This window comes from Malania oleifera, chromosome 6 (assembly GCF_029873635.1).
Source record: "Malania oleifera isolate guangnan ecotype guangnan chromosome 6, ASM2987363v1, whole genome shotgun sequence".
NCBI classification, from domain to species: domain Eukaryota; kingdom Viridiplantae; phylum Streptophyta; class Magnoliopsida; order Santalales; family Ximeniaceae; genus Malania; species Malania oleifera.
This window is the reverse complement of record NC_080422.1, coordinates 27,590,717-27,662,805: the sequence shown is the minus strand read 5'-3', so window position 1 is coordinate 27,662,805 and position 72,089 is coordinate 27,590,717. Positions and strand designations below refer to the sequence as shown.

General features: G+C 34.4%; 2 protein-coding genes across 2 annotated transcripts; both read left to right on the top strand.

Annotated features, from left to right (window-relative positions):
• Positions 1-14,729: 14,729 nt before the first annotated feature.
• Positions 14,730-39,419, top strand: LOC131158524 (receptor-like protein 1). Its single transcript, XM_058113393.1, has 6 exons — positions 14,730-14,914; positions 27,332-27,504; positions 27,595-27,600; positions 36,497-36,652; positions 36,784-36,951; positions 37,087-39,419. The coding sequence occupies exons 1-6, from the start codon at positions 14,730-14,732 to the stop codon at positions 38,574-38,576; spliced, it is 2,178 nt and encodes a 725-aa protein (XP_057969376.1). The 3' UTR covers positions 38,577-39,419.
• A 6,443-nt stretch (positions 39,420-45,862) lies between these two features.
• Positions 45,863-56,487, top strand: LOC131158523 (cuscuta receptor 1-like). The gene is made up of 4 exons (XM_058113392.1): positions 45,863-46,103; positions 53,984-54,151; positions 54,287-54,534; positions 54,694-56,487. The coding sequence occupies exons 1-4, from the start codon at positions 45,863-45,865 to the stop codon at positions 56,485-56,487; spliced, it is 2,451 nt and encodes an 816-aa protein (XP_057969375.1).
• Positions 56,488-72,089: the final 15,602 nt, after the last annotated feature.

Genomic DNA, 72,089 nt, shown 5'->3' with positions numbered 1-72,089 from the left:
AAACCTTCCTATCTAAACACTCAAGAATACTTAGAAATGATTTTACGATTATTGAATGTAAGCTAGAGTGTATTTGGAAGAGTATGAGCAAATAGGAATCAAAAGAGAGTATTTTTTCTTTAGAGAGATTTTCTTAATCTTTTTGCTAATCGATGCTTAATCCACCAAATGAAAGAGTATATATAGACATACCAAAATATTTGACAGTTGGGGACCTATTACGGATTGTTAAAAAGGTTTAATGACATTTTAACCACATTAACCCTGTTTAAAAATGTTTAATCCGCGGAAAAAATAATGGCAACCCGAGAGGTCCGGTCGACCAAAAATGTTTCGGTCGACCAGGACACATATGGTTCGGTCGACCAGGGCATTTTGAACTACCTGGTTTGGTCGACCAGACCACTGGGATTTCTCCCAAGGACCCTCCGGTCGGCCAGGTTGTTGTAGAACAAAAGTTCTTGGTCGACCAGATGGTCAAATTTTGACTCAAGAAGGTTTCAATCGACCAGGGCATTTTGAACTACATGTTTCGGTCGACCAGGTGGTCAAAATGTTGACCAAAAAGGGTTTCAGTTGACCAGGATTTTTGAACTATCTGTTTTGGTCGACCAGATGGTCAAACTTTGACCCACGGACGTTTCGGTCGACCAGGCCAAAATGAACTGGCTGTGCTGGTCGACCAAAAGTGCACCATGTGTGCATTTCAGTCTAATTTTAAAGCATACAAGCCCTAATGAAGTGCCTAACAAACATATGTGTAAATGTGTGTGTCCTAGGGTCATTTATGATTGTGAGTACACCGAAAAAGTTCAGTGTCAGTCGATCGAAGGGTACACCCTAAGGTCATGCTAAGGTCATTTTGCATTATGATTTTGTTTGAGCTTACAAAATAAACCATACATGTGATGTGTGTGCTTATTATAAACCAAATACCCTAATTACTATTACAGACAAATTTCACTACAAAAATATTACAACTGAAAATAAGAACTGGTCTTCAAGCTTTAAGCTTGTCTCATGCCATTAATGATCTGCTGATATGAACCAGCATATGAACTGGATATTTATTAAATACAAGAGTATTTGCAATTATTAAAACTAGGGCGTGACCTATAAGGTCAACAAGTGTTATATTTAAGCATGGGTTAAGCATTTGAAACTAATTACCTCGCAAAGATGCCATGCCCAATTGGAAGTGAATGCAGATACTAAGTTTATATATACCCTCAAACCACTCCCTAAGCCTACAGTCATCACAATCCCTCAACCTAGGAACTAAGAAAGATTTAAATAATTAAGTAATATTAATTTAAAGCCATTTTACCTTAAGTCCTATGACGTTTGCTATCATAACTACCCATATCCTTATCTAAGTTTGTGGAACTTTTAAGTAACCAATTAAACCATACGTGCCACCTAGTTTTGAAAAATAAGCAGGCATTGGATATAAATAAAAGATTATTTATTATGTTTTTGCTCAATGAGGCATTGCAATGGGATTCACAAGATGAACCCTTTTCAAAAGATTTATTTCTTTTTGGCTCCTAAGGGTTTATTTGAATTATACGTCTTAGATTTGAAAATCATTTCAGAATAATTTTCAATTTTTCTTTCTAAGCAAGTGATTTTCAAGACCTTCGTAATCTTTTCTCACACAAAGGCATGCTTTCATTTATCAATTTAGCACATGATTCATTATAAGAATTATTATAATCATTAACAAATGAATCTTTGCATGCAGCAACATCAACATAAACAATGGATGATTCATCATAAGTTATACCACAAAAATTTTCATAAGAATCATCGTATACACTATTAACCGAACAATCAAAACATTCACTAGAAGATTCAACGCATAATATATTCCCGTATTCTACATGAGAATCATCAAGTGCATTAATAACAAGATTAACACAATATTCAATAGATGATTCAGCACATGTAGCGACACAACATTCAACACATGAATCATCAATCAAGCTAGAGTGAGAATTATATACATCCTGTTCTGTTAATGCACTAACCCTGTGATTTACCACTTCCAGATCATTTGAGCAAGACACTTCTAGAGATGTGGTCTCCTTTCCCTAGGATTCTCCATATTTCTTTTTGAGTTCATCCTAGATTTCCTGTGCACTATGACATGCCACAAACTCAACAAAAATATTAGAATCTAATGCAAGATATGACATGTCCATGGCATATGAATTTGCATGCATCAAAGTAATATCATTTTCGTTACAGGCATACAAATTCCTTTGACAATCACCTACTAGACCCTTCGGTTCATTGATTTTATAAATGTACTCAGTCTAATTTTCCAGGCAGTCAAATCGACACCACAAAATAATGGAGGACTGAAGGTGATCGTCCCTCTTCGAATGGGGATACACCAATGGGAGTCATTGTGATCTTTTGCAAAAATGTTTAAGTCTATGCAACTAGGCTCTCATATCAATTGTTGACTTTGGGGTATTCCCAAGAGGATGGTGAATTGGGTATTTAAAACTTTCTAGGTTGATTTCAATTCCACAAGCAGTATTTCCCAACCTAGGTTCTTTCTATGTAAACCCAAATACGCAGATAAATATAAAGTATGGAAATTAAGACATACGCAACATTCATAGACTATTGAAAGTAACATACATGTGCAGTAAATAAATTAGGAAGATATAAAGTGCACACACGATATGTTATCGGGGTTCGGCCAACACTGCCTACGTCCCCACCTCAGCTCATACGCCCGATGATTACCACTATGGCTTACATAACGGGTGGAACGGTATGGATTATGACCAAGTCAAATTCCCATGGTAGATCTCAACCTTTACAAATTCTCCTTACGAGACGAAGAAGGCCCTACCGATCCTTACGGGAAAGAATCACACCCCCTCAAGCCATGCTTGGAATACAACACTAATACAAAATTTGTGTACAATGCAAATGCTTCTCAACAAGCAGATTATGTACCGATATGCACATGCAATAAATAATGCACTTCAAATGGATAAGAACTATAAGCTCAGTACCAACAATATCACAACTCTCAAGATAATGTCAATAGGCAATCTAAGTGTGAGAGTATATGTGTTAGTGATCTTTGAATCAAATAAAAATTTCAATCACAATGTACAATATCAAAGATCAGAACCACACAAACAAAACTCTCGAAAATGATTTTAATGGAGAACCAAGAACACGAGATATTTTGAAAAAAAATCTTGTCAAAAATATTTTTTTTCAAAACACAGGACAAGCTTTTGAGTCTTTCAATAAGAGTGCAAAGACTCATGACCGGTGCAAACTGCAAGTGCACAGTATCGTAGTTTTATAATATAATGATGTGTAGAGTATCGTCCTCAGGGATTGATGTCTTAATTTTACCAAGTACCGAAATTTTACTAACCTTGATTTTATTTAGAAAAATTAATAATTTTGGATTGCAAAATTTAAACAAAGTTACTTTAAATAAACTATTCAGGAGAATTTAAAACTGGATACCGCGTGTCAAATTGATGATGGTGAAAACTTCTAGGAAACCGATTTCACTTAGTTCCTTACTATGCTTTACTCATTTAGCTAATTTAACTTCGTTTTCTCTGTTTGTTAGCAAATCGTCAATTTTTCCAAAAGCCTCTTTCGATAGTCAATCGGAACCTATTCTTGTTTATTATTTAATATAAGAGTATGCAAATTAATAACGCAAGAACGCAGTAAGACCCTCGATTTTTAATACTATGTAGGTTCATACAAGTCTTTCGATCTCTATATTTACCTACGCTGAATTATCCAAGATCTATCCTATAATCCCCCCTTTCAGTAGCAAATCACAAGACTAAAATCATTTAATTAATGGCCAGTTAATTAAAAGCATTAGGCACAGAATAACTCAAACGAACATTAATGAAAACTACTTCAGATTAGCATCAAAGAGCAAGCATAGTTTGAAACTGGCTACATCGTTTTCCTAGAATTCAAAAATTTAGTTCATTCCGAAAATTAAATCCAACATAACAGATTTCACTATATTTTCTTTAATTTGGAGCGTACGGAAAAAATCAACACTTGCCGCACCGCCGTCGCGCGTCACGAACACTCAGAACACCGCCGTTGTTCGCCGCCTTCTGATTCTGAAAAGATAGTATTTTTGCGTGCTTCCAACTCTCCTTTGCTGGCTATGTATGTATCTTCACAGCACAGCCAAAAGAAATCCACAAGAAAGCTCCAAAAAAAATAAATTTTCCAAGAAACTCTATGTGGTTTTTGCCTCCCTTCTCTTTCTCTTCTAGAAAAATCCTTCCTTTCTTTTGTTTATAGTGTGGCCTCTCTCCCTCCAGCACAGCCAGCGCTGCCCCCCTCCCTCTCTTCTTGCACACGGCTCCCTCCACAAGGAAACCCTCTTTTGACTTTTTCATTCCTTTCCTTTTTGTCCTTTCTTTCTTTGCTTTTCTTTCCTTTCTTTTTTTCTTTCCTTTGTTTTGTCTTTTCTTTGTATGTACCCAGCGCACATTGCCCTTCTGAGATGACCCAGCTGCATGGCCGGGTCACATCTCATTTTTTGATTTTTTTATTTTCTTTTTTTTTTCAGAGGTACATGAACTGCCCTCCTCTTTCAAACCCACTTTCGACCCTCTTACAGCTTGTAACTCTCAAAGCTTAAAACAAAAAAGATGTAGAGCTCTTTTTTAGATTTTCCCAGAATTTTGAATCATCTCGATCGGAGCTCGTATGAGAAAGTTACGCCAAGATTACGAGGAATTGTCGAAAAAATCCATAAAACGGCATATGCTAACTTCATGTCTGATTTCGGCCTTGATTCTGCCAGTATTTTGCAAAGCACAAAACACGAAAATTGTAGATTGTTTTCTTATCTTTCTACGGCATCTTGAATCATCTGAATCAGAGGTTGGATGAGAAAGTTACGCATAGATTGTAAAGTACCGTCGGTTTTTTAGCTTCCAACAGTTGCTCTGCAATAAAAAACACCAAAATTTCGTACATTACTCAATAAAACCCAAATTTTATAAATAGAACACAATTTTAGAATATTGAGAGTAGTTAGGCATTTAAATACAAAATATCATTTGCAATGCAAGAATTAAAAAACCTAATTACGCATTTTGAGCGCGTAATCAACTCACAAGCTTAAGAAGGTTTCCCCAAAAATGAATTCATAGATTAAATCCCGGGGAAAACCTTTTGGATTAACTCTCATCAAAATCAACAATTAATCAAGCCAATGAGAGTATAAGTACTTAGAAACAATATACGATCTCTTACAATACTCTCACCAAGGTTGATTTAGTAAATGAATAGGATTGGGTGGAGTATTTGGCTTAGTATGTGAAGAAAAGGCTCTTAAAAAATTTTAGAGGATTTTTCTTAATCCAAATTCCTAATCTTGTCTTAATTTTGCAAATGAGAACCTATATATAGAGATGCCCAAAATTGTTACCGTTGGGGATATATAAGTTGTTGACCTTTTAGGTCGCACTCGATTTTGATAATGACAAATACTCAGGTATTTGATAATTTTAAAGTGTTTATGCAGGTTTAAATAATCATCCCAAGGAAGGACACTTGAAGCAACTAGAAGACCCTAAAGACCTTTCATATTTGTAATCGTAAATTCAATATTTGTAATAAGGGTCTGTAATAGTAACTTAGGATATGGTCTTTATTTTCCTTACCTGCACATCATGTATGGTGGATATATGGTAAGTTCAATAAGGCCATAGTAAGACTCTAGGTCCCAACACTCACACACATAGCATATAATACGTAGAGGTGTTGAATTTGTGCCTTAAATTGAACAAATATCAGAATATGTGAGAGGTCGGGCAACCGAACGCCTGGAGTTCAAAACTCGGGCGCTCGAACTGTTGAAAAGTCAGCAGTTTAACCTTGGTTCGGGCTTCCAAACCAGAATGAAGACATTTTCCTTAGGTGCCCAAACCCTTTGAAAGAGTCTGTTCACCAACTCAGGTTGTCCATAATTTAAGTTGAAATCATACCCCGGGCGACCGAACACTACAGTTCGGGCCACCGAATGAAGGACCGGGCACCCGAAGTCATGAACAAAGGCTACTAACTTTGATTCAGGCTGCCAAAGCTTTACACGGGCTATCGAACCTACCTAAAGACCTTTTTAGTCTGTGTCTGGTCGGGCAACCAAACCTAGGTTCGGCCACCCGAACCTCAGCTGGTTAAAATTATTTTAACCGCGGTAAATCAGGGTTAACATGGGTTAAATGCATTTTTATCTTTTGGGACTTTTTAAATTATTCCCATCATATCCCAAATGGTTATATTTTTACCCCTAGCTATAAATATGAGTTCATTTTCAAGATTAAAAGGTTATTAGCAAACAGATTAGCAAAAATATCCTCTCTTTTGAAAATACATCTCTTGGCCAAATACTCTCAAATCTCCGTTCATTTTATATCTTTTGTGATTGTGTGAACATCTTTAGAGTGCTTAAGATTGTTATAGTTTGTTAGAAACTCCCATTTGAGTGATTGATTGCTATATTTCTTTGGGGAGTTTTGGCTTAGGTTTATCCCACAGATTTGCTCATAATAAATCTTGTGTGGGGATAAACCAAGTAAGCTTAAGATATTTGCATGTTTGTTGCAAGTGTTCAATAACTTGAATTTTTTTTATGTAAAGATTTTTCAAGCAAGCAAGTATTTTTCAAACTAGTGTTGTGCATCTTTCATTGAAGAAAACTCTTTTTGAACTAGTTTGACTATCTGATTCATATACTTGAAATAATGATGTGCTATTGAAATACTTTGTTTTTATTCCAAGATATTGCTTGTGTTGAATACTCTTGAACACCATTCTGACTATATTGATTTAAGTGTTGATTGCACAAAACTTGCATCACTGAGCTTACATTGTATCAATGTTATTGATGTGTATGTGAATGTGCATATCTAGGTACATATCCATTTTACGTGCAAACACTATTTATGTACCATCTGTTTGAGAGAATACTGTAGTATTTGTAGGCGTGGCCTAAAGGGGTAATAATCCAACTCGGTAAGGATTGTTTGTAAAGGTTGACGTCAGCCCTATGCTAATTGACCTAGTTTGTAAAAATGCCGCTCCACCTGCTTGAGTGAGCATTTATAGTGGTAATCCTTGTGCTTGTTAGCCAAGGAGGGGACGTAGGCAATTGGCCAAACCTCGATAACATCTCTACGTGTCACTCTTACTTTACTGTTTTCTGGTGCTTGTGTTGTTAATTAGATTGCTTTATTTAATTACTGGTACATATTACAACTGACTTACATTACTTGCACTAAATTGACTATAAGGTTGTGAAAATACTGTTATTAGGAGATTGACCTAGGGCTTAAATTTTAAAAGTTTCAATTCACCCCCTCTTAGGATCACGGTAAAGCTATCAATTCGTATTAGAACCACGTAGCATAAACTAGTTGTTATTTTGCAAAAAAAGATTACTTGGCTCATAGCTCCGTGACCCCTTTCCCTGAGGGACCATCTTCCACACGACCTCCTGTTTTCAGTGGTGTTAATTACATCTTCTAGAAATAGAGGATTCACATCTACCTTTAGAACATAGATTGGAAGGTGTGGAGGATTGTCTCTAAAGGAAACTATGTCCCTATGAAACTTGAGAGCACAACTAGATTTCCTAAGAATGAAGAAGAATATAATGATGATGATATGAAAACTGTTAGTTTAAATGTCACTGCCATGAATATTTTGTACTTTAGTCTCAATGTAAATGAATTTAATAGAATTATGGCAGGTTCTATTATAAAAGAAATATGAGATAAGTTAGAAGTCACATATGAGGATACTAGAGATATGAAAGATAGTAGAATAGATATGTTAACCAATGAGTATGAGGCCTTTAGGATGAATGTAGGTGAGTCCATTCAGAGAATGTACACTAGATTCACACACATCATAAACTCATTGCATGCATTAGGAAAGACCTATCTCACATATGAGATGATTAGGAAGATCCTTAGAGGCTTACCTCCTGTTTGGGAAGCCAAGGTTACGACCATTGCTGAGGGTAGAGACCTTAAGGCCATGACTCTAGATGAATTGATATGTTCCCTGATCACTTATGAATTTGCCATAAATGAGAGGCTTAATGGCGTTGAAAATGTTAGACGACCTAATCTTTAGATATTTTAGGCATGAGTCAAAGTCTCATATCCCTCCTAAAGAACCTAAGTGTAGAATAATATATTTAAATGCAAACAAATTGGTCATATTCAGTTTGATTGTCCACTTAGGAATAAGCGTACGAGAATTAGGAAAGTTTGGGTAGTTAAGGGAGATCTAGCTACTAAGCCCCGTGGACCTAACAAAATTTGGGGACCAGCATCAGTTAATTAGCTTATTTTGCAGGTATGCCAAAGATTGTCCTCCTCCAAGGATCAGTGATACTTGGATAGCAGATGCTCACAGCACATGAGTGGCGACAAGGGAAAATTAACTTCAATAATTCCCAAGGATGGAGGCTATGTGACATTTGGCGACAATGCAAAAGGACGCATCATCGGGATAGGTAAGATTGGTAAAAAAATCCTCTCTTACTATTGATAATGTTTTATTGGTTGATGGACTGAAACATAATTTACTTAGCATAAGTCAGTTGTGTGACATAGGATATAAAGTATCTTTTGAAAATGACAAATACATAGTAGAAAATAAATCAGATCTCAAAGTGCTTTTTACTTCCGATCATCATGAAAATATTTATACTACTTCTCTTGATAACTTAGCTTCACAACAAGTGACATGATTTTCTGCTGTAAATGAAGTTAGTTGGTTATGGCATAGGCGCTTAGGACTTCTAGCATGGACTTTTTGTCTAAACTTGTTAGAAAAGAACTAGTTAGAGGCTTGCCTAAGATGTCTTTTGTAAAAGATAAAATATGTGATGCATGTCAAATGGGTAAGCAAACAAAATCTAGTTTCAAGAAGAAGAAATTTATATCTACTATTAGACCACTTGAGATGTTTCATTTAGATTTTTTTGGTCCTAATTCTGTGGAAAGTCTTGGTGGAAAATCATATGCTTTTGTAATTGTAGATGACTTTTCTAGATTCACATGGGTATTATTTCTTACATATAAAAATGAATCATATGAACAGTTCACCAAATTTTGTAGGAGAATTCAGAATGAAAAAGGATATAAGATAACTCATATAAGAAGTGATAGAGGCACGAAATTCAAAAATGAGAACATAGAAAAATATTGTGACAGGGCATGTCACATAACTTTTCTACACCTAGGGTACCTCAACAAAACGATGTGATAGAAAGAAAAAATAGGTTACTACAAGAAATGGGTAGAATTATGCTGAATGACCATAACTTATCTAAATATTTTTGGACCGAGGCCATTAACATTGCATGTTACGTTATGAATAGGGTGTTGATTAGACCATCAATTAATAAAACCACTTATGAATTGTGGAATAACCATAAGCCTAATAATTCCTATTTTCATGTTTGATTGTAAATGCTTTGTGATTAGGGATAATGAACACTTAGGAAAATTTGACTCTAAATCTAATGAAGGTATTTTACTAAGTTATGCACTTAATAGTAAAGCATATGGGGTTTTCAATGAAAGAACATTAATTGTCATTATATCCATTCATGTTGTATTTGATGAATCTAATCCATTTTCTAAGAAAGATGATGAAGATGATATTGATATTAGAAAATGCTTAGATAAATTATCTATTGAAAACAATGCAAGTGAAAATCCTAAAGCAAATGAAAAATCATCTGAAGAAAATGAAAATCAGGGGTTGCCTAGAGATTGGAAATACATTAGAAGCCATCCTATAGATCAAATCATAGGTGAACCATCTCGTGGTGTAGCCACAAGATCCTCCTTAAGAAATCTTGTGAATCATTCTGTTTTCTTAACCCAAGAGGAACCTAAAAACATTAAAAAAAGCCATAGAGGATTAGTATTAGGCGATGTCCATGCAAGAAGAACTTAATCAATTTGAAAGAAGTAAAGTGTGGACTCTTGTTCCTAGACCTAATGATCACACTATTATTGGAACTAAATGAGTGTATAGAAATAAGAAAGATGAGAATGAGGTAGTAACTAGGAATAAGGCTTGACTAGTTGCCCAAGGGTATAACCAGCAGGAAGGGATTGACTTCAATGAAACATATGCTCCTCTTGCTAGGTTAGAAGTCATTCGTATGCTACTTGCCTTTGCCGCTTTTAAAAATTTCAAATTGTATCAAATGGATGTTAAAAGCGCCTTTCTAAATGACTATATCAATGAAGAAGTATATGTAAAACAACCAGCCGATTTTGAAAATCATAAATATCCAAATCATATTTACCGATTGTCTAAGACCTTGTATGGATTGAAACAAGCTCCTAGAGCTTGGTATGAGAGGCTTAGCAATTTTCTACTACAAAATGAGTTTATCCGTGGCAAAATTGGCACTACACTTTTCATCAAATCCAAAAATAATGATATGCTCATTGTTCAAATTTATGTGGACGATATCATTTTTGGAGCAACTAATGATGAGTTGTGCAATGAGTTTGCCAAATGCATGCAAAATGAATTTGAAATTAGTGTAATGGGTGAACTTAGTTTCTTCTTAGGGCTACAAATTAAACAAGCTAATCATTGAACTTTCATATGCCAATCTAAATATATCAGGGACTTACTAAAGAAATTCAATATGGAAGATTGTAAAATTCTCAGTACACCTATGAATTCTTCCATTAAGCTTGATAAAGATGAGCAAGGAATTCATGTTGACGTAAAATTGTATCAGGGCATGATTGGAAGTTTCTTATATCTCACTGCTAGTAGGCCTAACATTATGTTTAGTGTGTGTATGTGTGCTAAGTTTCAGGCTGCCCCTAAGGAATCTCATCTAAAAGTTGTTAAACGAATCCTTAGGTATCTAGTTGGGACTATAGAGTTAGGCTTGTGGTACCATAAGCATACTACTTTTGAGATTGTTAGTTATACTGACGCTGACTTTGCCGGTAGTAAGATTGATAGAAAAAGTACCAGTGGCACTTGTCACTACTTAGGACAATCTCTTGTTTCTTGGTTCTCCAAGAAACAAAACTCAGTTGCCTTATCCATAGCCAAAGAAGAATATATTGCGGTTGTATTCACAACAACTTGTGGATTTTGGATTGCACTATGATACAATACCGATTAAATGTGATAATACTAGTGCAATCTACATCTCTAAAAACCCTATCTCACATTCACAAACTAAACACATTTAGATTAGACACCACTTTCTTCGTGATCATGTGCAAAAAGGAGATGTGGCTCATGAATTTGTATGCACTAATGAACATTGGGTGGATATATTCACTAAACCACTTCTCGAAGATAGGTTCATACAAATTAGACGTGAGTTAGTTCTAATGCACAGTAGATAGGCTTCTTAGATGTTTCATTATTTGCATAAATTTAGGGGGAGCTCTCATGTTAAATTTAAATTTGAAAGTCATAACAACTTATATTGCTATTAATATGTCTTAGTGGATTAGGCTTGTTAAATTTTGACTATTGCTTGTGTATATGACTCCTATATCTACAACATGATCACATTGGACTTTATGCATATCGATTATTGCTTGTGTTGCACAATTCTTGTGTCCACTTCATGATAATATTGGAATTTGTATTCGGTTGTTGCATCATACTGAACTGTTTGAGTAGTTATGGATAAACTGCTAGGATATATCAACTCAAATAAGATCGTATTTATATAGGATGTGTCTTTGGAAAGTCCAATTTACAAACTACACTCTGCCAAAAATTTTTTTCAAAATCTTTCCAAAACTAATAATGTATATATATTATACTTGCGCACTACCTCGAATATTTAACTCTTATAGCCCTTTTTGCTGTTGCCAAAAAGGGGAGATGAAGTGAGGCAAAAAAAAATTGGGTAAAAGTAATTGATTAAAATAATTGGATCCATATTGATAGGGGGAGCCTTCTTAGGCTTATACCCACATTTTTGCTCGTTGTATTAGTCATCATCAAAAAAGGGGAGAATGTTGACCTTATAGGTCGCACCCGGTTTTGATAATGACAAATACTCAAGTATTTGATAATTGTCAAGTGTTTATATAGGTTAAAATAATCATCCTAAGGAAGGACACATGAAGCAACTAGAAGACCCTGAAGACCTTTCATATCTGTAATCGTAAATTCAATATTTGTAGTAAGGGTCTATAATAGTAGCTTAGGATATGGTCTTCATTTTCCTTACCTGCACATCATTCATAGTGGATATATGGTAAGCTCAATAAGGCCATACTAAGACTTTAGTCCCCAACACTCACACACATAGCATATAATATGTAGAAGTGTTGAATTTGTGCCTTAAATTGAACAAATATCAGAATATGTGAGAGGTCGGGCGACCAAACCCCTGGAATTCAAAACTCTTTGAGGGCCCGAACTATTGAAAAGTTAGTAGTTTGACTTTGGTTCGAGCTACCCAACCAGAATGAACACATTTTCCTCAGGCGCCCGAACCCTTTGAAAGATACTGTTCACCAACTGGGGCTGCCGACCATTTTAAGTTCAAATCATACCTCGGGCGACCGAACACTAGAGTTCGGGCCACTGAATGAAGGATCGGGCACCCGAAGTCATAAACAAAGGCTATTGACTTTGATTCAGGCTGTTGAAGCTCTATACGAGCGACCGAACCTACATAAAGACCTTTTTAGTCTGTGTCTAGTCGGGCAGCCGAACCTAGGTTCGTCCACGTGAACCTTAGCCGGCTAAAATTATATTAACCAAGGTAAATCAAGGTTGACTTGGGTTAAATGCATTTTAATCTTTTGGGACTTTATTAATTATTCCCATCATATCCCAAACGGTTATATTTTTACCCCTAGCTATAAATATGAGTTCATTTTCAAGATTAAAAGGTGATTAGCAAAGACATTTTTGAAGTTTGGGTGCTCGTGGACAGGTTCGAGTGGCTTAACTAGGCGATTTTTCAACCTGCTCAAAGTTCAATCGCCTGATTAGAAGTTTGGTCTACCGAAATTCAACATTCGGTTGCACGAAATGGATTTGAACGTGAAGATTTGGGTGCCCAAATTGTTGGAAAAGTTAGGATTAAATATTCTTTTGATCGAGAACACTACGTTCTTTTTAGTTTAGTCACCCGAAGTCAAGTCAACACTTTGACTTTCTTATGTTCGGTTGACTAAATCCTTAATATTTTAACACCTAAGTCCTGTTTTTTGAAAAATGATTTCCCCTGATAGCATATATGATAATGTGGCTAAACCAAAGTGCTAGTGTAAGGACCTAGGGTCTTTTCTAAGGCCTTTTTGAGCTTTTTAATCAGGCTTAGAAACTTGGCGTCTCCCTAAGGTCATTCAACGGTTTTGAGCTTATAGTCCCTGTCATGCATGTCATACATTAATTATTACAGATCGTTGATTATTATTATAGACCCGAATGAATAGAATATAAAATAAAAAACAACTTAAAATAAAAATCAATTTTCATGCATTGCTCCTTTGCAATTCTAAAGAATATGCTAGGGTATGCTCGTTTATGTGCTATAACGACTTCTACATTGCATCATCATTTGTGCTAACTAAAACATAAACCTGCTCAAATACTCAAAGCACGTAGATGAGAAATTGTGGTTTGTCAAAATCAAAATAGGAGACGAACTTAAAAAGTCAACATCCTCACTTAGTTCAATCACAACGATGATTGAGTCCCCTCCACCCATCAGTGATATTAGAGAGCCTAGGATTACTGATATTCACCAAACAAAGGCGAACCGAGGGGATTCAATTTTTTCCTAGATTTAAATTTGCTAAAAATCCATTTCTAAGCATGCCATCGTGTAGAACGCTTCGAGATGAGTCCACAGGAAAAAACCACATCTCAAACAAAGTCCAGAGACCTCCATAGTACTCACATGTTCCGTCAGTAGAATTTGTATCATCGACACACACCGCATGCGCTTTCATGCGTCAACTTCGCCTAAGTGACGTGATCCAACCCGAAAACCTGATCTGTGACCTGGACTGGCAACCAGCAACCCGAACTAGTGACCCACAAGCATGACCCGACCCGGCTGTTTGACCCGCATTGAGTTGTCGGCATGTGGCACATTCAATTTTTTCCCAGATTTAAAGTTGCTAAAAATCAATTTTTAAGCATACCATCATGTAGAACGCTTCAAGATGAGTCCACAGGTAAAAATTGCATCTCAAACAAAGTCCAAAGACCTCCACAATGCTCACATGTACCACTAGTAGAATCTGCATCATCGACACGCACCGCATGCGCTTTCATGCGTCACTTCACCTAAGTGACGTGATCCAACCCAAAAACCTAATCTGTGACCTAGACTACCAACCAGCAACCTGAACTAGTGACCCACAAGCATGACTCAACCTGGCTGTCTGACTCGCGTCGAGTTGTCGACACGCGGCACATTCAAAAATGGCCATGTGTTGTAACGGTAATCATTGACGTTGTTAACCTCTCTTAAGTTAAACCGGCCTGCCAAACTTGTCCAGAACTTCTTTTAGCCAGTTCAGTGAATTTTAAACCTGTTTGTTGTAACCCAAAATTGGTTCCTAAGGTTTTTAAACCTTCTGAAGACACTGGTGGCATCAGATTTGCCAAAATCGATCCCCATCACTTTGTTTTATATATATAACCAGATGGCAAATGGTACTACACAAGTGGTGATTCCAAAGATAACAAAGGAGAACTATGACAACTGGTCTATCCAAATGAGAGCCCTTATAGGTGGCTTGGATGTCATGGACATTGTTGAAGATGGTTATAAAGAAAGCCTGTCAAAAGAAGCCGAAGCATCTATATCTGATGCTCAAAGAATGACCTTGTTAGCCGATCGAAAGAAGGATTGCAAGGCAAAGTCCATAATCTACCAAGGCCTTGACAAGGCCACGTTTTAAATCATCACCTTTGCCAAGACATCCAAAGAAGTTTGGGACTCTCTCCATCGAACACACAAAGGTGCAAACCAAGTGAAGAAGATTCGTCTTCAAACATTGCAAGGTGTTTTTGAATTCTTAAGAATGAAATTTACTAAATCTATTGCTGACTACTATACACAAGTTATGATTGTATCAAATCAATTGAAAAGAAATTAAGAGACTCTCAATGACGAGAGAATTAGTGAGAAAACTTTGCGATCTTTGGATCCAAATTTTGATTATATTGTTGTGACTATAGAAGAAGCAAAAGATCTAGAAACCATTTCGATAGAAGAACTTGTGGGCTCACTCCAACCTTATAAGCAGAAAGTTAATGGAAGGAGAGATGATAAAACACTGGAGCAAGCCCTCAAAACTAGGTTTTCCCTCACTACAGATAGTGTTGACCTTATAGGTCACGCCCTGGTTTTGATAATGACAAATACTCTTGTATTTAATACATATCTAGTTCATGTGTAGGTCTATATTAGCAGACACACTGATGGCATGTGAAAGCTTAAGGCTTGAGGACCACTTTGTGATTTTTAGTTGTAATATATATTTAGTGGTCAAATTGGTCTGTAATAGTAATTAGGATATATGATTTGTAATAAGCACACACATCACATGTATGATTTATTTTGTGAGCTCAAACTAGATACAAACAAAAAATGACCATAGAAAGACCTTAGGGCTTACCCTTCGGTCGACCGACACCGGACTTTTTCGATGTCTTCAAATTAGACCTCTCGGGTTGCACTTAATTTTTTACCACAGTTAAAATTTTTAAATAGGGTTAAAATACTTTAAATGTCATTAATCTTTTCTAACAATCCTTAATAGGTCCCCAATGGTCAAATATTTTGGTGTGTCTATATATACTCTTTCATTTGGGATAATTAAGCATCGATTAGCAAAAATAAAAAATCAAATTCTCTCTCAAGAAAAATATTTCTCATTGCTCATACTCTTCCAAATATACTCTAGCTTACCTTCAAAAGTTATTAATTCATCTGTAAGTGTTCTTGAGTGTTTGGATTGAAAGGTTTGCTCTCTCCTTGCTGTGAGATTGTTTCATTTTTTTGAGAGCCAAACACAAAAGGATTCTTAGGGGACTTTGCTGATAAGTTCATCCTAAGAAGACTTTACTAGATCTTCCGAGTATTGCATTCTCGTTGCAATATCTTTGGAAGTTTGTATTTGTCTTTGGTGTGCAAAAACATTTTCAAACTCACTCAAATATCTCGTGAAATCTTTATTGAACTATTTGTGAAAAAGATATTTGTGTTTGTTACATTAGTCTTTGTGGCAATATTTATTCAAGTATATATCATTTTCTGAAAACAAAGATTATCTATTCTGCAATCCAAGCATATACATATTCACGTGATTGAGATATTCTACTGATTGATATTCTTGAGGTTTGCTTGGTATTCTGTGAAAACACGCTTGATTGAATATTTTGAAATACACAGACTATTATTTATACTCTCACGTACTCACAACATTAATAGAAAACATCTTTGAGAGTTAAACTATAGAGACCACACTAAGCTTACATTTTTAAATCATCTGTGGTGTTTGTGATTGTGCGCATTTGTGGTACAATTTTGCTTTACGTGAAAGCACTCATACATTGTACCTTTTGATTGTATATTTAAGAGATTCCAAGTTTGGCCTGAGGGGGCGGTAATCTAGTCCGGTAAGGATTGGTGTAAAGGTTGTAGGTCAGCCCTGTGTTAATTTGACTTGGTTGTATAGGTGCCGCTCCACCCGTTTAATTGAGCAAGTTATTGTGATAATCCTTGTGCTAGTTAGCTAAGGCGGGGACGTAGGCAGTTGGCCGAACCTCGATAACATATCTGTGTGTTACCCTGTTCATTACTGCTTTCTGGTGCACGTGTAATTGATTAAACTGCTTTAATTAACTTCTGATATTACTTGCACTAGATTGACTATAGGGTTGTGAACATACTGCTGTTAGGAGGAACACTTAAGGGATAGAAATTTAAAAATACCAATTCACCCCCCCCCCCCTCTTGGGATCACGGTAAAGCTAACAGATAGAAATTACAAAGGAGCGATGTCATAGTGAGGAAGAGAAAAAGGTCGAGGATCTCGTGGAAGAAGTTCTACAAATTTTGAATCCAGAGAAAGCGGTAGATTCATAAAAGGTCACACTAGAGGAGGACACAATCAACATAACTATGTCCCACGAGGCAGAGGACAAGGAAGAAGAGGGGGATACAATAACTGCTCAAACGTAGACAAGAGAAACATTTAGTGCTACAACAGCCACATGTATGAACACTACAACAATGAGTGCAGAGGTACAACAAAAACAACAACAAAACAAAGCTTTAGTCCCACTAGGTCGAGTTGGCTATATAAATCCTTTTTCGCCAATTTATGCGATCATGGACCATTTCTTTTGATTGATTCAAGGATATTAAATCCTTACTCACTATCTCCTCCCAAGTTATTTTAGGTCTACCTCTACCCCTTCTACAGCCCCCCATAGTAACTAAGTCACTCTTTCTCACAAGTGCACTATGTGGCCTATGTTGCAAGTGTCCAAACCATCTAAATCATCCCTCCCTTACCTTATCTTCTATAGGAGGTACACCCAACTTACCAAAAATATGTTCATTCCTTAATTTATCTTTTAATTTTATACCACTTATCCATCTAAGCATTCTCATCAAACCAACTTTTACTTTTTGGATATTATGTCTCTTTGTCACCTAACATTTTGTTCCATATAGCATAGCTAGTCTTATAGCTGTCCTATAAAACTTACCTTTCAATTTTAAGGGTATTCTACGATCATAGAGCATACTTGAAGCACTTATCCATTTTACCAAACCTACTTTAACTCTATGCATTACATCATCTTCAATTTCTCATTCAGCTTGCATAATAGATGCAAGGTATCAAAATCTACAAGTGTTATTTATTTCTTCACCATCAAATTTAACTTTGTCTCTAATATTCCTTCTTTCATTACTAAAATTACATTTCATATTTATGTCTTATTTCTACTTTTCCTAGAGCCTCTAGATTCCAAAGCTTCTCTTAATAATTCTAACTCAACCTCTACTCTGTTACTAGTTTCGTCAATTAATACAATTTCATTTGTAAACAACATACACCATGGAACTTCATTTTGAATACCTTTAGTCAATTGGTCAATCACTAAAGTAAAAAGATAAGGACTCAAAGTAGATCCTTGACGTACACCTATGGTGATTGGAAATTCTCTAGTTTCTCCATCCATAGTCCTTACTTACACTAGTCATTACTCCATCATATATATCCTTAATGACATCGGTATACCTACTACATACACCCCTTTTTTTCTAAAACCCACCATAGAACTTCCCTAGGTATCCTATCATAAGCTTTCTCAAGGTCTATAAATATCATATGGAAGTCCCTCTTCTTTTCTCTAAACTTTTCTATTAATCTTCTTAAAAGAAAAATAACTTATATGGTACATAACCCAGCCATAAAATCAAATTGATTTTCTGAGATTTTTATTTCTAACCTTAATCTTTGTTCAACTACCCTTTCCCATAGTTTCATCATATGACTCATAAGTTTAATTCCACGATAGTTATTACAATTTTGAATATCCCCTTTATTTTTGTATATTGATATTAAAGTGATTTTCCTCCATTCATCTTGCCTTTTCTTAGTTTTTACAATTGTATTAAATAAATTAGTTGACAATATAATTCTGTTATCACCTAAGCATTTCCAAACTTCAATTGGAATCTTATTTGGTCCCATAACTTTCCCATTTTTCATCTTTTTTAGTGCAAACTTCACTTCGTTAACTCTAATTTTGCGAATAAATCTCATATTTTTAGTTTTTTCCTCATTTGACAATTCTAAGTTTAAGTCTTTTATTTGGTTTTCATTAAATAACTTACTAAAGTAACTTCGTCATCTTTCTTTAATGTCTTTGTCCTTAACCAAGACAATGTCATCCTCATTTTTCATACTTTTTACATTTCTTAAGTCATTACTCTTCTTTTCTCTAGCTTTAACAAGTTTAAATATATCTCTTTACCCTTCTTTTGTACCTAACCTATCATACAAACTATTAAATGATCTATATTTAGCTTCATTAATGGCCTTTTTAGCATCTTTTCTTGCCCCCTTATATTTTTCAAAGTTATCTCTATTTCTACATTTTTTTCACATTTTATACCAAATTCTTTTTGGTTTTATGATCTTTTGTACATCTTTATCCCACCACCAACTCTCTTTGTTATTCGAAAATCTTCCCATTAATTCACATAAAATCTCTTTTTCTATCTTTTTAATAGAGCTAGCTCCTCATCTATTCCAAATAGTATTTGAATCTATCCCATCCTCTATGGTCCAATCCCCATCTTTGATCATTTTATCTTTAAATTTTATTATATTTTCTCTGTTTAGGTTCCACCATCTAGTTCTCTTACATTGGTTTATTTTTTTTTCTTCCATCTTTTAATACATATATCTAACATTGAGTCTCTATGTTGTGTGGTTAGGCTTCCACCTAGAATAACTTTACAATCCTTGCATGATAAATGATCTACCCACCTAGTTAAAAATAAATCCATTTGACTTCTACTTTGTCTACTTTTAAAGATTATTGAGTATTCTTCTCTCTTCTTAAAGCAAGTATTCATTATACTAAAATCATATGACATAGCGAAGTCTAAGATCACCTCCCCAGACTCATTTTTGTCTTTATATCCATATCCTCTATTTATCCTCTCATAATGTTTATTATTCCTTCCAACGTGTCCATTCAAATCTCCTCTTATAAATATTTTCTCAGTCCCTGGTATGCCTTGTATACTATCCATATTTTCCCAAATTTGTCTCTTAAGATTTTCTACTAAACCGACTTGAGGAGCATGAGCACTAATGATATTTATTATCTCTTGTCCTAATGCCATATTGATTTTTATAATTCTATCCCCTACTCTAGTTACATCCACAACGCTATCTTTTAAGTTTTTGTCTATAATAATGCCTACTCTATTCTTATGTTTCTCTTTTCTAGTGTAACAAAGTTTAAATTTTGATTTATCAATTTTTCTATCTTTCTCCCCCACCCACTTAGTTTCTTGAAGGCAAATTATATTGATTCTTCTTTTGATCATTATATCCACAATTTCCATGTTTTTACCTGTACGTGTCCCTATATTCCATGTTGCTAATCTCATCCTAGTTTCCTGAACTAAAGTTTTTACTTACCCACGTCCAAAATGATGCAAGAACCCTTGCATAATTGACCTCATACCTAGGTGCCGACACAACGCGTCGCTTCAGGGTGACGATCTAGCCCACCCTCGCCCACTTTTTACTACATCCACGTGGTTCAAGTCCAATGTGTCGCTTATAGGGGACACCACAACAAATATTTAGTAAGGATTCATATCATAGTGATCTCTCAAATTTTATGCTGGCTGTCAGCTATCTAACACAACCCTTCTCCTTTACTCCGGCTTGGGATAGGCTATGTGTAAAAAAATTAGGACATTAAGTACATCACAATGCAAAGGTAATCCCTAAATTTAACTTTGTAGAAAAGGAGAAAGCCGAAGGAGAATTGTTGATACTGATGGCACATAATTCAACCCACCAGGACCAAAATGTTTGGTACCTTGACTCTGGTGCTAGCAATCACATAACTGGTAGAAAGAACTTGCTTACTAAACTTGATGAGAAAGTTTAGGGAGAGTTATCTTTTGGTGATCTTTCTAAAGTCCCAATTCGAGGGAGAGGAAATGTTTTGATCAAGAAAAAGTCCAGAGATCATGCTTAAATCTCTAACATCTATTACGTGCTAGAAATGAAGACTAACATCTTGAGTCTCAAACAACTTGTTGAGAAAGGTTACCGAATAAGCCTTAAAGATAAGAAGATGGCGATAAAAAACACTAAAGGTAAGCTTGCTACTCAAGTCGTCATGGCAAAGAATCGAATGTTTGCGTTTGTCATTCAACATGATACGCTAAGGTGTTTAAGCGCTTTCATCAAAGACAAAGATTGGCTATGGCATCTCAGGTATGGACATATGAACTTTGAAAGTTTGAAACAATTGAGAAGAAAGAAGATGGTGAAAGGCTTACCCAACATCCACCACCCAAATGTGATATGTGAAAGTTGTGTTCTAAGCATGCAACATATAAATAGCTTTGGAAAGCATACCGAAGGTAGGTCTACCATGTCACTCCAGCTAGTACACACAGACGTGTGTGATCCATTGAAGCCATTTTCAAATGGACAAAATCGATACTTCTTCACCTTTATTGACGATTACAATAGGAAGAATTTGGTCTACCTCTTGAAAAGGAAGTCATAAGTGTTTGACAAGTTTAGAAAGTTGAAAGCTCTTATGGAGAAACAGAGTGGCTATCGCATTAAATCACTTTAATTAGACCAAGGAGAAGAGTACAAAGATGAAGCTTTCCTAGAATTCCTTAGGTAACAAGGGATTAAAATATAGTTCACACCATTATATACTACTCAGTTGAACAGTGTAGTTGAGAGGAAGAACCACACGCTCCTTAACATAGTCAAGATCATGTTAAAGGATAAGAATATGCCAAAAAGTTTTTGGGTAGAAATAGTGTCATGTGTAGTCTATCTGCTCAACAGGTGTCCTACGAAGAGTCTTGATACAAAGACACCACATGAAGCCTAGAGTACTCACAAGCCCAGTGTGAGTCATCTTAGAGTGTTTGACTCCATAGCCTATTCCAAGATCCTAGAGGCAAGAAGGACAAAGTTGGAAGATAAAGGAGAGAAGTACATCCTTGTTGGATACGGCAACAACACCATAGGATATTGAATTTACAAGCTAATCAACAAGAAAGTTATTCACAATAGGGATGTCATTTTTTAAGAAAATGAATCCTAGAAGTGGGACTAGGTTGAATTGAAGATAGTGTAACTCGATAGACGTGAAGTTGAAGAAATCCTTACATACAGAGAGTTCACATCCTTACGGGAATGAAAAGGCGGCGAGAGTTATTAGTAAGGTGGAAAGGCCTTGGCGATGGAGAAATAAGCTAGGTTTCTGCATAAGACATGCAATCGTTCATGGACAAAGTTGAAGTGTACCTAGCGTCAAAGTCTACGAGGACGTCAATCACATAAGTTGGGGAGCATCGCGAGACGAGCTTGTTTAAGGCATTATGCTTGCCTATGATTTCTTGTCTTATGCGTTTGAGATGAGTTTCCATCATGTAAATACTAGTATAGGTTAATTTTCCAGTAGGGTTCTCTCTATGCTAAAAAGGGTAGTATGACTCATCGGTCACTTTGATGTTTCCTAGTGCCAAAGTGAGAATAACATAGAAAGCTCTTTCGAGGGAGGGTGAGTGTTCATCAACTTATAAAACTCACTAGTTATTGTCGACGTGTTTAGCTAACTTGCCTCCTTCGCTAGGAACAATGTTAATGAAGGCGTTGTTAATTAATTACATTGCTTCAATATTTATTGCTTAAATGTCACTGCTTACTTGCTTACTGTTCCCGCTTATGTTTGATTGAATGACAATGAAAGTATTTTGTGGGTGACTTATGGTAAATGACAGACAGACTAGTTAAATAAGAGGGTTTACCTAGCGCCAAACGGTCCATTAAAAAAGTGCTAAATATTCGGCCTGTAACACCCTGCATGTCACATAGAGTTGGCGAATGTGACGCAAAGTCATGGGGAGGTTTATAGCCTATTTAGTTGTGAAAGTAATTTTCATTTTCTATTTTTTTCTTGTTTTTCAAAGAATTATGCAATTTTAAATTATTTTTAAATATTTTTATATTCATATTAAAAGGGTAGAAAATAAACCTTTTATTAAAATGTGCAAAAAAAATTGTTATATATTTTTTATTTGTGGAGTTCAAAATAATTACAAAAAAAAAAACTTATTTTCTAATTTTTCAAAAATTATATGAGGTAGCATGTGGATTCATAGATTTTGAGATTTAAATTGAATTTTAAGTGGATTAATTTGAAAGAAATTCAATACAAAATTCATAAAAATTAAAGTGTAAGATCAAAATTTCATACTCCCATATGCAAATGAAGAGTTAAAAGTCTAAAAAACAATAAAAAGATATTTTTTGCTAATTTTTTTAGTGTAAATGTTGTAACTCTTTTAAAAACTATAAGTGAAAAATAAAACTATTTTCACAAATAAATCGTATTAAAAACTTATATTTTTACTAATTTATTTCATAAAAAATATTGTAAAAATAAAAAAATTAGTCAACATTTTTGTAATTTTTAAAGAACTAAAAAAATATTTTTTAAAAAAATTATTATTATGCGAGCCTTAATTATTCTCTCTGCATTGTTCTTAGCTGGTATTTAGAAGCATGAATATTAAAAATTAAATTTATATTTATATAAATTTTAAAAAAATTTAAATGGATACAGTCAATTTTTTCAAGCAGAAGAAATGAGAGTAGAGGAGAACATAGAAGGGGAGATTAGAGAAGATTAGAGAAAGAGAGTCTATTATGGTGAAGAGTATATAGATAGAAGGAAGGAGCTATGAGAATTGGTTGTTGAGAAAAGCTTATAGAAGTCAAATAGAAGAGCTCCATTAGATCAAAGTAGGAAATAGAGAGACAGTGCAAGACAATGGAAGAGAAGGAACAGAATAGAGATTCTAACATGTATTTAGGTTCTTCTTCATCTTAGTGGAATGCTTGGTTGTCTTATAGATTGGTTGGGTTTGGGTAATTGGACTTAAGCATGTGTTATGAGTGGATGAGAAAAATATATGGTATATTGAACAAAATAATTTATAGTGTAATTTGATGGGTGCTGTGGTGTGTAGATGAAGTTAAAATTGTGTTCGATGGAAGGAGTATTAATTGCAATGTCAAATTTAGTGTTATGTGTAACATCAAATAATGCCAATTATGTCTAGATGGGATCTTGATATTGAATTGAAAAATTTTGGAAACTAGGATAGACTCAATTCAACTCTGTGTTGTTTGGAACAAAGTTGGGTTATTGGTTGCATTGTTTTAAGTGTGTGGGTTGATTGATTTCAATGCTGCTTTTGAACCATTATTTGAGTAAATTGTTCTTGAATCAAACTATTTAAGTGTATTCAAATCATCCACTCTTAAGTATCATTTGAATTAAAAATCCACCTAAGGATTCAGATTGGTTAAATTCATGATTTATACTTGAAAACCCAAGTCAAACATGCCCAAACTCGGTCAACCATACCTAAAAAATTGGTTAACCAATTAACCTAACCTGAAAGCTTGATCAACTTAACTCGAAAACCCGATCAACCTAGCCTAAAAGCCTAGTCAACTTTTCATAGAAACTTGATCAAGCCTACCTGGAACACGGTTAACAAACTCGAAAACCTGGTCAACATAACTTGGAAATTTGGTTAACCATACCCAAAAACTTAGTCAACCAACCTATAAACCTGGTCAATCTAAGTCGAAAATTGGTTAGTTTAACCTGAAAACCAGGTCAACCTAACATGAAACCCGATCAACCTAACTCAAAACCCAATCATACTTTGACTAAAACTCGTCAAGTCATATGGATACTCAGTCAATATTTGACTGAAAAACTCAACCATATTCATACCTAATCAATCATTTACTAGAAAATTCAATCGAATCCAACCTAAAACCCCCTAGGTTTGTTTGTTTGGTTAGAAAAGAGAATAAATTGGAGGCAAAAAATTTGCAACCTCCAGGTCTACATGTTTGGTTAGAAAAGAAAAGAAAAGAATAAATAGAGAAGAAGAAGAGAACTTCGACTTGTTTTGGGTAAAAGAACGGACAAGAATAAAAAAGATCAGAGAAGGGGCCTGAGTATTGTTTGGTTGAACTAAAAAGAAAAGGAAAGAAATAGAGAAGAGAGGAAGATAAAAGAGCGCAAAGAGAAGGAGAGAGAGAGAGAGAGAGAGAGAGAGAGAGAGAGAGAGAGAGAGAGAGAGAGAGAGAGAGAGAGAGAGAGAGAGAGGAGAGTGGTCATACCTGAGAAGTAGAGAGGCAACCTCCTGCAGTGCATTTGGTCAGAGTTGGGAGTGGTGGTTGGCCAGAGAAACACAATAAATATGATAATGATGCCACCAAGGCTGACAATCTCTCCTTTTTGATGATGTCTAGCCTATTAGGATTTTACTTAATCTTTGCATTTGAGTTTGTAGTTATCATACCTTGATATGCAAAGATTAGTTTACCTAGAACCACTAATGGGTTGTTATCATCAAAACATGACAATTAAACTCATGTAGCCACCAAGGCTAACATATATGTTGTGTTTGATGTATATGTAAGATGGTTGAGAGGTTTGATGTATTGTTCACATACTTTGGATAAGAAAGATAGTGAATCTTTGTTATTTGCTCCCGTGGATGTAGGCATTACCGAACCACGTAATTCCTTGTGTTATTGTATTGTTATTGAATTCATTTATTTGTCGTGGTTGTGATTTGTTCTATATATTAATCACAAAGTGCTACTTTGTGTGTTTGATCCTTTATATATGTTCTGTTGTGAAATTTATTTTTCAGTACACCTATTCCACATGAAAATCTTGCAAGTATAACGGTGGCTGAGTAGGACAACTCGATTGTCAAGGTGGTGAAGGAGAGGGTAAAAAAGTGGATGGGGATGGGTGAGAGATAGGTGGTGAGGAAAAAGATGGTTAAGAAGATGAATTTTCTATTATATGGTCAAAAGAAGGAATTGGACATGGTAGGACAAGTTCCGTCAGCTTAGGAGTAGATGATGCAAAAGGGAAGAAATCTTAATGGAAGAAAACATCTCGAGACACAAAGACTTTATGTGTTGCAAGGTTATAAAAATGGTATCCCTTTTGACCATATGGATAACCAAGAAAAGCACATCGAGTTGCTCTTGGATCAAACTTAGCTGGGTTTTGCAAGTGAATGGAAGCAAAGCATAAGCATCAAAAAACTCGCAGGTGATTGTATGCAAGTTTGACATTATGCAATCTCTCATAAGGAGACAAACCACCTAAAATATAAGAAGGGGTTTGGTTAATGAGATAAGTTGATAAGTTGCAATAAGAATGACATCCACCCCCAAAGTTTTTGGGCATACGGGCTTGAAAAATTAATGCATGTGCAACATTAAGAAGGTGACAGTGTTTGCATTCAACTCCTCCATTTTTTTGGGGATTATTGATGTAATTGGTTTAATGTACGATGCCTTTGGGGGAATAGAATGAGGGCATGTCAAACTCAGGCCCATTATCACTTTGGATGAATTGTATGGTGGTGGAGAATTGGTTTTTAACAGGGTGAATGAAGGATTGCAAGAGAGAGCGGGTATCAGATTTATGGCACATTAAGTAAACCCAAGCACAATGGGTATAATCATCGAAAATGTTGAGAAATTAGTTTGCCCCAATAGTGAAAGGGACACGATGGCTCCCTCAAATATTAACATGCAATAGGTCAAAGATTTAAGAGAAGAAATGGAACTAGGTGGAAAAGGTGCACGATCATGTTAGCCAATGGATGAATTAAACCTGATTTTAAATTGGAACTACAAATCTTTAGGAATTTATTGGAAAGAAAAGGCAAATTTTTATTTGATAGATGATCCAAACGACAATGCCAAAGTTGGGAAATGGATGTGGATGCAGCCACCTGATAACAAGCATTCCTGGTGTTGAAGAAGTGGTATAAGTCGTCCCACTCAGTTCCCATCCCAATCATCTTCATCAAGCATAGGTTCTGAATATAAAAAAAATCAAAAGAAAAAATAACGAGACAATGAAGGGTTTTGCACAATTTATGGACTAAATTTTAAGTTGAAATGAAAAGTAAGGATGCAAAGGATATTGTCAAAAATAAGATTGGAAGAAAAGTGAACTAATCCAATATGAGTAATGGTGGCATGGGAGCCATATAGTAGTTTAACAATACGACCATGTACTAGGAAAGATTGGGTTAGAGCAGTGGGTGAGCAAACCATAAGTTCAGTTGCCCCACTATCAAAAATCCATAAAGAATCATTATTATACTTACCTGACAATGAAGATTCCACACTACCTACTTGGTGTATCATGGATTGAGGGGAAAAAGAGTTGTTGAAAATGGCCAAAAGCTGCTGGCACTATTCAAGGGTGAAAGGAAGACTACTAGTAGATGGATTGGAAGAAGCTTGATGAGCACTATGCTTCGAACCTTGACTGGGCTTTAAATTACGAGGTCCTAGAGGGAAGCCATGGAAGCGGTAGCATTGATCTGCAATATGACCCTCTTTGCCATAGTGAGTACATTTGATAGACTTCCTAGGTGGACCGGGGCGTCATTCCTTTCATGGCTGATAGTTGGTGGTGGCCAAAGCAATACCTTCAATGGATGGTGGAGGCAAGATGTTGCAATGGCATTCTTCTTGAAGCATGATAACATAGGTGTAGTTGAGAGTGGGAAGTGGACCAATCAGAAGCATTCGCCCATGGATCGCAGTGCAGGAATTGTTGAGCCCAAAAAAAAAAAAAAATTTCAAGACATGATCTAGTTTTTGCTGTGTGAGAGTCTCCTTGCGTGCGTTGCAGGTGCAGGTAGATGTCCCTTGAACTGCACGTAGCTTGTCCCAAACACTCTTCAATTTGGCAAAGTACGCACTAATTAATAAATATCATTAAACAATATTATTAATATCTTGTTGAAGCTTGTATAAGAGAGGGCCATTGACTTGGGAGTACCGATCCTTCAGATCATCCCAAATGGCGTGGGCAGTTTCACAATCAATCACACTATTAGAAATCTCTTTCGAAATAGAATTGAGAAGCCAAGAAATTACCATAACATTGCATCGTCTCCATTGTGGGTGTTCCGAGGATTCGGAAGATGGTGAAGGTGGCATGCCATCAATGAAGCGTATTTTGCTTTTTGCTTGGAGTACGAGAATCATTACACGACTCCATGTGGAATAATTGTCCTCCGTGAGTGGTGGAGAAACCAAAATCAGTTTAGGATGATATGATTGTTGAAGGCATGAGTGATGATTAGGATCATCATATTTCCACCTTAGTTGCCTTTCAGCCATGAGAAGTGAACTTGTCTTTTTTTTTTTTAAAAAAAAAAAAAAAAAACATGCATCTAGTTTGACTTGGGGCACGGGTATGTTCAGTGGCATGGGTTGGGCTCAAGTTAGTGTCTGTTGGCTAAAATAAAATGTGCAACCCAAAGAGAAATGGAATGGAGGGACTGTGTGTGTGTGTGTGTGTGTGTGGACTGGGCTTTAGCCTAAGAAAAATAGCCCAAAACCCACCTTCTTCACCTATGAATAGAAAGGCAATATAAAGGTTGTGCACCCCAACTATTTGAAAAAATGCTCAATGATAGAGAGCATCAGAATAATCCCACAATCAAAAGTAGTGGAATTCTGAAAAATAAAACACACACTCAACATTTGACAGTAATGTTGATGTGAGAAGATATGAGAAATACAACCTCTCTTTAATAGTATTCAAAAATAGAGGAACGAAACTGAGGAGAATTATCCTCAAACAGAAGTTTAATCTCTCAATGATCGATTTGCTCTAATACCATTATAAAACTATAGCATACAGAAATGAGGGGGAAATAGAGAACAGAAAAATAGAGTAAAGAATGAATTGTTATTAATGTATTTTTACAAGCTCTATACAATGCATATTTATATATGTAAATGGGAAACATAAAATTGAATGCAATTAATCTACACACTCCTGTCCATATTTACATGATTTTCTGACTTCTCTTAACTAGGAAGTTCACGTAATATCAGTCACTAATTTTCTTAACACTTGTTGTGATCTTAAGCAAGATTGTTGCTGAAAGGTAAGGTGTACTTCCAAGAGGGGGGGGGGGGTTTGAATTAAGTTTATAAAATTTTCTTTGCAAACTCTTTAAGTATAACTCTTTTTCAACTTAAGTTGATTATAATCACACTCTCCAATCAACAATTTAATTCTTATCAACCACTTTATTTATATTAACCAACAACAGGTGATGTTGTTTATACAACTTTTAGTGCTTCAATGAATAACAATTCCAAATCAGATTTATACATGAAGGACAATATTGATTTCAAAAATTAATCTTAAGTGTCCTTGTAATTTTGTTTTAATCGAATGATTTATTAAATTCAGTTTTAATATTTAGCACTTCAGTAATTGAATCCAATACTTCAATACATAACCAAATTTTAGAATCAATAATTCTTCTTAGTTATGAACAAATATATAACTTCAATACCCCAATCTGAAGTGTTTTTGCAAAATAGATAAGGCAATCATACAAGTGTTATATTAGCTATGATGATTTTGGTGTAATCCCAAGAGGGAGATGAATTGGAAATTTAAAATTTTTTTTCCTAGGTTCAACTAACTAGTAGCAGTAAATACACAACCTAGGGTAGTCTAAGCATATATCAATTCAACAGATATATATGATATGTAACGACCTGCCTATTTTACCGTAATAAATTCTTTTTTCATAATACATTTAATATAATAATCATGTTATCTTGTTCAGCTGATAAGACATAATCCACCTGGACCCATGGGTACCAGGGATATACTTGAAATACAACTCTAATACCTAAGTAATGGAAAACATAAAAACATATACATATCCAATTATCCAACGAGTACAATACTAGAGTTTTTCCAACCATGTCAAATACATATACTCATTCCAAAAAGACAAAAAATGTGCCCTAGGGTCATAACCCAAAACTCCTAGCATAACGGCTTACCCTTTGTGATAAGGTAAGACAGTCGACCTTTAACGCTGCAGAGCTCTATTCGCTCTTCTATCTGGGTGTCTTGAAATGTTTATATAACTGGGGTGATACATCTCTCAGTAAGGGAAATAAACTAACATTAGTGTGTGGCAATATGAGTATTTTTGTGTTATACATAATATCAGTACATACATTATATCTGGTAAAAATTGTTAATATCATATCTGAATAAAACATGATTCCTCATAACATAATACGACGTACTAAATTAATAAACCTGAAAATCATCTTATATAACGGTTTAATATTGAAATAACACTCAGGATGGATAGTTAGCTGATGTCATCTCTTACCTCAACATAACTAGGTTGTGCAGCCTGAAGGCGGGACCTTGCAATGACTGGCTGACCATGTTAGATCAATCATAAGTCTGTAAGTATGATGGGTCTGTCCCACCTGGTCATGGACTGCTAGGGGAACAACTCCACTCTACACTAATTGCCATCTCCCACACTATTGGTTGTGTGGTAGCACTATCATAATTCTGAACATATAGCTACGGTACTGTGCTCCTGAAACTGAACTAAACCATACCATCTAGGTTCTTATATCATATTATAAGTTTAATATACTGAACATAACTGTTTCATATTCTATAGCAATAACTGACATATTAATGTTTCATGGATCCTACCATATCTTACATGTTTATGGCATATGCGCCAACATGAATCATAGCATCTGCGCTGGCATAACATATCATGTAAATCACGACATTTGCGCCAGCACATTATAACATACTGAATCAAGAAATCTCTGTATTGTTTAACATAATATTTAGAACATAGTTCATGTACTATTTTATGATTTTTCCTAAAAACTGGTAAAACATGATTATTCTTCGAAAACATAATATTCCATTAACATAATTTCCATGGTAAATGTTACTCATGCCACATAGAAAGGGTAATATTCAAAACATAAAATCTATTCTAAAATCATATTTATGATATTTTACATGAAAATCATATTTCTGATCAACAACATTATTCCCAAACATAATTCTACAATATACATATTTACCTGAACTTAAATGTTGTAAAATAATAAATATATTTTCATAAGAAGACCAACTTAGTTTATCCCCTTACCTGTCTTACTGAGAAGCTCACAAAATACCCAATCCTACACCTGTAGTGTTCCCAGCACAATACCCTGAAATTAACATTTCCCCCAATAAAACTTCAGTATAAACTCATCTAAAACTTTTCCTCAACCTAGAAATACCAAATACCTTAATAAATATTAAAAAAATCAACTTACCCAAATTTTGGGATGGTGCCCAAGTAGGACTAACCAATGATCCACTCCAGTAGATATGAAGAGAATCTTCCCAGGAGTAGCGTGCCAGCTTTATATCATCGATTCAGCAAAGAATGAAGCTGGAATCAAAGAGAGAATGAGTGGAGGATGATTTTTGGGGGAGAGAAAAAAGTTGCATGCAAAAATCTCACTGAAAACCCGAGTTTGAGCTATTTATACACCTGCCTTCGTCGATTAGACACATCACTTCGTCGATGAGGCCAAGTAGAGAGTTTTTCGATGAACACTTATTCATCGTCGACAATATTCAGGCCTTGCAAATAGTCCTCTCGGTAATTTTTCGTTGACAAGATGCTACTGTTACTCCCTTAAAAACTTTCTTTTCTCTAATTTATTTTATTATTTCATTGCTATAATTCACTGGGTCATTTTGAAAGGATATATATAGAATCTCCAAAAGTTATAACCGTTGGGGACACGATGGTCATTTTGAAAAAGATTAAATATCCTTAACTCTATTTTCTGGCGTAAAAACACGTGAACTCGAGAGGTTCGGTCATCCAAAGCTAAGGGTTTGGTTGTCCATGCATAGTATCGTTTGGCTGAGGTGAGGCAATTTGAACCCCTTCATAGGTTTGGTAGCCCATCATTTGGTGTCGGTTACCTGAATGGTCTATTTCGGTCGATCGTGAAAAAATTACTCTTGAAGGTCGGTTTACAGAGGATGATGTGACAAATGGGTATAATGCGTCAGACACCTTAGGGAGATGTGTGAAAAACTGGATGGTCACCTGAGTCCATTAAAAAATCGTTTATAAATACTTCACTCGACCAAGGGATTTTGAACACTATAGGTCGGTCGACTGGGGTCCGTACAAAATGACCATTGCCCTGTTTTTGTTCATGAACTTATTCAACCATGTGTGAATAATTTTATAGCATTATGCACAAGGGTTTTGAGTCCTAATGGTCATTCTATGGTCTTTTGAGCATATAATCCTTATCATGCATGAGATGTAGTTATTACAGACCATAATTATTACAGACCCAAAAATTCAATTTGCAAATATAATTGATAAATGGGTCTTCACTTCCTTTGCTTTTCAAATGCCTTCCTGCGGTGTGATCATTTTGATCCTTATGGCTTCCACTATATCTTTACTATCCTTGCGTGCTATGGTTAATTTTGTTCAAAAGGTCAGTGCACAGGTAAGATACAAAGTGAATTGTCATTATCAAAATGGGATTTAACTCACAGAGTCAACAAGCTGAACTTTCAACAATTTCAGCTTTCAACGCTTTAACATAAAATTTAATCCAATCAAACTTCAACAATTACTTTAAATAATGTAATATTGATTAACAATCAAGTATATCCAATAATCAATCCAAGTTCAGTTCTTGTATGATGTTCAAGATTAGTTTTGTAAATTCTAAGTACCAATATATGATAGATAAACAAATCTCAGAATATTCAAAATCTGAAGTACCTTTCCATCAATAAATAGTTATAATGTGAAAGATAATCTCAGAGATTTGATTTTACAAGGCTTGAAACTTTCCTGTAATTAATAGGGCAATTTAACTTCAGCAACGTAATTAAATCAGTATTCAAGGTTACTTTTGAAATTTTCAAACCACTTAACAACCAAATAATAATAACCAATATGTTTCTTGGTTTTGAATGTGAAACAAATTCAATATTTCAGTGAGCTTCAAAATTTGATAATCTCATTTCTCAATCAACCAATCAATATAGTATGCTGATTTTAAGTATGGATCAAAATAAGAAATTTCAGCAACTCTCAATATTCAGCAAGTAATTAATTAATTACACGTAGGTTATATGCTTGTAGAAAATTAAAGAGAGTAGGGAGAAGAGCTAAAGGTTAAATGAAAGGTATTTTCAGTATATAAACGTTAAATGTTGGTTGGCTTATTTTACAGCAATGTCTTGAATTTTACTGCTAAATTGTGTGGCATGAGATTCTATGCAAATATATGTTAAATGTATGAGATGCAGGCTAAGTAAGTAAAACAATGAGAATAAAATATACAGCTGAAAGACAGCTATGTTAGTAGATCTAGCACACTTCTGTGTAGACTAACTGATGATAGCTAAGAGGAGTTTTGTTAGCAGATTTAGCACGTTTCTACGTAGACTAACTGATGATAGCTTATAAAGACAGCTGTAGTACGAAGTAATAAAATGAAATGTATGCAATGAAATGACGATGAAATGACAATGAAACGAAATGATAAAGGTAAATGATGTAAATAGGAAAGAGTCACTTAAAGTGAAATGAAATGCAAAATTAAGTTATGAATAGGAATGAATGTGTATGAATGTATAATGACAGAAAAGAATGATGTATTATGATATTAGAAGTATGATGTACGTAGAACAAATTAAGATTGGCGAGGCTACTTTTCGCCTAAGGGCTTGCTGAGTAAGGCGAGTGCAACTGGTAGCTACAGATGTGGTAGTAACCGCATAACGTACTAGGCCAGAGGGAACCTACTTATATGGCGGGTAGATTTCCCTATCCTTAGGGCCTTTGCTGATAAATTGTTGTTGAATGCGTGAGTACGAGATCATCTAACACTTTAGGGCTTATTGAGTAAGGTGAGTGGCCCTGGTATGCTTAAATTGTGACCTTTGGGTTGCTAAATGTATCTGAGCATAAGGGTGCTACTTGTATGGGCAGGTAATCACCCCTATCCTCGGGTAATCTTGTGGGTTAAACATTTGCATATGTTTGTTTAGGATCAGAAAATGACTTTCAGTATTACTGTTAATGATTTGCAAATATTATAAAATGATATGTATAATCTCATAATGGCCACACGCTGAGTTTAATATATTGTTTCTTCCTTTACTAAGATGTGTCTCACCCGAATATTGAATTCATTTTTTTCAGGATTTCTCAAGATTGAGCTTTAAGAGCTCGATATTTATAACATTTTTGGAAGATATAAGAAAAGGGTATATTTTTATATTAATTCGATACGTATATTTTTATGTTTTATATCTTTATGTTTTACTCGGTTATGAAAGGATAGTTGTGAAACATACTGGTATTAGTGGATAATGTTTTTGGAGACATGTATATATTTGAATACTGTGGATGATTAATTTATTATGGTTGATAGTTAGAATTAGTAAACTCTGGTATTATGTTATATGGAGATTATGATATGTTTTCCGCTGCATATATTATGAATTATGGATTATCAACGATTTTATCAGGTATAACGCATTGGACCCGGGATTAAGGGTTTGGGGCATTACACGGCCTACGTCCTACCCAAGCAACTGCTATGAGGAATTTCCTTTCCAACTTTCTTACCAGGCAAAGTTACAACCTCTCCTTATTAGTTGGAGATCCCTCTCTAACAAGAATACCCCTTCTTGTTAGTCCAACGATTTAATAACCCGAACCGTAAAAAAATATCTCTCTAATAAGAATACCCCATCTCGTTAGCTAACAATTCAAAATCCTAAATCGTCAAATAATAGCAAGAGAAACAACTTGTGTACAAGTAACACTCTCAACAAGAGCAGATTAGTACAATTGAATAACAATATACTTCAATCAATAATCAATATAGAAAGATGAAGCTCAAATGATTGCTACCAGATTTCTGATTTAGAATTGAAATTCTTAGTACAAACAAATCAGAAAACTTGTGGCTTTGTCAGCTAATAACACAACAATAGGTTTAGAAAATTTTAGCAATGGACTCTTGAATTTTTATTTGTATGTGCCTACTAGTTGTGTTTAATTCATTAGAATAACATGTATTTATAGAGTTAAAAAGTAAATTTTCATGTTGCCCTAGTTAATTGGAGTATTTCCAATTTTTTTGAAAATTTGAGGGCAAGCAATCAAATTTGGAAACTTTCCCTTACTGTTATAAATTTAAATTCTCGAAGGTCAGTCTACTATGACCTGAGGTCAATCACCTAATTCTTTACAATTCAGGGTATTTTTCAAACACAGAATGGGGTTAGTCGCCTTGATCCTGAGAGGTCAGTCGCCTGATTCTATTCTATCTGCTCAATATTTTTAGCATTTAAATGTTAGTCAACTGATAATGAAGCATCAGTCGCCTAATCGTGCTAAAACATATGCTTTTAAAACTTTTGTTTCCAAAAACTCCTTTTAGCTTTTAAACTTGGAATATTGAAATGAGACTTTTGAAAATTATTTTTCCGGGTTTTCAAACATAGCTCTCTAAGTCAATATTAATTCCTAAGAACTTCATGCATCAATATTGAATTGTTTGAAGTACTTACATGAGATTTCTTAAGGACTATGACTTTCTAATCATTAAGTCTTCATGTATTTGTTTTGCTCTCAATGTCTTCATGTATTTGCTTTGCTTACAATCATAGCTCATTGACTTAAGTACATACTTTCATCAAGTTCTTCTAACTTTAAGTACAAGCTCTTCAATAGACTTTTAAGTACTTGATCTTGATCTTTTATCAACACACTTGAGTCCTGAAATTCACTAACAAAATATATAAATTCCCTTTGATTTGTCTATCATCAAAATAAGATTCTAAGCCTTGTGAGGCCAACAGTTGCCATGAATTATGGCCTTCCTCAACATGTTAGTTCAGTTTAAATAGTTCTTTAAGGTAAAAAACTAAATCCAAACTGGAAAACTCGGTTCCCTTACTTTTCCTAAACCAAAAGTAAAGGATCCAAAGAATAAAAAAAAACCAACCGATTGCAGTTCGGTTAGGATAGTTTGCTGGTTTTGTTGGCACCCATTCATCTTGAAATGCATATAATAAGTATGATATTTGGACATGGTCGTTAGAAGTGCAATATGTGAAGCAATTTAAAGTATTAGCTTAGGCTGAATTAAATTATGAAATTTGGTTTTAGTTTTCCAAACGCCACCAAATTTCTTTACCTTGCCATTGTTGAGGGTAATGTGTTCATTTGTTTTATTGGAGGTCTCTTAGGAGCACCTAAGAGGTTGACAATGAAATTTCTATGCTAAACATTTTAGGATTAAATTGTGGTAAGAAGGGAATCAAGGCATTCAAAACATTTCAGTGTATGTGAGACACAACATAGCTTATTCTTTGAGCAATCTTAGCTTTTTAAATTGGAAGTAATACTTATATTTCGTTACACAAGGTCTGAAAGTTAATAGACTATTATTTTGCTCATCATATTTACTTTTATTTGAGGAATACCATATTAAATTCCAACTCAAAACCCTTATTCACTTACATATAAATTCTCTTCTTTTTTCTTTTCTCTCTTTCTCTCTCTCTTTAGATGAGTGCAAAAATTTGAGTATGTATGACACCATAATTTTTTTTTTTTAAAAAAAATACATTGTTGCATATATTTGAAAATGTTTTAAAATTGTCTCAGATTCTGAAAGACTGTCCCAACTGAGCAAGCTAAGTTACCTTGATCTGAGTAGCAATTCTTTTGACCAATCAGTGTTAAAGCCTTTAAGGGTGCTCCAAGCTCTTAGATATCTATCTCTTGAGTCAAATGGAATTAGCGGACAACTTTCTGACTTGGGTATGTGTTTGAAACCTTCTTGCTTTTTGGTTCAATTCATTTTAATTCTTATGTTCATAGTAATGGACAAAAAATATTGAGAGAAAAAAGGAATGATCTTTTCTTTTTCAAATTTTACACTTCTTTTGCAGATATGTTAGCTTTTAGGAATTTGGAGGTCTTAAATTTGGGGGATAATCTTTTGAGTGGGAGTATTCCTCCAAGTATACGAGCATTACATTCTCTCAAGGCTTTATCTTTAGTTGGCTCTAAGACTATTTTTTCAGCTCGCTATAGGCTTAATGGCACTTTACCTCCAGGTAAGAATTAAGCAGCATGTCTAGCTTATCAATCCATTCATTTTAAATTTTCCTTGCAAATAGTTTTGTTCCATGTTGTCCCATGGAAAGAAAATCAAAGCTGTGAAATCATTACTGGTTTGATTTCTTTTGCAGATTTGTGTGAACTAAACAAACTTCAAGAGTTGGATCTTAGTGATAACAATATCGAAGGGACCCTTCCTCAATGTTTGAATAATTTGACAAATCTTAGGCTTTTGGATCTCTCCAAGAATCAATTCACGGGGAAGCTTTCTGAATCTCTCATTTCCAGCCTAACAGCAATGGAGTACATTGATTTTAGCAACAATTCCTTCGAGGGCTTATTCTCATTTAGCTCATTTGCAAATCATTCCAAGCTTGAGGTTGTTCAATTCCTCAGTTTCAATGACAAGTTCCAGGTGGAAACTGACTTATCAATTGAGGTTCCCAAATTTCAACTAAAGGTCCTTATGTTATCAAACTGTAACCTAAATAGACTCTCAGGTGGTCATATTCCAAAATTCCTTTTGTTCCAATACAAGTTAATAAGCATCGATCTTTCCCACAATAACTTGACAGGACATTTTCCCAAGTTCTTGCTAGAAAACAATCCAGGACTAGACTACCTATTTCTTAGGAACAACTCTTTGGTGGGTCAATTTCGTTTGCCACTGACAGCTTGCTTCCATATTGATGTCTCAGACAATAAGTTGGTCGGTGAAATTCAGTCAAACATAGGGGAGATGCTGCCGCAAACAAAACGTATAAACATATCCAGAAATGCTTTTGGAGGACGTGTTCCATCCTCGATTAGCAACATCAGTGGGATTTGGCAATTGGACATGTCCTTCAACAAATTTTCCGGAGAGGTACCAAAAGAATTGCTTGCAGCTTGCACCCAATTGGAGTTTTTGCATTTGTCTCACAATAGATTTCATGGTCATATATTTTCAAAACACTTCAATATGAGCAGTTTAACTCTTCTGCATCTGGACCATAACTACTTCTCTGGAACTCTAAGCAATTTAACAAATTTGTATTTTTTATCAGTTTTAGATATTAGCAACAATTACCTGTCTGGTCAGATTCCTCATTTGATGGGCAATGGGTTCTCGTTGCTTGTACTCAACATGCAGAATAATCTATTCAGTGGTCAATTTTCATGTGAAAATATTCCTTATGAATATTTAGACATTTCTTATAATGATCTTTCGGGAACTTTACCTTCATGTTCAATGGTTCAACGTTTGCGATACTTGCATTTAGAAGGGAATAGATTTGGAGGATCAATACCAGAAGCTTTTCTGAATTTTTCAGGAATATCATCACTAAACATTAGGTATAACAGTTTATTTGGAAAGATTCCAAGTGTGATTGGATCGCTTTCTAGATTAAAAGTCCTTTTGTTGAGTGGAAACCATTTGAGTGGACTAATGCCAAATGAGTTGTGTCAATTAAGTGAAATAAGCATGATGGATCTCTCCAATAACTCTCTTTCTGGGTCAATACCCCACTGCTTTAGCAAAATCACTTTTGGAAATTTAGGGGCTTACAGTTCAGCTTTTCACGAAATTTTGAATTCATGTGGGATCGATCTCCGTATTGGGAACTTGGAGGTTTACTGAAGGGGCACAAAGTTGTTGGGGTGACAGTTCAATATTATGTATTGCAAGAAGAAGTTGGCTTTGTCACAAAAAACATACTCAGGTCCTACAAGGGTGGGATCCTAAATAACATGTCTGGATTGGACTTGTCATGTAACAACCTCACAGGTGAAATCCCATATGAACTAGGAAATCTAAGTTGGATTCATGCAATGAACTTGTCCCACAATCGATTTGCCGGTCCTATACCAAGTTCTTTCTCAAACCTACGCCATATAGAAAGTTTGGACCTTTCTTACAACCATTTGAATGGGGAAATCCCTTCAATACTTGTTGATCTAGACTTCTTGGCAGTGTTCAGTGTGGTTCATAACAATTTATCAGGTAGAGTTCCAGACAAGGGGCATTTCTTGACATTCGAAGCAAGTAGTTTCATTGGAAATCCATTTCTTTGTGGGCAAATACTGAAAAAAAACTGCAGCCCCGTTGTTGAGCCGGCACCTCACTCTCCGGAAAAAAGCGACGGGAAATGGTATAAAGTGGAACCAGTGACCTTCTTTGCAAGTTTTGCTGCTTCATACATCACATTTTTCTTGGGGGTCATAGTTGTTCTCTATGTCAATCCTACTTGGCGACGAAGGTTGTTCTATCTAGCTGAAAAATGGTTCTTTTCGTGCTACTACTTTGTTTATGATGCTATTCGCAAGTTTGTAGCAGACATGCGCTGATAGTTGTTATGTAATTAATTATAAGTTTGGCTGGTATAAGATTATCAAAGTCTTTTTAGGTGTGATAGACAGACCTTATGTATTGTCCAATATAATGTGTACTGTTAATTGAATTATAAATTAGCACGTTTGACAAGTTTGCTGGTCTTCAATGGAAGCTCCTAGAGTTAAAGCTGCAACATTATATTTAGATCAGTGGAAAAGTTATGGCGTGTCCCAACTGCAGTGAAAGCTTCTTGGTCCCTCCATTTGATCATTTTATAGTTCTATAGATTTCTGAGTTCATTTATCCTTTTTTCCGAAAAAACATAACACCCAGATATTCAAATACCCAAATCACAATTACAAAATCCTGCAATTGTAAAAACCAACCATTTCTTATCCTTTCTGTATGTATGTATGTATGCATGTATCTTGTAATTAAAGCTTGAATTTGGACCTTCCGTTGCATTGCATAACTGGTAACAGAACATGTCTAAATATTGTTTGGCTCTTTATGGTTGCATTTTCTGTCTCCTTATTCATCCTTGTTTAGCTCTTCCTCACCTCTTCTTCTTCTTGTCTGTTAGTTCTTCTCCTATGCTTCATGCTTCTGTAGTACTGCATCTTATGGCACCAAGTGTATCAAGCCGTCTACACATCACAAAATAAACCTATACATCTTATGGGGAGATAATGTTCTGGACACCAGATTGTGCCTGGGTGTCAATTCGTCTTCTTCTTCTTTCTTTTTAAATATTTTTTTTGTTGTACTTGTTTTCTTTATTCAAAAATCCTAAAGTGATGTAAATTCAAAAATAAAAAAAATTATTGGTAAAATTTAAAATTTTAAAAAAAAAAAAAAAAAAAACATTGAAAAAAAAAATGTAAAAATGACTGTCGCATTTTCATCTGGGCCACTTTTGAGTTGCCTATAGAAAGGCATGAAACTTCCATCTTTACTTTAACTGGCGCATTTTATTTTATTTTTTTCTAAGTTGTTTTTCCCTATTGTTTATCTATTTCAGAGTTCGTCTTATCTGTTTTTTTGTGACTTCTCTCAGCTGTTCTAAATTTGACTGTGCATTGTGTTTTTTATTTTATTTTATTATTATTAATATTTTAGATTATTTATTTTTTTAAAAAAATTATTAATGTTTTTCAAATTGCCACAAATAAAAAATATGGTGTAGGAAAAGCACACCAACTTCGGACTTAAAAACCGTATATATTATATGTGTTGTAGCTAATGGTGCTTTTACTAATAAATATAATGGTAATGAAAATCATACCCAGCTATTTCCCTAGTGTGAAGCAATGTTAGATTAAAAAGGGTGGCACTAAATGCACATTTTACCCGATAAATTTTTAATAATGTTTGATTTTGTCATATCAATAAAACATAATGAAAGTTAAGATTAAAATTTTTCTTTTCCTTTTTTTTTTTTTTCCAAAAAAAAAAAAAAAATCATCTAAGAGAACTTGGATCAATCAACTGTTTTTTCCTCCAATAGGAGCTTGAAATTTCCTCATAACTTGGAGGATATTTTTTTTGGGAAATAAAAATTAGAGAAAGTGGATTAACATTGAGGATCAACTTTTGTGCTGCACCTCTAAACGAATAATATTACATAGCATATTAGTTGTTACTTTAATGTGGTACTAACTTTCCTTCACTAATCAAAGCTGAATATATCATTCTCTCTCCTTATGTTACACAACTCTCACTTAAATATCATAATAATTTGTTATCTTTAATTCAATAATGTTTCATTTAGAAATATTTTAACTTTTAATTAAGGCAAGAAAATGTTTTGACCCAAATTTTCAAAAGGATTTGAATTTTTTTTTTTCATTCTTTCAAAATCTTTTAATTTTTATGCTAATTACATTATCAAAATCTATATTTTTTTTTATTCTTTATGTACGCAATTGCATATATATATATATATATATATATATATATATAGATATATATCGAAATTACTTCCCTATACTATTAAAATTGATGTCACAGGTTTCTAGAGAATATTTCAATGGTTAAAACTTGAAACATCTGTGTTGAAAACAGTACTGGAAGAATATTACTCATGATCGAAAATCATTCAGTCGAACTCAAGCTACAAGAACACGAAGGTATGAAATTTCTACCAATGACAGCTAGGAGGAGGAATTTCAGCAGAATTATACACTTTCATCTAAAAGCTACATCCGTTGTAACGAGCTGCTTGATTTTCATAATTTTTTTTCCTTAAATAAGACAAATCAGTATAATAAACTCAGCAGACCATAATCTAACTGGACCCGCAGGTACTAAGGATAAAACAGAAACACATAATGGAAGCCTAAGTAGCAAAAAACATAAAATCATCATATCACAAACGCAAAATCATCCATCACAATACTAGAGTTACTACATCCACTGTATTTAAGTATATACATCCCAAAAAGAAAGACCTAGGGACATTTCCCACAAAATCCAACCATCCCCACCAAAACTTACCCTTCAAAGAAAGCAGATCAATAGTACTATATCAGCAGAGCTTTACCCCCTCTCCTATCAGGGGCTCCTGAAATGTTTATAAAATTTTGGGATAAGACACTTCTCAGTAAAGGAAATAAGCTAACACTAGCATGTGGCAACATGAGTATTTTCGTGTTCTACATATAATCATACATAAACATATCAATATAACTGTCTGTATCATATCTGGGAGACATATATTCTCATATAATGGCAGAACATATAGGATTTTCATAAGCATAACTCATCTCATAAAACATAGTACAAAAACAATCCTGGTAGGTTAGTTGACTGTTGTCATGTATTACCCCCACATGACTGGGTTGTGCGGCTCGAAGGCGAGACCTAACAATGGTTGGCCGACCACTGCCAAGTCAAGAGTACAGTCTGTAAGTCCGATGGGTTTGCCAGACCTGGTTTGTACACCAGGGGCGCTCACTCTTCCTAAAACCACATCAACTATCCAATCTCACATCACTCCGTACAACGGCGTTAACACAAATATCATAATGAATCATGAACACATAGCATCGGTACCGTGCAAGTGTTAGCCTAGACCAAGCCAACCAGGTTCTGATAACATATAGCATATACTGAAACAGTGATACATGGATATTTCATATTATTAATTGCCAAATCAATATCATCATGTCATTTTGCATATATATATGTATATCATGAAAATCATTGGCTCGTACGCCGGTATTTCACATTTTACCATAGCTCGGCTTGTACGCCAGCAAATCATATCCATAGTTCGGCCCGTACGCCGGAAAACATATGCATAGCTTGGCCTGTACGCCGACAAACATATATTCATAGGTTGGCCCGTATGCTGGAAAATCGTATAAAAATCTCGGCTCGTACGCCGGTTTTTCATATAAAAATCTTGGCTTGTACGCGGGTTTTTCATTATAAAAATTCATATCTTTATCATATCCCCAGCATTTCATATAATTCTACTCATGCCACACGAAATAGGTTTTTCGTATATTTAACATACCATCATTTTCAGCAGTATTTTCCAAATATAAAACATGCATAAATATATTTATTTTCCTGAAACTAGATGCTATAATAATATACATATATTTTCATAAAATAATTAACTTAGTTTATCCGCTTACCTATTTCTTGAAAAGCCTTTAAGAGAAATACTCCTGCACTTGCAGGGTTCCTTGCTCAACACCCTGAAAACGACATTTCTCAAAATTATAGTTCAGTATTTCTATGCGTACTACACTTTCTACAACTGTCAAATAGCCAAATACTGAATAAAAAGTCTTACCCGGAATCTGGGATGGTTTCCAACTCAGCCCCACTGATGATCCACTCCAACAGATTTGAAGAGAAATCTCCCAGGAGTGTTGTGGTTGCTTCAGATCATCGAACCAGTGGAAATCTAGCCCAGAAACTTAGAGAGAAGGAGGAGAAACTGAAGGGGGAGAGAGAAAGAGAGAGAATTCTGCGGCCAAATTAAGCTGTAAATTGCGTTTAACCACTATTTATACTGTGACCTTCATCGACGAGATCATGAAAACAACTCGTCGACAAGCTCTCTCTCCTCGTCGACAAAAGTCAGAGGCACCCAAAAACCTCTTCTGGTATTTTCTCGTCAACAAAGACCTGTTTACCCCCTTTTAATTTCCTTTTCTCCCTTCTTTTATTATTTGAATATTATAATTTCTTTGGGTCACTACATTCTCCCCTCCTTATAAAATTTTGTCCTCGAAATTTACTATTCATGTAACTTATCATCCCTTAAAAGAAAAATGATTTACTTATTTTATTACTTTCCCTCACTTATGGAGGAGGAATACTGTGGTTACATTTCGAGTCTTGGGAGATTACATATACAAAAGAAAATTCTCCCAAAACTAAAATGCCACTTACTAACTAAACTTTTTACATGTACTTGCAAAAGAAATACTACCTAACTACTTACATTTTACCCGATTAGATTTCTTGGAATAAGTGCGGGTACTTCAGCTTCATCTACTCTTCGAATTCCCAAGAAGCCTCTTCAACTGTATGATTCCTCCACAAAACTTTTACTTGAGGAATCTCCTTGTTATGTAACTCCTTGTTGGCCTTACAAGGCTTAACATCTTATTTTGATGCTAACAAAGAAGTAAAACTTAACATGCTTTCTTTAAGTGATGTATTTTTAGGACTCAATGATGAATGTATTATTAAAGAATTTATGAAAGTTTGTACTTCAAAGAAGGATGACTATATTAAAGCTTGAGGCATGGATTAAAACTTGAAATTCATGAGAGCATTAATATAAAAGAAAAAGCTTCAAGAATGAAATTCCAAGTGATCAATATGGAAAGCTCAAAGAAAGACGAAACAAACATAAAGATCTCAAGGAATACAATAATTGGAAATTTGAAGGAGTTTATAGGAAATTTCATGTAAGTACTTCAAATAATTTCAATATGGATACATGAAACTCTTAGGTTAATTTATTGGAGCTAAATACCTTTAAACATACTTGAAAAATATTTTTATAAGGTCAAAAATTATTTCAAAAAGGTTAGAATCATTTTTGGAATGAAAAGCATCAAAAAGAGGATTTTCAAAATGCTGATAATTTTTCTACATCTGCATTGAGGTATATTTTTCTCTATCAAAAACTCTTTATTTTAAAAAGTGTTCAACATGAAAGTTGTAGGATTTTATCTTAACTTTAATTTGACACCAAGATCACCAAATTTGAAGTTATAAGGAAAAATTTATGACCAAAAAATAGAATGGTGCTCGAAGCTGACAGTAGCATGTGTGCATGCCAGGCGACTGCTTGAACATGTTAGGCGCCTGGGTGGCTATGCCAGATGACTGGCTTAGTTCTGGGGGGCTACTGCCCCTGTTGTTTCTTTAAAAATAACATGGCAAGCGACTGGAGGATTGGGCAGGCGACTGCCACACCGCTGTTTTGATTTTTCTTATAATGGTCAAATTTTTAAATGGGGTTGTTTGTGGCTCAAAATTTATGGAAACTTTGGGGATATTTCAACACACTTGGGGACCAAGTTACTTGCCTTTTAGAGTCTATAAATAAGCCTCAAAGATTATTGAATCACAAGCAAGAATTAAAATTTAGCAAAAATTTAGCAACTCTCTCAAATTGCTCTCAAACTCTCAAGGCTCTTTTTTGCTCTCAACTTACACAAAGCTTACTGAGTTTTTGTTGATTTACTCACCAAGTTTGTGCTACAATTCTGAAATCTTTCATTCATTGAAAGAATTAAATTGGTGATATACTTCTTTGAGCTTCAATTTGAATATTCATATTGTTATTTACTTTGAAGTATATAGTTCGGAATTGTTGTACTAATCAGCTCTTTTAGGAGCAAATTCTTTGTACACAAATATTTGATTTGTATCCTGTAGATTGTCGATTCCAAGGGTTGTTTGGATCGTTGACTAAGCAAGGGGATATTGCTTAGAGAGGTGAGCTCTAGCCTATGTAAGGAGTGACCGGACGAGGGGATATCATTTGGAGAAGGTGGGCTCTAACCTTAACCAAGGAGTGTTGTAAAGGTTTGTTCCACCCGTCAACGGAACAAGTTTAGTAATCCTTTGGTGGTTTTCCAAAGGCAAGGACGTAAGCTGAGTATAAGTCGAACCTCGTAAAAATCTCCGTCTCACTCTCTCTTTCCTTATTCTTTATTTTCAGTGCATATTTAAATTGCGTGGATGGTTTAAATTTGAAGATCATATAAACTACGTATATTTGGAAAACAAACAATAAGATCAGTTGTTTAATAATATGACCATGTACTAGGAAAGATTAGGTTAGCAGTGGGTGAGCAAACCATAAGATCAGTTGCCCCACTATCAAGAATCCATAAAGAATCATTATTATACTTACCTGATAATGAAGATTCCACACTACCTACTTGGTGTGCCATGGATTGAGGGGAAAAAGAGTTGTTGAAAATGGCCAAATGTTGCTGGTACTATTTAAGGGTGAAAGGAAGACTACTAGTAGATGGATTGGAAGAAGCTTGATGAGCACTATGCTTTGAACCCTGATTAGGCTTAGAATTACGAGGTCCTAGAGGGAAGCCATGGACGCGGTAGCATTGATCCGCAGTATGACCCTCTTTGCCATAGTGAGTACATCTGATAGACTTCCTAGGTGGACCAGGGCGTCATTCCTTTCATGGCTGATAGTTGGCGGCGGCCAAAGCAATACCTTGAATGGATGGTGGAGGCAAAATGCTGCAATGGCATTCTTCTTGAAGCATGATAACATAGGTGCAGTTGAGAGTGGGAAGTGGACCAATCATAAGTATCTGCCCACGGATCGTAGTGCAGGAAATGTTGAGCCCCAAAAAAAAAAAAAATTTAAGACATGATCTAGTTCTTGTTGTGTGAGAGTCTCCTTGCGTGCGTTGCAAGTACATGCAGACGTCCCTTGAACTGCACGTAGCTTGTCCCAAACACTCTTCAATTTGGCAAAGTACGCACTAATTAATAAAGATCATTGAACAATAATATTAATATCTTGTTGAAGCTTGTATAATAGAGGGCCATTGACTTAGGAGTATTGATCTTTTAGATCATCCCAAATGGCGTGGGCAGTTTCACAATCGATCACACTATTAGAAATCTCTTTCGAAATAGAATTGAGAAGCCAAGAAATTACCATAACATTGCATCATCTCCATTGTGGGTGTTTCGAGAATTTCGGAAGATGGTGAAGGTGGCATGCCATCAATGAAGCGTATTTTGCTTTTTGCTTGGAGTACGAGACTCATTGCACGACTCCATGTGGAATAATTGTCCTCTGTGAGTGGTGGAGAAACCAAAATACGTTTAGGATGATATGATTGTTGAAGGCATGAGTGATGATTAGGATCATCATATTTTTCCACCTTAGTTGCCTTTCAGCCATGAGAAGTGAACTTGTCTTTTTTTTGAACCAAAAAAGGGATCTAGTTTGACTTGGGGTGCGGGTATGTTCAGTGGCATGGTTTGGGCTCAAGTTAGTGTCTGTTGGCTAAAATAAAATGTTCAACCCAAATAGAAATGGAATGGAGTGACTGTGAGTGTGTGTGTGTGAACTAGGCTTTAGCCTCAGAAAAATAGCCCAAAATCCACCTTCTTCACCTATGAATAGAAAGGCAATATGAAGGTTGTGCACCCCAACTGTTTGAAAAGAGTAGAGGAATTCTGAAAAATAAAACACACACTCAACATTTGACAGTAATGTTGATGTGAGAAGATATGAGAAATACAACCTTTGTTTAATAGTATTCAAAGATAGAGGAACGAAACTGAGGAGAATTATCCTCAAACAGAAGTTTAACCTCTCAATGATCTATTTGCTCTAATACCATGATAAAACTATAGCATGCAAAAATGAGGAGGAGATAGAGAACAAAAAAATAGAGCAAAGAATGAATTGTTATTAATTTATTTTTACAAGCTCTATACAACCCATATTTATATATGTAAATGGGAAACATAAAGTTGAATGCAATTAATCTACACGGTCCTGTCCATATTTAGATGATTTTCTGACTTCTCTTAACTAGGAATTTCATGTAATATCAGTCACTAATTTGCTTAATACTTGTTGTGATCTTAAGCAAGATTGTTGCTGAAAGGTAAGGTGTACTCCTAAGAGGGGGGCTGAATTGAGTTTATAAAATTTTCTTTGCAAACTCTATAAGTATAACTTTTTTTCAACTTAAGTTGATTATAATCACACTCTCCGATCAACAATTTAATTCTTATCAACCACTTTACTTATATTAACCAACAATAGGTGATGTTGTTTACACAACTTTTAGTGCTTCAATGAATAACAATTCCAAATCAGATTTATACATGAAGGACAATATTGATTTCAAAAAATAATCTTAAGTGTCCTTGTAATTTTGTTTCAATCGAATGATTTATTAAAATCAGTTTTAATATTTAGCACTTCAATATTTGAATCCAATACTTCAATACATAACTAAATTTCAGAATCAATAATTCTTCTTAGCTATGAACAATTATATAAGTTCAATACCCCAATCTGAAGTGTTTTTGCAAAATAGATAAGGCAATCATACTAGTTTAATATCAGCTGTGATGATTTTGGTGTAATCCCAAGAGGGGGGGGGGGTGTGAATTGAAAATTTAAAATTTTTTTTCCTAGGTTCAACTAACTAGTAGCAGTAAATACACAACCTAGGGTAGTCTAAGCATATATCAATTCAACAAATATATATGATATGAAATGACCCGCCTATTTTACCGTAATGATTTTTTTTCACTATACATTTAATATAATAATCTTGTTATCATGTTCAGCTGATAAGACATAATCCACCTGGACCCATGAGTATCAAGGATATACCTGAAATACAATTCTGATACCTAAGCAGCGAAAAACATAAAAACATATACATATTCAGTTATCCAACGAGTACAATACCAGAGTTTTTCCAACCATGTCAAATACATATACTTATCCCAAAAAGACAAAAAAATGTGCCCTAGGGTTATAACCCAAAACTCCTAGCATAACGGCTTACCCTTTCTGACAAGGTAAGACAGTCGACCTCTAATGCTGTGGAGCTCCATCTGCTCTTCTCTCTGGGAGTCCTGAAATGTTTATATAACTGGGGTGATACACCTCTCAGTAAAGGAAATAAACTAACATCGGTGTGTGGCAACATGAGTATTTTTGTGTTATACATAATATCAGTACATACATCATATCTGGTAAAAATTGTTGATATCATATATGAATAAAACATGATTCCTCATAACATAATACGATATACTAAATTAGAAAACATGAAAATCATCTTATATAACGGTATAATATTGAAATAACACCCAGGATGGATAGTTAGTTGATGTCATATCTTACCCCCACATGACTAGGTTGTGCAGCCTGAAGGCGGGACCTTGCAATGGCTGGTCGACCATGCTAGATCAATCATAAGTCTGTAAGTATGATGGGTCTGTCCCACCTGGTCCCGGACTGCCAGGGGAACAACTCCACTTTACACTGACTGTCATCTCTCACACTACTGGTTGTGTGGTAGCACTATCATAATTCTTAACATACAGCTACGGTACCGTGCTCCTGAAACTAAACTAAACCATACCATCTGGGTTCTGATATCATATTATAAGTTTCATATTCCATAGCAATAATTGACATATTAATGTTTCATAAGTCCTGTCATATCTTTCATGTTTATGGCATGCGCCAACATGAATCACGGCATCTGCGCTGGCATAACATATCATGTAAATCACGGAATTTGCACCAGCACATCATAACATACTGAATCATGAAATCTATGTACTGTTTAATAAAATATTTAGAACATAGTTTTCGTACTATTTTATGGTTTTTCCTGAAAACTGATAATACATAATTATTCTAGGAAAACATAATATTCCATTAATATAATTTCCATGGTAAATGTTACTCATGCTACATAGAAAGGGTAATATTCAAAACATAAAATCTGTTCTAAAATCATATTTGTGATATTATACATGAAAATCATATTTCTGATGAATAACATTATTCCCCAACATAATTCTACAATATACATATTTACCTGAAGTTAAATGCTGTAAAATAATAAATATATTTTCATAAAAAGGTCAACTTAGTTTATCCTCTTACTTGGCTTACTGAGAAGCTCACAAAATACCCAATCCTACACCTGTAGTGTTCCCAGTACAATACCCTGAAATTAACATTTCCCCCAACAAAACTTCTGTATAAACTCATCTAAAACTTTTCCTCAACCTAGAAATATCAAATACCTTAATAAATATTAAAATAATCAACTTACCCAAATTTTGGGATGGTGCCCAAGTAGGCCTAACCAATGATCCACTCCAATAGATATGGAGAGAATCTTCCCAGGAGTAGCGTGGCAACTTCATATTGTCGAATCAGCGAAGAACGAAGCTGGAATCAAAGAGAGAAGGAGTGGAGGACGATTTTTGGGTGAGAGAGGAAAGTTGCATGCAGAAATCTCACTGAAAACCCGAGTTTGAGCTATTTATACACCTGCCTTCGTCGACTAGACACATCACTTCGTCAATGAGGCAAAGTAGAGAGTTTTTTTTATGAACACTTATTCATTGTCGACGAATTTCAGGCCCTGCAAACAGTCCTCTCGGTAATTTTTCGTTGACGAGATCCTACTGTTACCCCCTTAAAAACTTCCTTTTCTTTCATTTATTTTATTATTTAATTGTTATAATTCACTGGGTCATTTTGAAGGGATGAATATGGAATCTCCCAAAATTATAACCATTAGGGACAAGGTGGTCATTTTGAAAAAGATTAAATATAATTAACTCTTATTTTCTTCCGTAAAAACATGTGAACCCGAGAGGTTCGGTCATTCGAAGCCAAAGGCCGGTCGCCCAAACAAACTCTGTAAATTTGAAAAATTTAAGGGTTTGGTTGACCATGCATAGTACCAGTTGGCTGAGGTGAGGCAATCTGAACCCCTTCATAGGTTTGGTCGCCCATCATTTGGTTTCGGTTACTTGAAGGGTCCATTTCGGTCGATCATGATAAAATTACTCTTGAAGGTTGGTTTACTGAGGACGATGTGTTAGAAGGGTATAGTGGGTCAGACGCCCTAGGGAGATGTGTGAAAAATTGGATGGTCACCTGAGTCCATTAAAAAATCATTTATAAATACTTCACTCAACCAAGGGATTTTGAACACTATGGGTCAGTCGACTGGGGCCCGTACAAAATGACCATTGCCCTGTTTTTGTTCATGAACTTATTCAACCATGTGTGAATAAGTTTATAGCATTATGCACAAGGGTTTTGAGTCCTAATGGTTAGTCTATGGTCTTTTGAGCATATAATCCTCATCATGCATGAGATGCAGTTATTACACATATAAATATTACAGAACCAAAAATTCAATTTGAAAATATAATTGAAAAATGGCTCTTCACTTCCTTTGTTTTTCAAATGCCTTCCTATGGTGTGATCATTTTGATCCTTATCGCTTCCACTATATCTTTACTATCCTTGCGTGCTATGGTTAATTTTGTTCAAAAGGTCAGTGCACAGGTAAGATACAAAGTGAATTGTCATTATCAAAATGGGATTTGACTCACAGAGTCAACAAGATGTACTTTCAACAATTTTAGCTTTCAAGGCTTTAACATAAAATTTAATCCAATCAAACTTCTACAATTACTTTAAATAAAGTAATATTGATTAACAATCAAGTATATCCAACAATCAATCCAAGTTCAGTTCTTGTATGATGTTCAAGATTAGTTTTGTAAATTCCGAGTACCAATATATGATAGATTAACAAATCTCAGAATATTCAAAATCTAAAGTTCCTTTCAATTAATAAATAGTTATAATGTGAAAGATAATCTCAAAGATTTGATTTTACAAGGCCTGAAACTTTCCTATAATTAATAGGGCAATTTAATTTCAGCAACGTAATTAAATCAGTATTCAAGGTTACTTCTGAATTTGTCAAACCACTTAACAACCAAATAATAATAACCAACATGTTTCTTGGTTTTGAGTGTGAAACAAATTCAATATTTCAGTGAGCTTCAAAATTTGATAATCTCATTTCTCAATCAACCAATCAATATAGTATGTTGATTTTAAATATGGATCAAAATAAGAAATTTCAGCAACTCTCAATATTCAGCAAGTAATTAATGATCATACACACAGGTTATATGCTTGCAGAAAATTAAAGAGAGTAGGGAGAAGAGCGAAAAACCATATTTTTTACAAGGTTCAGCTAGCGGCCTACGTCCTTACCCCAAGCAACCGCTATGAGGAATTTCCTTTCCAACTTTTTGACCAGGCAAAGTTACAACCTCTCCTTATTAGGTGGAGATCCCTCTCTAACAAGAATACCCCTTCTTGTTAGTCCAACAATTCAATAACCCCGAACCGTAAAAAAAAATCTCTCTCTTACAAGAATACCCCATCTCATTAGCTAACAATTCAAAAATCCTAAATCGTCAAATAATAGCAAGAGAAACAACTTGTGTACAAGTAACACTCTCAACAAGAGCAGATTAGTACAATTGAATAACAATATACTTCAATCAATAATCAATATATAAAGACGAAGCTCAGATGATTGTTACCAGATTTCGGATTTAAAAATGAAATTCTCAATACAAACAAATCAGAAAACTTGTGGCTTTGTCAGCAATAACACAGCAATAGGTTTAGAAAATTTTAGCAATGGACTCTTGAATTTTTATTTGTATGTGCTTGCTAGTTGTGTTTAATTCATTAGAACAACATGTATTTATAGAGTTAAAAAGTAAATTTTTGTGTTGCCCAAGTTAATTGGAGTATTTCCCAAGTTTTTTGAAAGTTTGGGGGCCAAGCAATCAAATTTGGAAACTTTCCCTTGCGGTTATAAATTTAAATTCTCGTAGGTCAGTCGACTATGACCTGAGGTCAGTCACCTGATCCTTTATAATTTAGAGTATTTTTCAAACACAGAATGTGATTAGTCGCCTCATTCTGAGAGGTCAGTCGCCTAATTCGATTATGTCTACTCAATATTTTTAGCATTTAAATGTGAGTCAACTGAAAATGAAGCATCAATCGCTTGATCGTGCAAAACATATGCTTTTAAAAACGTTGTTTCCAAAAACTCTTTTTAGCTTTTAAACTTGGAATATTGAAATGAGACTTTTGAAAATTATTTTTCGGGGTTTTCAAACATAGCTCTCTAAGTCAATATTAATTCCTAAGAACTTCATGCATCAATATTGAATTGTTTGAAGTACTTACATGAGATTTCTTAAGGACTATGACTTTCTAATCATTAAGTCTTCATGTATTTGTTTTGCTCTCAATGTCTTCATGTATTTGCTTTGCTTTCAATCATAGCTCATTGACTTAAGTACATACTTTCATCAAGTTCTTCTAACTTTAAGTACAAGCTTTCAATAGACATTTCAAGTACTCGATCTTGATCTTTTATTAACACACTTGAGTCCTGAAACTTCACTTAACAAAATAAAAAAGTCCCTTTGATTTGTTATCATCAAAGTAAGATTCTAAACCTTATGAGGCCAACAGTTGCCATGAACTATGGCCTTCCTCAATAGGTTCAGTTCAGTTTAAATAGTTCTTTAAAGTAAAAAACTAAATCCTTAAAGTAAAAAACTAAATCCAAACTGGAAAACTTGGTTCCCTGCTTTTCTAAACCAAAAGGAAAGGATCCAAATAAAAAAAAGCCAACCGATTTAAGTTCGGTTAGGATAGTTTGCTGGTTTTGTGGGCACCCATTCATCTTGAAATGCATATAATAAGTACAATATTTGGAATGGTGTTAGAAGTGCAATACGTGAGAAATTTAAAGTATTAGCTAGGCTGGATTAAATTATGAAATTTGGTTTTAGTTTTCCAAACGCCACCACATTTCTTTACCTTTGCCATTGTTAGAGAGTAATGCGTTAATTTGTTTTATTGGAGGTCTCTTAGGAGCACCTAGGAGGTTGACAATGAAATTTCTATGCTAAACATTTTAGGATTAAATTGTGGTAAGAAGGGAATCAAGGCATTCAAAACATTTATGTGTATGTGAGAGACACAACATAACTTATTCTTTGAGCAATCTTAGCTTTTTAAATTGGAAGTAATATTTATATTTCGTTACAGAAGGTCTGAAATTTAATAGACTATTATTTTGCTCATCATATTTACTTTTATTTGAGGAATACCATATTATATTCCAACTCAAAACACTTATTCACTTACATATAAATTTTTTTTTCTCTCTCTTTCTCTCTCTCTTTAGATGAGTGCAAAAATTTGAGTATGTATGACACCGTAATTTCTTTATTTTTTTTAGAAATACATTGTTGCATATATTTGAAAATGTTTTAAAATTGTCATAGATTCTGAAAGACTGTCCAAGCTGAGCAAGCTAAGTTGCCTTGATCTGAGTAGTAATTCTTTTAACCAATAAGTATTAAAGTCTTTAAGGGTGCTCCAAGCTCTTACATATTTATCTCTTGGGTCAAATGAAATTAGCGGACAACTTTCTGACTTGGGTATGTGTTTGAAACCTTCTCGCTTTTTGGTTCAATTCATTTTAATTCTTATGCTCATAGTAATGGACAAAAAATATTGTGAGAAAAAAGGAATGATCTTTTCTTTTTCAAATTTTACACTTCTTTTGCAGATATGTTAGCTTTTAGGAATTTGGAGGTCTTAAATTTGGGGGATAGTATTTTGAGTGGGAGTATTCCTCCAAGTATACTAGCATTACATTCTCTCAAGGCTTTATCTTTAGTTGGCTCTAAGACTATTTTTTTAGCTCGCTGTAGGCTTAATGGCACTTTACCTCCAGGTAAGAATTAAGCAGCATGTCTAGTTTCTCTATCCTTTCATTTTAAATTTTCCTTGCAAATAGTTTTGTTCCATGTAGTCCCATGAAAAGAAAATCAAAGCTATGAAATCCTTACTTATTTGATTTCTTTTGCAGATTTGTGTGAACTAAACAAACTTCAAGAGTTGGATCTTAGTGATAACAATATCGAAGGGACCCTTCCTCAATGTTTGAATAATTTGACAAATCTTAGGCTTCTGGATCTCTCCAAGAATCAATTCACGCGGAAGCTTTCTGAATCTCTCATTTCCAGCCTAACAGCAATGGAGTACATTGATTTTAGCAACAATTTCCTCGAGGGCTTATTCTCATTTAGCTCATTTGCTAATCATTCCAAGCTCGAGGTTGTTCAATTCCTCAGTTTCAATCACAAGTTTTAGGTGGAAACTGACTTATCAATTTGGGTTCCCAAATTTCAACTAACGGTCCTTAGGTTATCAAACTGTAACCTAAATAGACTCTCCGGTGGTCATATTCCAAAATTCCTTTTGGGCCAATACAAGTTAACAACCATCGATCTTTCTCACAATAACTTAACAGGACATTTTCCCAAGTTGTTGCTAGAAAACAATCCAGGACTAGAATACCTACTTCTTAGGAACAACTCTTTGGTGGGTCAATTTCGTTTTCCACCGACAACTTGCTTCCATATTGATGTCTCAGACAATAAGCTGGTTGGTGAAATTCAGTCAAACATAGGGGAGATGCTTCCGCAAACAAGACGTTTAAACATATCCAAAAATGCTTTTGAAGGACGTGTTCCATCCTCGATTAGCAACATGAGTGGGATTGGGCTATTGGACATGTCCTTCAACAATTTTTCAGGAGAGGTACCAAAAGAATTGCTTGCAGCTTGCACCCGGTTAGAGTTTTTGGATTTGTCTCACAATATGTTTCATGGTCATATATTTTCAAATCACTTTAATATGAGCAGTTTAAATCTTATGCGTCTGGACTACAACCACTTCTCTGGAACTCTATGTTATTTAACAGATTTGTATGTTTTAAGGGTTTTAGATATTAGCAACAATTACATGTCTGGTCAAATTACTCATTGGATGAGCAATAAACACTCGTTGTTTAATCTCAACATGCGGAATAATCTATTCAGTGGTCAATTTTCATGTGAAAATATTACTTACGTATATTTAGACATTTCTTATAATGATTTTTCGGGAACTCTACCTTCATGTCCAATGGTTCAACATTTGCAATTCTTGCATTTAGAAGGGAATAGATTTGGAGGATCAATACCAGAAGCTTTTCTGAATTTTTCAGGAATATCGTCACTAAACATTAGGTATAACAATTTATTTGGAAAGATTCCAAGTGTGATTGGATCGCTTTCTAGCTTAAAAGTCCTTTTGTTGAGTGGAAACCATTTGAGTGGACTAATTCCAAATGAGTTGTGTCAATTAAGTGAAATAAGCATAATGGATCTCTCCAATAACTCTCTTTCTGGGTCAATACCCCACTGCTTTAGCAACATCACTTTTGGAAATTTAGGGGCTTACCGCTTCAGCTTTTCACAAAATTTGGAATTCATGTGGGCTCGATCTTCCTATTGGGAATTTGGAGGTTTACTGAAGGGGCACACAGGTGTTGGGGTGACAGTTCAATATTATGGATTGCAACAAGAAGAAGTTGGCTTTGTCACAAAAAGCATACTTAAGCCCTACAAGGGTGGGATCCTAAATAACATGTCTGGATTGGACTTGTCATGTAACAACCTCACCGGTGAAATCCCATATGAACTAGGAAGTCTAAGTTGGATTCATGCAATGAACTTGTCCCACAATCGATTTGCCAGTCCTATACCAAGCTCTTTCTCAAACCTATGCCAAATAGAGAGTTTGGACCTTTCTTACAACCGTTTGAATGGGGAAATCCCTTCAATACTTGTTGATCTAAACTTCTTGGCAGTGTTCAGTGTGGTTCATAACAATTTATTAGGTAGAGTTCTAGAAAAGGGGCAATTCTTGACATTCGAAGCAAGTAGTTTCATTGGAAATCCATTTCTTTGTGGGCAAATACTGAAAAAAAACTGCAGCCCCATTGTTGAGCCGGCACCTCACTCTCCAAGCAAAAGCGATGGGAAATGGTATAAAGTGGATCCAATGACCTTCTTTGCAAGTTTTGCTGCTTCATACATCACATTTTTCTTGGGAGTCATAGTTGTTCTCTATGTCAATCCTACTTGGCGACGAAGGTTGTTCTATCTAGCTGAAGAATGGTTCTTTTCGTGCTACTACTTTGTTTATGATGCTGTTCGCAAGTTTGTAGCATGCATGTGCTGATAGTTGTTATGTAATTAATTATAAGTTTGGCTAGTATAAGATTATCAAAGTCTTTTTAGGTATGATAGACATACCTTATGTATTGTCCAATATAATGTGTACTGATAATTGAACTATAAATTAGCATGTACGACAAGTTTGCTTGTCTTCAATGGAAGCTCCTAGAGTTAATGCTGCAACATTATATTTGGATCAGTGGAAAAGTTATGGTGTGTCCCAACTGCAGTGAAAGCTTCTTGGTCCCTCCATTTGATCATTTTATAGTTCTATAGATTTCCAAGTTCATTTATCTTTTTTTTCCGAAAAAAACATAACACCCAAATATTCAAATGCCCAAATCTCAATTACAAAATATTGCAATTGTAAAAACCAACCATTTCTTATCCTTTATGTATATATGTATGTATGTATGTATGTATGTATGTATATTATAATTAAAGATTGAATTTGGACCTTCCGTTGCATTGCATAACTGGTAACAGAACATGTCTAAATATTGTTTGGCTCTTTGTGGCTGCATTTTTTGTCTCGTTATATTCATCCTTGTTTAGCTCTTCCTCACCTCTTCTTCTTCTTCGTCTTCTTCTTCTTGTCTGTTAGTTCTTCTCCTATGCTTCATGCTTCTCTAGTATTGCATCTTATGGCACCAAGTGTATCAAGTCATATACACATCACAAAAGAAACTTATACATCCTATGGGGAGATAATATTCTTGACAACAGATTGTGCCTGGGTGTCAATTCACCAAAAACACAAGACAAGTACGAATCCATCTTCTTTTTTTCTTTTCTTTTTTAATATTTTTTGTTGTACTTGTTTTCTTTATTCAAAATCCTAAAATGATGTAACTTAAAAAATACAAAAAATATTGGTAAAATTGAAAATCTGAAAAAAAAAAAAAAAAAATTGAAAAAAAAAAAAAAAATCTAAAAATGAGTATCTAAAGCCATTTTCATCTGGGCCTAGTCAGACCAACAATTTTGCAGTTGGACTCCAATTGAATTTTGATTTGAACAATGCACCTTCGTAAGCCATTTTCAAGCTACAAGAACACCAAGGTACCAAGTTTCTACCAATGACAGCTAGGGGGAGGAATTTCAGCAGAATTATACTCTTTCATCTAAAAGCTACATTCGTTATGAGTCAAGCTTATTCAGAATATTATACTTGCTTATGGTCGCTTATCTCATGCATTTGTGATGAGTTTCCATCATGTAAATAGTAGTATAAGGTTATTTTTTAGAGATAGTTTTCCATAGGTTAAAAAGGGGAGTATGACTCCTGGGTCATATTAATGCTTCCGAGTGCCACTACCAAAAAAAAAAAAAAAAAAAAGAAAAGACTTTTAAACCGTCACTAATAAAAGAAAATTGTCACTATTAATTATTAGTGACGGCATAGAGGTGCTTATGGATTGGTGCCTATAATGACCATCTCAACTCACTAATATTGTAATATCGTCACTATAACTAACAATATTTTTGGACTGAAAATGATCACTAAAAACCTATTACGGCTCAGAAACCATCACTATTGTCTAACTTTTAGCGACGGTTTTAAAAATCGTCACTATTGTCTAATTTTTAGTGACGGTTTTAGAATTTGTCACTATTGACCCACATTTAGCGACGATTCTAGAGCCATCACTACTGGCGGAAATTTAGTAGCGACTTAACAACCATCACTAAAAGTTTCTACTAATTCAATTTTATTTAAAAAAAAAAAAAGAAAAAGAAATCATGCGTTTTTGTGAGAACCCTACAATTAAATTTCATCACACATCATATTGAACCATAATTATAGATTAATTATTATAATTGTTAAGAAAATGAAAATATATATACGTAAAAAGTGTTAGAATGTACATAAATATCAACTACACAGTGTGTCCACATAACAAAAAATACAAAAGATATAGAAAATAATCTGCATCATCATCGTCGTGGTTGTTGTGGTCCCCATCATCATTCGACAGACTGTAAATCCTATAAAATAATAATTGTACAAAAATTTAGTAAAAAAAATATAAATATTATAACTACAAATGATTTGATATGAAGAATGATTACTACATAGTTAATAAAAAATGATGCAATTTTAGATATCTAACTTTAATTACTACTACATAGTCAATGTCACGGAGGCGTCAAAACTGACCCTACTCAGTTTGACAATAAATCTTCATCAATCTGAAATATTCTAAAAATCATTTGTTTCTCAGCTTATGCACAATTCGCCATCTGTAGATTTTTGTAGTTCTCTGGCTTTACATTTTCTTTTACTCATAAAATTTTTGCCTATCTTGAAGCTAGGGATTGGTCTTAAAAAATGAGTATTTATTATGAAAAATATTTGAATTAAGTATTCGCGTCAATAATGGAAAATAATCTTAAAATAATTATTGTTTTCAATATATAGTATTTGATTTACACTCAATTAAATACTAATTTAAATTTTTTAATTTTTTTTAAAAAATAATTATTTTAAAAAGCATTTTTGGGTGGAAAGGTAATATTTTTTAAAAAGTTTCTACAAGTATTTTATGATTATTTTTTAGATAAGTATTGTTTAGAAAATATTTGATTTTTTAAAAAGTATTTTTTATTAAGTGGCTTCAACGATTGAAAAGTGTTGGGCCTTTTCTTTTATTTTTTTTTTAAAATATAAATTTTATTGATTTGTCTTCACTTTTGACAGAGAAATACTGTGATTACAACACCAACAACCAACCAAAACAAAATTACAAATCCAAAAAAAATTAAATAAGAAACAAATCTAAACAGACATATCAAAAATAAAAATAATAAAATCAAATCAAATCAAAAAATCTATTTGAATATTGCAAAGTCTCCAATTTCTTGGATTACTTCATAATTGATTAGATTTTGTTGGATAGGTGACGTGTGTGAGTGCTTTGGATTTTTGCCAGACACGATGACATGGCATTAGGGTCTTCCATAGAAATTTGAAATATTAAGACTAAGGGAAACAAAAATTAAAGAATAATTTCATTCATTTATTTATTATTTTAAATTCAGTTATCAAAAATACAAAATTTTAATGTGAAGTGTAAAATTTAATAATATCCCTTAAGATTTTTTGGGCTATGCCACTTTACTGACTTAGTTTTCAAAAAGTATGAAAAATTATTCTCATATTTAACTTTATTGATAAAATAAATTTTTCATTAGTTGATCGTTAGTTAATCGTTAAGTGTAGTGAAAAATAAAATTTTTAGCTTTTAATAAAATGATATTTTTACTTTTTCATTCAAAATTAGTAAGATAAATTAAAAAAATAACTTTAATTTTATAAATTAAGTTGAAAAAATTAGTTAGTTAAATACAATATATTTTGAAATTGAATTTATAAGTGTATTGAACAGCTAATAAGTAATAACTCGTTCAAGTTAACTAATTGCCATAAGTATGATAACATAATGAAATTATTATTTTTAAAAATTTAGAATCTATGAAAATTAAATAAATAATGCTAATAATTCAAAAAAAAATACTTCGATAATTTTTTTGTACAACTCAAAAATATTTGTTATATTGTTTTTACGCAAATTAAATAACTAAATATACCTTTAAAAAAATAAAATAAAACTTAAAAATTGACTCGAATTATCTAGTTGGTCAAATTGCGGTTTTTTTTTTAAGTTATGGTTGAATACCATATTTAGTTACTTTACAATTTAAAATAAAATTACAAAAAATCTGTGAAAATTATATCGAACCAAAAGGTCAATCAATTAATATAAAATTGAGTTTTTTTTTTTTTTTTAATAAAAAAAATCTATTTAACATTCATATTTTACACACAAAAGAATTAATATTCACTTTTATAAATTTACTTTATAAAGTATAAATTTTGAACTTTTAGTTTAGTTTTTCTAACCCTATGTTTGATAGGTTACTTGTATTTAAAAATATTGAATCATGTTTTATTATTATTTCTTTTGGTTATGTGTTTAATCATTAAATTTTTATAAAAGTTGCATCTAAGAAACATTTTCTAGCAATATAATTACTTTGTATTTTTATGATTTGTTAGCAATTTTTATTTTATTCATATATATATATATATATATATATATTAAATTAATAATATAATTCTTTTTTGGTTATGTTGACGTCAATTTATTGATCTAAAATGATTGAACTGGTTGGATCAGTCAATTTGAAAATTCAGTCTTCAATTAGCTTAGTCAATTTCCAAGATATTACGCTGACTAATTTTCTCAATTTAATTTATTAAATTAATATTGTTTTAAAATATTAGTTTGTTGTGGCAAAATTATTATTTTTTTTATTTTTATATATAACTAATGGTTGACTAAGAGTGAATTAGCGAAAGGTTTATTTTGTCAATAAAATTAAAATTTAAGAGGTTTTTAATAATTTTTGAAAATATAGGAGTAGAGTGTTATATTCCAAAAATTCAAAAGGTATTGCTAAATTTGACTCTTGTAAATCAACAACATGAGTGGGATTTGGCTATTGAACATGTCCTTCAACAATTTTTCAAATGCACCCAGATGGAGTATTTGGATTTGTTTCACAATATACTTTCAAAACACTTCAATATGAGTAGATTAATGCTTCTGCTTTTGGAGCACAACTACTCCTCCATAACTTTACGTAATTTTACCAAATCGAATTTTTTAAGGATTTTAGATATTAGCAACAATTACATGTCTGGTCAAGTTCCTCATTGGATGGTCAATGCATTCTTTTTGGACATACTCATCATGCGGAATAATCTATTCAATGGTCAATTTTCATGTAAAAATATTCCATGTGAATATTTAGACATTTCTTATAATGATCTTTCCGAAACTTTGCCTTCATGTTCAAAGGTTCAACGTTTGCGATACTTGCATTTTGAAGGGAACAAATTTGGAGGATCAGTACCAGAAGCTTTTATGAATTTTTCAAAATTATTGTCACTCAACATTAGGTATAATAGTTTATTAGGAAAGATTCCAAGTGTGATTGGATCGCTTTCCAAATTAAAAGTCCTTTTGTCGATTAGAAACCATTTGAGTGGACAAATGCCAAATGAGTTGTGTCAATTAAGTGAGATAAGCATAATGGATCTCTCCAATAACTCTCTTTCTGGGTCAATACCCCACTACTTCAGCAAATGTATGCAGACTATCGTGCGCTCAACAAGGTGGCAATACGCCACAAGTATCCTATTCCATTGATTGTTGATCTGTTGGATCAATTGAGTGATGCCAAGTACTTCATTAAACTTGACTTGAGTTTCGGCTACTATCAGGTGAGAATTGTTGATAGGGATGGGATGAAGACAACTTGTGTGACATGGTATGGGGCATGTGAATTCTTGGTGATGCCATTCGGGTTGATGAGTGCACCTGTGACATTTTGTACCTTAATGAACCAGGTATTTCGTGAGTACCTCAACAAGTTTTTCACAGTGTACCTGGACGATTTTTTTTGTCTATAGTTCCACTTTGGAGGATCATAAAGAGCATCTACGAAAGAGGTTCAACGAGCTAAAAGGGAACAATCTGTATATGAAGAAAGAGAAGTACTTTTTTTCCTAGCGGAGCATCAAATTCCCTGATCATGTGATTGAGCAAGGTTATATCAGGATGTATATGGATAAGGTAAGGGCGATTCAAGAGTAGAAGATCCCACTTCCTTACTTGGCCTTGCCAACTATTACAGGAAGTTCGTAGAGGGGTACTCGTGGAGAATTGCTCTTATGACAGAACTACTGAAGAAAGGTCAGGGGTGGAATTGGACAGAGAAGTGTCAGGGAGCCTTTGACGACTTGAAGGATGCCATGATAAGAAATAAGGTTCTTACTCTTCCGAATGTTATGAAACCCTTCGAGATGCAAAAAAATGCATTAAACTTCGCCATTGGAGGAATCTTGTTAGATGAGGGACCACTGTTGCATAAGAGTGTCGTAAGCTTAGTGAAGTAGAGCATAAGTACACTACCCAAGAGAAGGAGATGCTAATGGTGATACATTGTCTTTGCGTGTGGTGACATTACTTACTTGGGTCAAGGTTTTTGGTGAAAACGTATAACTCAGGTGCTAGCCATTTCTTCATATAATCAAAGTTGACACCCAAGCAAGGCTGACGGTAGGAATTCTTAGCAAAATTTGATTTCTCATTTGAGCACAAGGCAGGGCACATGAACCAAGTTGTTGATGCATTAAGTAGGAAGGTCAAGTTGGCAGCCTTGCAGATGGTAACACACTTGACTGTGAGTACTATTACCACAATGATACGGGAGTACACCAAAAAGAGCTTAGCCAAAGAACTTATGAAGTTGATCAAAGAGGGGAAACTTTACAATCCTTGCATGATAAATGATCTACCCTCCTAGTTAAAAAAAAAAAAAAATCTATTTGACTTCTACTTTGTCCACTTTTAAAGGTTATTAAGTATTCTTCTCTCTTCTTGAAACAAGTATTCATTATACTAAAATCATATGACATAGCGAAGTCTAAGATCATCTCCCCATATTCATTTTTGTCGCCATATCTATATCCTCTATGTATCCTCTCATAAGTTTTATTATCTCTTCCAACATGTCCATTCAAATCTCCTCCTATAAATATTTTCTCAGTCCCTGGTATGCCTTGTATAATACTATCCATATATTCCCTAAATTGTCTCTTAATATTTTCTGCTAAGTCGATTTGAGGAGCATAAGCACTAATGATATTTATTATCTCTTGTCCTAATATCATCTTGATTTTTATAATTCTATCCCCTACTCTAGTTACATCCACAACGCTATTTTTTATGTTTTTTTTTCTATAATAATACCTACTCCATTCTTATGTTTCTTTTTTCTAGTGTACCAAAGTTTAAATCCCGTTTTATCAATTTTTATAGCTTTCTCCCACACCCACTTAGTTTCTTGAAGGCAAATTATATTAATTCTTCTTCTAATCATTGTATCCATAACTTCTATGCTTTTACTTGTAAGTGTCCCTATATTCCATGTTGCTAATCTAATCCTATTTCCTAAACTAACGTCTTTACCTGCCCATGTCTAAAATGATGCAGGAACCCTCGCATAATTGACACCATACCTGGGCGATGACCTAGTCCACCCTTGCCCACTTTTCACTGCATCCGAGTGGTTCAAGTGCAACATGTTGCTCGTAGGGGACGCCATAAAAAAATGTAACATCCTCAAAATTTCTCCATTTTTTTTATATCTATATATCCATACCTAAGCAGCGGAAACACAAATCATATAACCATACATATATATCATACAATACCAGAATTCAATATTTTCAACCATAGCTACATAATACATCACTCTCTCCAGTGTCAACTACCCCAAAAATACAAAACCATACACAAAAATTAATCTCTAACTAGGGTGACCAAGTGATCTCTATCTGCGAGCCCGATCTGCTTGCCTAACTGGCTCACTTGAAAAATATTAAAGTAATGGGCTGAGTCGATGTTTAGTAAGTGGAAATATGCTATTACTAGTGTGTGGTGACCGAGTCATAAAACTATAACATTAATATATATAAAACTGCATGATCTGGAAAATCTGTAAAACACATGTACAGTAGCTTTAAACATTTATATCATCTGAACTTTCTATCATTCATACTGCTATATCATACTATATACGAAAAAAGCTGTAAAACTGTATACATATAAATAACTTTGCTCTTTCCCTCGGACTTTGTATGTCATGATTTGACCCCTCATGACAGGGTTGTGTGGCCCATAGGCGGGACTTAACCTGGTCGGCCCTCCAGGTAAGTCATCATACTCTACACTACCTCAGTCCGGCCAAACTGCATCCACTCCTAAGCTCGATACTGGCTGCTACCTCATCTAACCAGCCCTCTCAACCCCACGTTCTGGGGAGTTGCATCCTCTGAACATTATTAGACGATACCCACACACTATCTGAGATATGTGGTTGCACTCTATCTGTATATAACAACGGTACCGTGCTCTGTAAACTGTATCTGTCTATAATATTTCCACAGGGATCTGATACTATATAAGTACATTTATATATATCTTTGTTATTTTCATCATGTTTCCAAAATAGCCATAACGCTATGATTTTGTACTGTAAATACAGTAATATCTGAGTAACTGTAGCATCTTGATGTTATAACTATATAATTTGTCTTTATAAAATGTCTGTATAATCTGTTTGTATAAGCTGTGTGTTATGGCATTTAGGAAAACATGGCATTCTGTAAATACTAGAATATATTGAACTGAATAAAATTTGTATAAATTTGTCTGTTAAATATCTATGAATATCTATGTATATATACTATATAATATATATGCTGAAACACTATATAAATTCTATATCAGGTAATTATCTACTCAGGCCACACAAATATTAAAACTCTTATTCTGTAAAAATTGTATAATAAATTGGTATATATGTATCTATGAAATCTCCGTTAACATTCTTAAAACTCTTAGCATAGCATATTTCTCTTACCTTATCTCTGAAAAGTTCTTACTGTACTCTAACCCTATACCCGCAGGGTTCTCCACTCAACGCCCTGAAAACCACATCCCCGAGAACAAAACATCAGTATTTCTTCATGTTTTGTATTTCTTATAACTGAAGGAAAGACAAATATCGAATAAAATGTCTCACCCTGAGATTGGGATGAAATCCAAACCAACTCCACCAACGATTAGCTCTAGCAGATTTGTAGAGAACTTTGTCAGGAACATTATGGTGGCTTTAGATCGTCGATTCAGCGTAAAACGGAACCGGAATCGAAGAGAGAAGGAGGGAGATGCTTTTTAGAGAGAGAAAGAGGGGGTTTGCGCAGAAAATTCGTCTAAAAATTTGGGTTTTCACTATTTATAGAGCCTAATTCGTCGACAAGACACGTCACCTCGTCGACAAGTCCTTTAATAATTTCGTCAAAAAACCTCCTCCCTCTTCGACGAGTTTCAAACTGTCCCAAAAACCCTTCTCGGTATCTTTTCGTCGACGAGGCGTGGCTTCGTCGACAAGACCTACTTATGCCCTCGTCGACGAACTCCCTATGTTCGTCGACAAGACCCTGTGTAAAAATTTTTCTGGTTATTACATTCAAAATGCAGCGTCGTTGACGAAGCTTGTTGCCTCCTTCTATTTCTGTTTCCATTTCCCTCCCTCTTTATTATTTAAATACCATTATTCTTCAGGTTGTTATAAAAAATATTCGGTAAGGATTCATATCATAGTGATCTGACAAATTTTACACTGGCTATCAGCTACCTAACGCAACCCTCCTACTTTACCTAGGCTTGGGACCGGTTGTGTGTGAAAAAATTAGGACATTAAATGCATTATAGGCGGAGTTAGCAATGAGTGCAGGCGTAATCCCCAAAATTATGAAGTAAATTAAAATGCTAAATTTGAAGAAAAGGAGAAAGCTGAAGGAGAATTGTTGATGCTGGTGGCACAAAATTCAACCCACCAGGACCAAAATGTTTGGTACCTAAACTCCGGAGCCAACAATCATATAACTGATAAAAAGAACTTGTTTACTGAACTTGATGAGAAAGTATAGGGAGAGATATCCTTCAGTGATCTTCTAAAGTCCCAGTTCGAGGAAGAGGAGATGTTCTAATCAAGTAGAAGTCTAGAGACCATGCCTACATCTCCAACGTCTATTACGTGCCAAACATGAAGGCTAACATCTTGAGTCTCAAACAACTTGTGGAGAAAGGATATCGAATGAGTCTTATAGATAAGCATATGGTGATAATAGAAACTCGAGATAAGCTTGTTACTCGAGTCACTATGGCAAAGAATAGAATGTTTCTGCTCGCCATTCAACATGGTACGCCAAGGTGTTTAAGTGCTATCATCAAAGACAAATATTGGCTATGGCATCTCAGGTACAGACATCTAAACTTTTGTTAGATTTGGTGTATTCCCAAGACGGGGGGTGAATTGGGTATTTAAAAAATTTATCCTAGATTCAACTAATCCAACAACTAGTATTATACAAACCTATGGTCTTCCTATGTAATCCCAAATGCGCAAATCACGCACATCATTCATCGACTATTAAAGAATAACATACACGTACAATAAATAAATTGTGAAAAAATAAAGTGCACACACGATATGTTATCGGGGTTTGACCAATACTGCCTACGTCCCTGCCTCTAGCTCGCAAGCCCGAGGATTCCACTAATGCTCACTTAATGGGTGGAGCGACACCGATTACCACCAAGTCAAATTAACACAGGGCTGACCTCAACCTTTATGAATTCTCCTTGTGGGGCGAAGAAGGCTCTAGGTCAAATTCACAGGGCTGACCCCAACCTGATCCTTCCGGGCTAGATCAAACCCCCTCAGGTCACGCCTGGAATACAATCGAATTACAATACAAATTGTGTACAATAATATGCTTCTCCAATAAGATGATATGTACCAAATGTAATCAATCAAATGTGCATCAACAATGTAAGAACTATAAGCTCGGTGCTCTACATGTGCAATCAACACTCGGTCTAATGATTATTCTCAAGCAAGCACTAGAGTGTTTAACCAGACTATTCTTTGAAAACCAAGTATACCAAATCTCAATGTCAGATAAGTGTTTCAAAGATTCTAACAATAATATTCAAACAAACTCAAAAATATTTTCTTTAATGTAACAAGCACAAGAGTTTTTAGAAAATGAGCTTGTAAAATATTTTTTGCACACAAAATATAAGCCTAAAGAATCTTGCAATGACAATGCAAGATCCACAAGCCTCTAAGTCTTCGCACACAAGATTTATCAAATAAAATCAGTAGGAAAACTTAATGCTTTACTCAAAATAAAAATCAATCAATCAATACAACAAATGAGAGTATGAGCAAGTTAGAATGAAGTACAAGCACACTAAATATACTCACAACACTTGAATGATCAAGGAAAATGAAGTATATGAGTGTATGGGAGTAATAAGGGCTAAAATATGATTTTTGAATTTGAGAGAATTTTGACGTTAATGATCTTGCTAATCCTTGCTAATTTTTGCAAATGAACAAGTATATATAGGTAAGAGCAGATTTATGATTGTTGGGGACCTAATGGGCATTATTAAAAATGTTTTAAACTTGTTTGAAGAAAATAACCTCATTTAAACACTTTAACCTTGATAAAAAATAAAAAAAAACAACCCAACAAACATAGTGCAAAAAGTTGTTCGCGGTTTGGGTGCCTGAAAAGGGGCTCGGTTTGCTGAATGAGGCGATTCCTCAACATGTCTGCGGTTCGAGTACCCAGTCGAATATTTGGTTGACTGAACTCATATGTTCGGTCGCTCAAGGCCATTTTGAACGCTAAGTTTGGGCGCCTGGGTTGGTGAAAAAGTGTCAGGTCAGGGATTTGGTCGCTCGTAGATATTACGTTCAGTTTTGGTTCGATTGCCCGAAGTGTTTTGAATACCTAGTTTCAGTCACCCGACCTATCACAAATTTTTTCTATTTAGTCCAATTTATTTCAATTGATTCCCTTGATAATGTAAGTGATTATGTAGACTATTTTGTGCAATTGTGTAGGGACCTAGGGTCAATCAAAGGCCTTTTTAAGTTAGACCCAAAAACCTGGCATCGGTCGACCGAATTCCCTAAGGTCTTTTTAAGGTCTTGAGCTTATCGTCCTACATGCATGATATGCAAGTTATTACAAACGTTTTTAAAATGAAATTATTACTGAGCCAATAACATTACAACAAATAATAAATGTGCTGGGGGTCTTCCTTTTCTTCAAGTTACCACACGCTATCAATATGATCCAACTTAGTATGATTCTACACACAAACTTAAAAGTCATCAAATGCCAGAGTATTTGTCATTATCAAAACCGGAAATGACCCATATGGTCAACAACTTTGAAAGTTTGAAATAGTTGGGAAGCAAAAAAGATGGTGAAAGACTTACCCAACATCCATAACCCAAATTTGATATGTGAAAGCTGTGTTTTGAGCAAATAACATAGAAATAGCTTTGGAAAGCATACCGACTGTAGATCTACCATGCTAAGTTCGGGCACTCGGGTTGGTGAAAAAGTGTCAGGTCAGGGATTCGGTCGCCCATAGACGTTACATTTAGTTTTGGTTCGGTCACCCGAAACCAAGTCAAGCTTCTATTTTTTCAGCAGTTTGGTTGCCCGAGGTGTTTTGAACACCCAAGTTTAGTCACCTAACCTCTCACAAATTTTGTCTATTTAGTCCAATTTATTTCCATTGATTCTTCTGATAATGTAAGTCATTATAGGGACTATTTTGTGCAATTGTGTGGGGACTTAGGGTCAGTCAAAAGCCTTTTTGAGTTAGATCCAAAAACTTGGCGTCAGTCGACCGAAGGGTGATCCCTAAGGTCTTTCTAAGGTCTTAAGCATATAGTCCTACATGCATGATATGCAGATTATTACAGACCTATTTGAAATGAAATTATTACAGACCCAATAACGTCACAACAAATAATAAATGTGTTGGGGTCTTCCTTTTCTTCAAGTTACGACATGCCATCAATATGATCCAGCTTGGTATGATCCTACACACAAACTAGAAACTCATCAAATACCAGAGTATTTGTCATTAAAAAAATCGGTAATGACCCATAGGGTCAACAATCTCCCCATTTTTTTTTATGACAAATACTTGCCTACTTCTTCCCCTTTTGGCAACAGCAAAAAGGGTTATGATACATATAAAAAACATCGTTATAGGCATTGAGTATGATTCATTTAGATACAAGATAGCTTTGGGAAAGTTTTTAGAAATTTTGGCAGCATGCCATATGAAAATAAAACATTTTTCCAAAAATTCCTATATATAAATGACCTAATTGAGTTTTAAATTAACAGTTTATCCATAACTACTTAACTCAAACAGTCCAGTATGATCAAGAAATAAAACATAAAGATAAATATTAATCATGCAATAGATACGAAAGTCATGCATTTCAAATCATAACCAAATTCATAAAGTCTAAAGCAATGACATGTTTAGCAATTAAGCACAGAAACTATATAATTGGTTATAAAACTGATTTAAATGACATGAAAACAAGGTCAAATAGAATTATCCACAAACAGTTTCAGTTCAAATATTTTATAAGACCTGTGAAAGATTTTAGTTCAAAACACATGGCATATGAAAGCAAATAGAAGGTTTGAGGATAAAAACAGTCCAACAAGTTCACATGCATTTTATAAGTGAAGTTACGAAACCAGTTGTGCAGTTTAAAGAAATATATATGTATATATAAATATATATCCCTCTTTGATGTTTTCAGAAAATACTGGGGGTTGCTCGCTGAAAAAGAAACTTTAATTTAAAACATATGCAAGTAGAATCTTTCTGGTGAATATTTAAGCATAAAACATCTCATGACCAGAAAAATACAATCATATTAAACTTAAAGATATATTCGAAGATAAGTATAAGATCATATGGAAAAAATGGATGATTGTGACAAAACTACATATTTCAACTTAAGATTTTCAATATAATCATTTTATTCAAGCACATGCCACACTTGATTCAAGATCTAAGCTAAACATATGGGTGAGCAAAACTGGGTAGTAATTTAATTCTAGATGCCCCCGTTATCATTTTGAATTATTGCTTAGATGAGATAAATTGCTTATACTAGTTAAAGACTAATTTCATTTAATATGTCATGTAGTATAAGCCTTCATATTTAAGTCTTTTAAAAAGAGTATACTAGATTAAGATTTATTCATTTTACTATGCGTCTAGTATAATCATCCCTATAGGTTACAGATGCATCTGAGAATATGTATTAAGGCATACAATAGAGTTCATGAGCTCTTCTAAATGTCTGATGATTATGTCAGGATGAATTTTAATTATTTAATTGATTTTCACTCATCCTTTCAAAAATATTTTAACTTTAATTTTATTATAATCATCTTTGGATAAGGTTTTATGTTGGGAAAATTCCTGTCGAAATTTTGGCAGAATGCCGTCTGTAAATCGGACATTTCATCATAAAACTTGTACCTGATAGGTTCAATCAAGAAATTTATAATTCAGTTCAAGGCACACGAGAACCTATATCCACTACCAGCATGCAATTCACATCAACTGCATCCGCTATGCAGGAGGCTTTCAATACAAGCATGCATTCTAGTAGTATATTAAACTCAAGTTATTCAGTATAGCTCAATAGTAGTTCATGCTAAGAAAAGATACAAACTATCCATCAAAGGAATTTTAACTAATCAGTATGTTATGGATAGTAATTTTGCAATGCTGATTTCATAAAGGTGTATGAGCATAATAGGTATGATATCAAGAGAGCATTTCAATTTATATAATCATAAAGAATAAAAGCTCCCCCTAAGTAATGCACTCAATTCATTTAATGCCTTTTTCATTTTCTGGTTCTTTAGCCAAGAGTTGTAAGATTTGTTAATGATATAAGCTTGGCTTTGAATGCATAGGCTTTAATGGACCAAAAAGTCACAATTCAATATTCTTTCAATGTACAATGCATATAACTGCCTCATTTCTCATGATCTTCAAAATTTGAGAGGCATAAGTTAGAATGACATTCAATATAAAAATGTACATGCATAGGTCTACTTGAATTTTATGCATTCATCTATATTGAGACCTAGTGCAATCAAATTAGTCATTTCACTTAATTTTCAAGGATATGAAGCTCTAAAAGATTTTATTTAAAAGTTGAGAGCTATGTGAAGCTAGCAGGGATAAATACTCTTGAAGATTAAATTATTAATATGTTCAAAAGAGTATTTTGGTAGTAGCAAGACATTATACAAGATAAGTATTCAAAAGAAAATGTCCTAACTGTTTTGGCAAAGAGCATGTAGGAGAATATGAATATATTTTTTTTTTACTAATGCTCTTTAGAGACTAGAATGTACCCTTCGACCGTGATCACAATTTTGGAGCAAGGATATGAACCAATGAGAGGATGGATTTTTACCTGATGTGAATGTGGTTGGTAAAGATTTCCTATGAAGGGGATAGGTGAATCAAAACTAGAGGATTTATATTTTAAACTCAAAGAAAATAATTTGATGTGATCAGTAAGGCATGAATCCTTTAGCCGATGCTACTAATTTTGATTAGCACTAAGTAGGTATGTAATTTATTATCATCAGTGCTTATGTCTAGAGTGATGACCGGATTTTGATTAATGAGATTAAGGTTAAAGATATAAAGAATATGATGGATCCCTAAAGCTCATTTCTGTGCAATGGACAATAGTTGCTTACCTCAAGATATTATATTTAAACATGGGTTAAGCATTTGAAATTGATTACCTGGCAAAGATGCCATGTCCAATTGGAAGTGGATGTAGATACAAGGTTTATATATTTTAACCCCGAACCACTCCCTAAGCCTACAGTCATCACAACCCCTAAACTTAGGAACTAAGGGAAGATTGAAATATTTGTACAATTTCTATTGGAATCCGATTTCCCTTAGACCCTATAGGGTTTGCTTTCATGATTACCCACATCATTTCTTTTTCAAACCCTCTGGCACTTCTGGATGAGAAAGTAAATCAGATGTGCCCTTTTCTTTTATAATGTAACCAGGTTTT

Coding starts and splice junctions, on each gene's coding strand:
- LOC131158524 (XM_058113393.1), top strand. CDS start 14,730: ATGGCAAATGGTACTACACAAGTGGTGATTCCAAAGATAACAAAGGAG. Junction 14,915..27,331: donor GATGCTCAAAGAATGACCTT/GTTAGCCGATCG, acceptor TAGACTTCCTAG/GTGGACCGGGGCGTCATTCC. Junction 36,653..36,783: donor CGGACAACTTTCTGACTTGG/GTATGTGTTTGA, acceptor CTTCTTTTGCAG/ATATGTTAGCTTTTAGGAAT.
- LOC131158523 (XM_058113392.1), top strand. CDS start 45,863: ATGGACGCGGTAGCATTGATCCGCAGTATGACCCTCTTTGCCATAGTG. Junction 54,152..54,286: donor TAATGGCACTTTACCTCCAG/GTAAGAATTAAG, acceptor TTTCTTTTGCAG/ATTTGTGTGAACTAAACAAA. Junction 54,535..54,693: donor CTAATCATTCCAAGCTCGAG/GTTGTTCAATTC, acceptor GGCCAATACAAG/TTAACAACCATCGATCTTTC.